General features: G+C 41.3%; 3 protein-coding genes and 1 long non-coding RNA gene across 6 annotated transcripts in view; 3 read left to right on the top strand and 1 right to left on the bottom strand.

Annotated features, from left to right (window-relative positions):
• The first annotated feature begins 3,103 nt into the window (after nucleotides 1-3,103).
• On the top strand, nucleotides 3,104-28,216 carry sypl2a (synaptophysin-like 2a). Its single transcript, XM_022206403.2, has 6 exons — nucleotides 3,104-3,279; nucleotides 3,483-3,557; nucleotides 16,395-16,516; nucleotides 18,700-18,898; nucleotides 21,227-21,400; nucleotides 26,348-28,216. The coding sequence occupies exons 1-6, from the start codon at nucleotides 3,265-3,267 to the stop codon at nucleotides 26,471-26,473; spliced, it is 711 nt and encodes a 236-aa protein (XP_022062095.1). The 5' UTR covers nucleotides 3,104-3,264; the 3' UTR covers nucleotides 26,474-28,216.
• Nucleotides 28,217-37,681: 9,465 nt separating this feature from the next.
• Nucleotides 37,682-59,664, top strand: atxn7l2a (ataxin 7-like 2a). Of its 3 annotated transcripts, XM_022206404.2 has the most exons (10): nucleotides 37,682-37,826; nucleotides 38,860-38,928; nucleotides 39,754-40,093; nucleotides 41,878-42,128; nucleotides 42,902-42,984; nucleotides 49,776-49,987; nucleotides 52,558-52,738; nucleotides 55,099-55,220; nucleotides 57,441-58,380; nucleotides 59,287-59,664. In XM_022206404.2, exons 1-10 carry the CDS (start codon nucleotides 37,697-37,699, stop codon nucleotides 59,302-59,304), a joined length of 2,346 nt encoding a protein of 781 aa, XP_022062096.2. In that variant the 5' UTR covers nucleotides 37,682-37,696; the 3' UTR covers nucleotides 59,305-59,664. The 3 variants fall into 3 exon arrangements, with proteins under 3 accessions (XP_022062096.2, XP_051803989.1, XP_022062097.2); XM_051948029.1 differs by lacking the exon at nucleotides 59,287-59,664 and having other exon boundaries at nucleotides 57,441-59,280; XM_022206405.2 differs by lacking the exons at nucleotides 37,682-37,826; nucleotides 59,287-59,664 and adding an exon at nucleotides 37,940-38,175 and having other exon boundaries at nucleotides 57,441-59,280.
• Nucleotides 59,665-59,798: 134 nt separating this feature from the next.
• LOC127533956 (uncharacterized) lies at nucleotides 59,799-62,489 on the bottom strand. The gene is made up of 2 exons (XR_007941851.1): nucleotides 62,191-62,489; nucleotides 59,799-61,137 (listed from the first exon to the last, which is right to left on the bottom strand). It is a non-coding gene; the product is annotated as an uncharacterized LOC127533956 (long non-coding RNA).
• Nucleotides 62,490-62,679: 190 nt separating this feature from the next.
• Nucleotides 62,680-63,537, top strand: part of LOC110959528 (probable transmembrane reductase CYB561D1) — a 12,321-nt gene continuing 11,463 nt past the window's right edge. Inside the window, exon 1 of the mRNA XM_051948107.1 lies at nucleotides 62,680-63,121. Coding sequence (XP_051804067.1) covers nucleotides 62,965-63,121 — 157 coding nt within the window. The 5' untranslated portion in view covers nucleotides 62,680-62,964. The remainder of the gene's footprint in view (nucleotides 63,122-63,537) is intronic.

Raw genomic sequence — 63,537 nt, 5'->3', positions numbered from 1 at the left:
AGTATCTATGTAATGTACATGAATTAATGAAAAAATCAGCCCATTCTGATAACATTCCAGTCTCAGTGTGCAGGCTGGAATCACTTTGGGAAAGTGTAGAAATGGATTTCAGAAGCTGAACTGGTCCCTTTAAGCCAGGGATAGATTCAGTAATCTATACAGCAACTCCAATTTTTTCTTTTGTTTTAGTGCAAAAAAAAATACATTCTGACAATGTTCACATTTAATCAACTATCTTTTTACAAAACACTATGAACAACCTGAAATTTATTCAGCAAAGTAAGTGAAATTTCAAAAATATTTAGCCTCAGTTTATAATTTGTGTATCACAACTTACACATCACAGTGTCTGCAAAGGTACAAAACATTTAGTTGCAGGTCTTTGGTGTTGAATAATATACTATTTTTCAACTTGTCAAGATGTAGAAATGATTTTGAATCCCCATTTATTTCCACATATGTGTAGTAATCCTGATGTAAGTGCTGGTTTCTCTCTGCGTTGTGAATTCAGCTGACACATAGATCTCGTTGGAGGTGATGTCTATTTATTCCTTTTACAGTAGATGAAAAACATGCACACACATCTGTCTTACAAACTTGGGCTCCAACAGAAATCAGACAATACACATATCAGAATCAGAGAGTGAACTTTTAAGTTTGAATTACATGACTTTAACACACACAAATCACAACTGCACAACCTGGCTTACCTCTCTTTTTGAACACATAACAAAAGGGGAGAAGTAAGACGTGAAAAACACGTTTACAGGGCGCAAAGGTTCCGCACAACCACTAGGAGGCAGACCAAACTTTGTGTAAATATAACAATACTAACCCTGTTACACTGACACAGCACACAAGTGGGAATTATTTAGGAAGAAGGTTGTGTTATCCTCCTGCCTTAAATGTAGAAAATGTATACGTGCATAACAAATGCAGAAAAGTTGTGGCAGTACATCAACAATAGGGTTCAACCAAATCAGACTCAGTCATACTGAAGCTGCTGACACATTATATTGCACAATGTTCAATGTCTTTAAATATTTTCAAAGGAAGTCTTCATTTTTACACGTAGCAAAGTCATCCAGAGGACCTGATTGGTCCCTCTGGTTGTCTGGATTTGGCCCCGGCCTTCTGTTTGAAACCCTGCTTTAAGCTATTCAAAACAAACAAACAAACAAACAAGCAAATTAAAACTATTGATGAGTAGGTAAAATAATGCAAACATCCTCTCTACCAATGGAGAGAGAGATTAAAGTACGTGTATTCAGTGGAAAAAATAACAGCAAGAATCCATTTGAGATTAGGGTCTTGTATGAATTTAGGGCTCCTGTCATTGCTTATTATGATTTAACTTAATTTGATTTAATATATTTGACAGGCTGGGGGAGATGTGCTGTTTGAATTGCAAGTGGAGATGTAATGATAAGGTATTTGCTTGTGGATTGTGTTTTTTCTTTTTACATGTTACATAACCCCTTGCTGGGGTTAGCTTATCTTTAAGCTTAATTTGAAATTCTCCTCTTAATGTGAGCTTAGATAATATATATTTGTTTTTGTTTATCATACCTTCCCCTGAGACCTGAGGACCCCCGAGGCCTAGCTGCTGTCCTGGACTGTCTCAATGACATTAACTGTTGGATGGCTGATAATTTTCTGCAGCTGAATAATTCCAAATCTGTTTAACATAGAAAACTCCCCCCTCATACAGTCTAGTCTTGGCCCACTCTCTTTAAACATAAAACCATCTGCCAGAAATTTAGGAGTCATCTTTGACTCAGGTCTCACCTTCTCCATCCACATCAATAAAACCATCCAGTCTTGTTTCTTTCACCTGCGTTCCATTTCAAAAATAAAACATATACTCTCCCCACCAGACCTCGAAAAGGTAATCCATGCCTTCATTTTCTCAAGACTGGACTATTGTAACTCTCTCCTCCCCGGTTTGAATAAAAAATCCTTTTCTCGCCTCCAGCTAGTTCAGAATGCAGCAGTCCGGCTTTTAACTGGTTTTAGCAGATGACATCACATCACTCCAGTTTTAGCCTCCCTTCACTGGCTTCCTGTCAGATTGAGAATTGATTTTAAGATTTTATTGGTAACTTTTAAAGCTCTCATGGGCCTAGCCCCCAGCTATATTTCTGAGCTTGTAATCCCATATCAGCCAGCTCGCAGCCTTAGATCCTCTGGCGAAGACCTCCTGGTCCTTCCAAGGTCGAGGCTCAAAACTAAAGGTGACAGAGCTTTCTCCATCAGAGCTCCTCGACTTTGGAACGACCTGCCAGAGGAGATAAGTGTGGAGTCTGTAGCTTCTTTTAAGTCACTTTTAAAAACTCACTTTTATAGAATTGCTTTTATGTGATGCCGTCTTTTATCGTCTTTTATCTTTTATGACTTTCTTTTATGTGAAGTTCACTTCTAGCTTTATTTAGTTTTAGTATTATATTCTGTATTATCTCCTGTTTATCTTAATTGTTGTCTCATTTTATTTTACTTTTAGCTGTCTGGTTCTTTGGTGTGATGTTGTCTCGCAAATTTTTTAATTCTCTAATTTTTTGACTTTTAGTTTTAATCCTCAATCGTATTCTTTAATTTTCAAACTGCCTAGTTCCCTTGTTTGAGTTGCGTGCTAATCTAGCAAATTGTTAATTTAATTTATTGCCATTTTTACTGTTTAATTCCACTGACTGATCTGACTTGTCTCCTATAGCTTGCTTGATGGTCTGTGTTTCATGTTTTATTTGTCAAAGCACTTTGTGAACACTGTTCTTAAGGGTGCTATATAAATAAAGTTATTATTATTATTATTATTATTATTATTATTATGTTTCCATTTGTCCATTATTGAGTTGCATATATGTATGTATGTATGTATGTATGTATATATATATATATATATATATATATATATATATATATATATATATATATATATATATATATATATATATATATATATATATATATATAAACATGTAGTTTAAATAAAAATGGTTTAAAAATAAATCCATTTTACAATCATAGGATAATTTCTCCATCAGTTGTGGGAAGATGATCACTTTTTAGAGCGTCTTTTATTTTGGTGAGCTCCACCGGATCAGCTTCCTGTCGGTGCTGCAATCTTTTCGCTCCGCCGCCTTCCACAGCCGTGGGATCATATGCTGCTGTTCGACTGCAAACGGAGTAACTTTATACCAGCTTAACAGCCAAACCGACAGCATTTGGAGTGAAATACAAACGGCCATCTTGCTTCTACACGTCCCGATGGACACTGTTCAGGTAGGTGAGTTAGCTAAACAGCGGGCTGACATGAATTAGCATTAGCATGTGGCTAACAGAGGGTTGGGCCAGTTAGCAGCAAGGTGACAAACAGGTAACGATAGTTGTTTGACTGCCGATGTGAACGGCTTTTTTTTTTAAATTTACTGTATGTTTCTGTATTCTTATTCGTCTGTGTAGACACCCTGTTTTTTTATCCTCAGAAAATGAAGACTGGATTTTCTCTAGACCTGGGACCTTTGAAAGAACCTCTTGGATTTATTCGTCTCCTAGAATGGGTAAGGGAAGTCAGAAAGTCCTCCTGATGTTTTTCAAGTTGGATACCAAACCACCAGTGATCTTCCTGTGTTTAGTCTCTGTGTATAGTTACTCAGCATTCCCCTTATTTGTTCCACGTGATGATGATATTTCCTCAGTCCGTTCCACTAACTTTCAGTACCAGACCAGGGCAAGGGTCAGTAAAGTGTTTAGGAAGGTGTCCTGGTACATATAGGGCTTAAAAGCTGTTGTACATTCTTCTTCCTACTTTTGTTCAGTTGCATCTTTGAAATCTTGCCTTTGACCTGATTCAGTTGAGCTAATTTTTACCACCTTCCTGGTTTCCTAAGTGAAATGTTAACCTAAATTACCCTGCCCCTTAGCCTTTTCCATAATAAAACCTGATTACACAAAGCAGTGGATCCAACTGGAAGCTGAGACGGCCACCAGGGAGTTCCCACTTATTCTTATTATAGTTTATAATAGTTAAGAGTTGCTTAATGCTTTCAGACAGTTATGGAGTGGCACCCAGAAGACGAGTGTTGTTGGTACAATATGGATCATTATGTCATGTGGTGAAAACTGAAGGCAGAAATGTGAGTCGGGGCTGTGTGTGGCTGTTGTCAGGAATGTCAGCTGCTGAGAATCACATATCTTGGATGTCTGTGCTGCTGCTGCTGCTCAGTAGAACGTGCTCTAAATATCACTACTGTGTAAATAAGTGCGAGTGACTAATCTGTAAGGACTGTATCTTAGAAAACAGTGAAGGAATGCCCCCCTTCTTTGTAGCTTCTGACACTCTGCTTAATGCCCAGCTGTGCTAACAACTCCTTGACAGCATGCAGTGGTGTTTGTATTTAAGGCGTGGACTTGTGGAGCAGCTACCACAGGAGGCGTTATCTGCTGCTGTTTCACTTCTAGAAGGCTGGTGAAAAGCTTTACTACCTATTCCGGGAAATCAGTCTCCCGCCTCCAACTGGTCCATATGCAGCAGCTAGACTTCTTACTGGTTTTAACAGACCATATCACATCTTCTCTTTTCAGACTTCTCTTCATTGGCTCCCTGTCCATTTTAGAATTTATTTAAAGATATTATTGATCGCTTTTAAAGTTCACCAGGTCCCCTGGCTATATTTTAGATATGTTAACCCTGTGCATCCCAACACACAGCCTTACAGTAGATCCTCGGGTGGGTCACTCCTGATTATTCCAAAGTCGAGGCTTAAATCCAGGGGTGACCGGACCTCCTCTGTCAGGAACCCTTGGCTTTGGAATGACCTGCCTGAGGAGATAAGGCTCACTGAATAAGTAGATTCTTTAAATCGCTTCTTAAAATCCATTTCTATCGACTCACCTTCAAGTAAAGTTATCTTTTATTTCCTCTTTTGTCACTCTCTGCCTTTTTATCCCTTTTTAGATTTTTCACTGTTCGTAGTTCCGGGCTGCATAGTGGCGTAGTGCTCAGTCAAACTGACTAAATAATTTCCTCATCAAAAATGTATATATATTTTTTCTAAATGTTGGTTTCTTCTTTGACAACAATTGACCATAAAATGACATGATTTTTGTATTTAAATAATAATAAATGATTTTATTTGTGGGCTGCACAGTGGCCTAGTGGTTAGCACTTTCACCTTGCAGCAGGAAGATCCCCGGTTCAAATCCCGGGGTGGGCCTGGGATCTTTCTGCAGGGTATCCGCGGGGTCTTAAAAAGTCTTAAATCCAATAATTTGAATTTAAAATGTCTAAAATTCTCCTAAAATCTTGTAAAAGGTCTTAAATACGATTTTGAAAGGTCTTAAAAATCTATTGATGTTACTTATATGTAAAACATGCATAAACTTCAGTCTCGCTTTGAAATGTTTCGATTTTTGAGGACGCTATAACGCAACTATAAACCGGAACTAAATGTAGGCTACCTGTACTGCCCGGCCACAATTTATCGAACACCACCAGCCATTGCTGTGCACGCTCAGCGGTCACGCTTCACTTCGTTACATAAACACAAGAGAAGATGCTGAAATACTCCGCTGTTTGGGAATTCTTCAGTTTAACTGAAGACAAAACGAAGGCAAAATTTGGACCCGAGACCAGACGAACGGATCCGAATATTCGGGCCGTCTCCGCCACAAGCAGCAGCCGCCGCCGCGGCCCCCCCCCCGGGCCGTCTCCGCCGTCGGACGTTATGGGACGGGACGAATATTTGGAGCCCAGAAACCACTATTCGGGCCAGCCCTAGTGGTTTCCTTAGAAGGCTCTATCCTGAACTTTGGTCTTTTTGCCAGAAACTGCTCATTTTGTCCCATGGACAGGCCACAGTGGAGAGAGGTTTTTCTGTAAACAAGGGGGGGGGGCGATACCGCGAGCAGCGGAGCTTCTACAGCTGATCACCGCTGCTTGGGACACACGTCTCAATTCTGATCACAGATGTATTAAAAATGACTGACGAGACACACATGTTTTGCACACACTGTTGCTCAGTGAAATCTGGCTGGTACAACCGTGTCTGACCAGTAGCGCAAACGCGGAAATGCCCGGCAGTAGCCGACCACGCGAGTTTCATGTTGCGGTGAGGACTGGCTTTGCTCCGTGCCAAATCAAATTTTCAAAATCATCTGGCGGGCCAGATATTATTCCTGACGGGCCAGTTTTGGCCCGCGGGCCGCCAGTTGCCAATCACTGCTTTAGAGGATCATCTGGAAGAGCTAAAAAAGAAAAGGAAAACTGTCCAAGAGGTTTCTGAAAGTCTGGCCATAAATGCAGACAGGCTTGCAGAAGAGGCAGAGGGCAAGGTGGGCACTCAGATGGCCCAGCTCATCACAAAATCAAATGTTCTGAGGAGGCGCTACAAGGAAAAATTAGCAGAGCTCAAGAATATTGTGGAAGAGATTGCAGCCAGGGGACAAGAACTCAGATAGTTCTTGTGTGCATACACAAGCACACACACAATGGCTGTTGGCTGTAGAGTTTACCAATATTTTTTGACTCTTACTTCTTAACAAATCTTGGTTCACAACAGAGATTTCTGTTTTTTTTGTTGGGTTAAGTGTTTTGTATTCGAGTGTGAAAGAGCTGTGAATAAATTCCGGTTTTCCTTCAAGTCTTTTGTACTTTTTTGCCAGTATCAATGTGAAATGGGTCTTAAATTGTATTCATTATGGTCTTAAAAAGGTCTTAAAAAGTCTTAAATTTGGCTTGTTGAAACCTGCAGAGACCCTGTTCTGCATGGAGTTTGCATGTTCTCCCTGTGCATGCGTGGGTTTTCTCCAGGTACTCCGGCTTCCTCCCACAGTCCAAAAATATGCTGAGGTTAATTGGTTACTCTAAATTGTCCGTAGGTGTGAGTGTGATTGTGTGTCTGTATATGTAGTCCTGTGACAGACTGGTGACCTGTCCAGGGTGTCCCCTGCCTTCACCTGAGTCAGCTGGGATAGACTCCAGCGACCCTAGTGAGGATAAAGCGGTGTATAGAGAATGGATGGATGGATGTAGTCCCTCTTTCTAACCTCCTGATCTTAATCTACTTCTTTTATTTTCTCTTCAGTTATTCTCTTGACCCTCTTATGTGATGTCGTCCTTTTAACCAGCTTTTAATTAGGTATCCATTCTGTACATTTTTGTCATTTTTTTATTTTCTACCTGTCAAAGCACTTTGTGAACGTTCTTCTTAAAGGTGCTATAGAAAATAAAGGTATTATTATTATTATTATTGTTATCAAGGGCATCAGTTTGTTTTTAAAAGTGGGGGGGATGGAGACCACAGCCATTGTCAGATGGAAATGCACACCCTGGGTGGCGTGCTGGGTAATCGGGAACACCGGGGATATCCCCGGTGGGCCGCTTTATTGTTGGGCCGCTCCAGTCATAAAATAATGATAATAATAATAATAATAATAATGCTTTAGATCATGGGTCTCAAACTCGTGGGCCAACTGCGGCCCGTGGGACGATATTTTGTGGCCCTCTACTTGAGATCAAAGTTTAACATTGGTGCGGCACGCCTGCTTTTCTCATATGCTTCCGTGTCATTGGTAAGACAGCACTTTGAGAAAATGTCGAAGAACGGCGGCAAAATGCCACAAGCTGGACTCGAACTCACAACCACCGCATCAAAGGCGGAGGCTCATCCTGTTGAGCTCTTGATACATGCGGGTAGAGGAGTCTGTGGACCATTATAGTACTAATTCTCCCGGGCCGAAATTTTGCCCCTGCATGCCTCTGGTCGGAGCTTCCACTTGGCACGGGCGCAAATTTAGCATCTGCGCGTTTTTTTTAACCTCACGAAAGTGTGCTGCATGTCTGTGAAACTCTCGGCCGAGTGCAGATGGTGCGTTCAGGAGCGTCGGAATTTTCTATACTACTGAAAATAACTGGGTTTACAACGGCTTACATGTGAAGAATTTGAATGTGTTGGAGACAAAATGACCCCTGACAAAAAGTGGGGGGGACACATCCCCACTGTCCCCCCCTAAACTGACGCCTATGATTATTATTATTATTCCACTTTTAAGATTATTTACTCAACAGATCTACTGGTAAAGTTGGGCGTCAAACGTTTAACTAGCAATATCAACTTTTTCGTGATCAAAAGACATTTTCAGTTATTTACAATGAATAGTATCAGTTTCTTACAACCACAAACAGACATCATGTAAACAAGAGTTTAGGCAAAATATCAAAACCAATTCTTTGAAGTCAAAACTGAATGTAAATTCTTCAAGAATAAAATGGCAATCAATCATTCCAAAGTAAAACTCATTCAGACACATGGAGTACTCTGTAGACTCGAACCTGAAAGTTGGTGAGTGGGAACCAATACGTTGTTTGTTTTTGTTTTCTCCTGTAGAAAATTTGAGGGTTTTGTTGTTGTTTTAATTTTGAGTAATAAAACAATAGAGAGATAGACGATCAATACCAAGAACATATCTAGAATTGTCCAATAAAATGTTCAGTGGATTCAGTCTGTTGGATGCAACGAAAGGGCCATCATCTATTTTCTTACGGTGCTCTCTCCCATTTTTTTTACGTGAGACATTCTGACTTCTACTGAAAGAGCACAGCCATGAGCAATAACATAAATGATGGCTCAGTTGTGTTAGATTTCCCAGTGGTGAGCTGTCACTGTGAGCTTGCACACAATACAAGATGTAATGTATTTTTCACCGGGTGTCTAGTTCTCATTAGTGACTGGATAAAGAATTGACGTGGTGTCTCGGTCTGACTCAGTAATATGTGTCTACTCAGGTCACTGACTGTTAATCATCTAAATTCATTAACTGTTAACTGATATTTAAAATGGTGTCTGCCATCTGGGAAATTTTTGATTAATATATCAAATGCAAAAATAAAAGCCCACTGACCCACTTCCAGAACAGTTTTTATTTTGATGCTGTGTTAAATTGACAAAATCTCAGGAACTATTAAAAATAAAAGCTTGAAAATTTCACAGTTATTTCTCATTGTGCTGGAATCTGCAGTACATCTTCAGTATAGAGGACCAGTACAGAAAATCATCTGATTATTGGTGAAGAAAAGTGAAGTCATCATGAAAAATCCCATCTTTGAGAACACATTAATAATAAAGATTTTACAGAAATCAGCCAGTGATATTTTCTCAGACTTTGCACAGAGACTATCATTAGTTATCAGAATTTTTCCAGAGTTTTGTGAAGCCTCAGACAATGTGAAAGACTCTGAATATGGTCAGCTTCTATTGATGGTGTCCAAGAAAAGAAACCTTTGCTTGTTCTTCGATGCAACACTAAAAGATTAAACTTTTCTAAGAAACACACAGAGGAGCCTGATGAATATTGGGGGTATTTTACATAGTCAGATGTGACCATGAAGAGCATGCTGGGCTTAAATGGAGTTCCATACATTTGAATGATTGAATGCACAACCCCACAGTGAAGCACAGAGACGGGAGTGAGATGATGTAAGGCCGCATGAGTGGAAAAGGTGTGAAAAGGGAGATGACATTTATAGATGGAATGTCTGTGGCTACTAGCTAAAGATTACTCCCGAGAGTAGAAGAATATTTCAGCAAAACAAGACAAGGTACACTGCCAAAGCACACAACAGTATCTAAAGAAGAAAAAAAAAGAAAACTGACCTGACCAAGTAATGCACCTGATTGGAACCCAATGGAATACCTTTGGGGTGTTATGAAGAGAAAGCTAGAGCAACTGAGCCCTACAGCAAAGAACCGCTCTAACAGCTGTGTGCAATGCTGATGTCTTCAATGCAATCATGAGTCTGTCGTGAAAAATAAAGGCGGACATAAGAAATAGAATGTTTTATTGTTGGTAATGAACTACGTCTTGACTTTTGTTGCATTGAGTTCCTGCTGTGGTGCCTGAATTTATAATGTAGTAAATCTAAACCGTTACTTTTCAATTTGACATAAGACCAAACACCCTACTGTTTAACACAGGCATAGCACAGTCACTGTATGCTGATACAGCTTTGAATGAAGTTACATTTAAGTGATACCTGTTTTATAGTATACAGTATAAAACTGGCCTAGCCAACTGCTCCTCAACCACACCACAGTAAACAAGACTGTTCAATGTACAGTAAAGGCACGGAGTCCGTTTTCTCAAATCAGACTAAATCAATGCATTTTCCAGTCATTTTAATCATTTGTTAACATGTATACTATACTTAACTAAGTGAATCTCCAAATAACACATCTTTGGCGTTAGCTAAAACCTCTTCAAGGGTGTCAGAGATACCTCATTTCAGGAAATCCCTCTTTCATGCCCACTTGCAGTATTTGACAGTTATCAGTACCTAGTAATGATACATACGTAGTACAGACTGCATGCATTGTAGTCTGTTCTAAAGCGTTAATTAGTTTGAATACCTATCAGTGGTAAAGCCACTCTGTAGCTTTGAAATGCCCCTCCAGAAAACGGAACGGTGACATCACAAATGCTTTGCCCGTGTTGTCCGTGTACAGTAGATCCCAGGTTTACCATAATGATATGTCAAATAAAATTCAGCTTGTTAAAATGGCAGTAGAGTTTCTACTTTGGTTTCATTCTGGTTCATTTTTCCCTCTAAATGCTAGCAATTACTGGCATCTTGTCAATGAGCAGGACTGTATGTGGAAGCATGGTTGTCAGTTTGGTGGCTTTGCCTTTTCAGGTTCAGGATCTCAGCTCCTCTCTTTCATACAAGAGGTTTAAAATGTTGCCATTTCCTATTTCTCAAGTTCAGTTGGTTTTAGTCTGCTTCAGTCTTATGGATGAAATGGACTTCTTCCAGGGTGGGCAGTCTGTTTCTTTACATAAGCTCAGAAGATGTTTAGAATTGCTATTACTGAGTGTGAGGCCAGTGTGTGTGTTGCAGCCTGTAAACATGGACATTAGCCAGAAACAGCAGTTTTTCACAGGAAGTCAGAGAGCCGGTTGTCTGGCTGAGTCTGATGGTAGGTTCTAGTCGCCATTCATCTACTCTATGTACAAATATAGGTTGTAGTAAAATGCTAAATTGCTTGAATCAGGGCCTTGTGACTTGCTGCCGTCATCTCTTATCGACCCTGCCGCTCCCTGACCAGGAGAGGTAGGGAGGAATGCGGCAGTCTGTAAGGGACTGGGTGGAACTCTGGACTCTGGACAGGGAACCTCCTCCCTGTCTGGAGGGTTTATTTGGGGTACTATCAGGTTCGCCTGGGTAGGTCAACCAGGGCTAAGATGAAATCTGAGAAATGTTGTGGAAATCCAGAGACACCTGAAAGATGAAACCCATTCTTGAAAATCCTCAGTGGGCGTGACGCTTGCTAAATACTGCACTCCTTATGTGTTTGGGTTGTGTATGCTGCTGTCTTTACGCTGTGTACAACTGGTGTTGAAAAGCATCCTGATAGTTTGGGAATGTGTCTTGGTGAATGTGGGTGTCAGTGAACAAAGGACATTATTCTTGAGAGAAAGTACGGAAGCAGGAATCACATGCCTAAATGAAAGCTTTTTGTTGGAGGAAGGATATGTATGTGTGTGTGTGTTGGGTACTGGATCAGAAAGGAGCAGCTTTTTTGTGGCTGTGTAACATTTGGTGCCTCTAAATAAATTAAAGAAATACATGGATTGCCTCAAAACAAGTAGAGGTACTTTTCCATTACTTTTGCCTCATAAAAATCTTTAAAATCAGTCAGATTTGCACCGTCACCCAGCATCTGTTTCACTAGAGGCGTACAGGTGCATACGTACGGGTTATTCCACCTTAAATCATCGGGTGCCTTCTGCTCAAACATCTCTCTATATAGATATTTAAAATGCCATCTGTGAAATTTTAACTTGATATACAGTGCCTTGTGAAAGTATTCGGCCCCCTTGAACTTTTCAACCTTTCGCCACATTTCAGGCTTCAAACATAAAGATATAAAATTCTAATTTTTTGTCAAGAATCAACAACAAGTGGGACACAATCGTGAAGTGGAATGAAATTTATTGGATATTTTAAACTTTTTTAACAAATAAAAAACTGAAAAGTGGGGCGTGCAATATTATTTGGCCCCTTTACTTTCAATGCAGCAAACTCACTCCAGAAGTTCAGTGAGGATCTCTGAATGATCCAATGTTGTCCTAAATGACTGATGATGATAAATAGAATCCACCTGTGTGTAATCAAGTCTCCGTATAAATGCACCTGCTCTGTGATAGTCTCAGGGTTCTGTTTAAAGTGCAGAGAGCATCATGAAGACCAAGGAACACACCAGGCAGGTCCGAGATACTGTTGTGGAGAAGTTTAAAGCCGGATTTGGATACAAAAAGATTTCCCAAGCTTTAAACATCTCAAGGAGCGCTGTGCAAGCAATCATATTGAAATGGAAGGAGTATCAGACCACTGCAAATCTACCAAGACCCGGCCGTCCCTCTAAACTTTCACCTGGAACAAGGAGAAGACTGATCAGAGATGCAGCCAAGAGGCCCATGATCACTCTGGATGAACTGCAGAGATCTACAGCTGAGGTGGGAGAGTCTGTCCACAGGACAACAATCAGTGGTACACTGCACAAATCTGGCCTTTATGGAAGAGTGGCAAGAAGAAAGCCATTTCTCAAAGATATCCATAAAAAGTCTCATTTGAAGTTTGCCGCAAGCCACCTGGGAGACACACCAAACATGTGGAAGAAGGTGCTCTGGTCAGATGAAACCAAAATGGAACTTTTTGGCCACAATGCAAAATGATATGTTTGGCGTAAAAGCAACAGAGCTCATCACCCTGAACACACCATCCCCACTGTCAAACATGGTGGTGGCAGCCTCATGGTTTGGGCCTGCTTTTCTTCAGCAGGGACAGGGAAGATGGTTCAAATTGATGGGAAGATGAATGGAGCCAAATACAGGAGCATTCTGGAAGAAAACCTGTTGGAGTCTGCAAAAGACCTGAGACTGGGACGGAGATTTATCTTCCAACAGGACAATGATCCAAAACATAAAGCCAAATCTACAATGGAATGGTTCACAAATAAACGTATCCAGGTGTTAGAATGGCCAAGTCAAAGTCCAGACCCGAATCCAATGGAGAATCTGTGGGCAGAGCTGAAGACTGCTGTTCACAAACGCTCTCCATCCAACCTCACTGAGCTCGAGCTGTTTTGCAAGGAAGAATGGGCAAGAATTTCAGTCTCTTGATGTGCAAAACTGATAGACATACCCCAAGCGGCTTGCAGCTGTAATTGCAGCAAAAGGTGGCGCTACAAAGTATTAATGCAAGGGGCCCGAATGACATTGCACGCCCCACTTTTCAGGTTTTTATTTGTTAAAAAAGTTTAAAATATCCAATAAATTTCGTTCCACTTCACGATTGTGTCCCACTTGTTGTTGATTCTTGACAAAAAATTGGAATTTTATATCTTTATGTTTGAAGCCTGAAATGTGGCGAAAGGTTGAAAAGTTCAAGGGGGCCGAATACTTTCACAAGGCACTATATCTACTTCTATGCTTAAATATATACTTTCTGAGATAGATTTTGAGTGGAAGAGTTTAAATTCAAGTATCTCTTCCAATAAGCAAGTGAGTTCAGTAAGTGAGATAACACTCTTTCTCCAGCCTACAAAATGGCATCCAAAAATGAAAAATATACCCATGTTAAATAAATATGTATTTTCTTAGTTATATCTGAACAGACACTTTAAAACTCCAGAAATCCATTTTACTTGGATTAGGCTGTCTAGCAGTGTTTTTGTTTGTGTGATCCAACAAAGAATTCTTTGGTTCATCTCAAATGTGTGTTCACTTGGGTGGGTTTTGGGTTATTGATTGTTTTGATCGATTGTTTTGCAGTCACTGTAGACCATATACTACATTAAACTGAGCAACATTCAATATTTACTTTAAGCAGTGCAGCGTGTTGGAAGAGCTCCCACCATAAAGCACACATTTCCCCAAAAAGTCGCGCAGAGCGTCTGAGCCTCGATAATTTCTTCTTGCTTTCCAGATATGAGTTCCATGTTTGGCGTGTCCATGATGTGTGGCAGTCTTGGCTGTATGACAGAGAGCCGCCGTATGAAATCTCACTCTGCTCTGTTCCCAGTAGTGTCTCTATTTTAGTACATAATGTCTTTCCTTTATAAATAGGATGAAAGAGCAGCAGTCAGCATCAACAGCATTGTTGGACAGATGTACTCTGTTTACTGATAAAGCTTATTAACATGTTTTTAGGGGGCAATAGAAGGAGGTGTAAGAGGTTTTTGCTGGGGATTGGCCCTATGGAATCACTATTATCTTTACAACGTGGCTGCCTAGGGTAACAGGATGGCAACAAAGAAAGTGACACAACGCACAACTGTAGAGTGATGGGCTGTAAGTGTGGGAATTAAACAATGGGTGCTACTGAAATAAATGAACAAAACATTACCAAAAGCAAACTTCAGCTACAAGTGAATATTTAACAGGTTGTAAGACAGAGATAAAAGATAACTATTACAAAGAAAACTATTTAACTGAAGTACAGGGCAGTAGCACACCTGGCTGAACTAACAATGAAAACTGAACACGCCAAAGTATTGCTCACTAACATTTAAATCCCCCCCGTGCACCAGGAGCACAAACACCAAGACACATCGATCATCAACCAGCAGCTCAGCTTCTCCTGCGAGCTGCCACAGAAAACTGAATGAGTCTTTTGAAAGTCCACCTGGCACCGTGATTGGAGGAGATGGCTTGTCCTGATCCAGCCCTTCTTCAAGATGTTAAATACCTTAATTATAGTAATTCTTCTGAGGAAGGCGAGAGTGTTCGCCGAAACTGTCAAGTAAGGTGTTTAACATCTTTCTATTCACCCAGTGTCAACAGAACAAAAGAATCAGAAACTAAAATATCAACAAGAAGACATGATGAACGTTTCTGAGCTAATAGTCAACGTAGTAGCTCATAGAGAAGTAGTCGTGAGTGGCAGTCCTAATATTGCCAGGCTGATCATCGATCCAGCCCTGTGTTTTGTATTGTGTGGATTGCTCAGTTTCAACACAGTATCCAGTGGACCTGAGGGTTTGGCTCATGCTGGACCCTGTCTGGTTCAGGTCTGAGCCCAGTCCACGTCTTATTAAAACATTTTTCAACATTTTCATTTGATCTGTTAATGCTGCAGATGTAGAGGGCTGCTGAGGCCTTGTTCAAACCTTGCTGCTGATGTCTACCTGAGCATGAAGCCGTAACGGGTGCAGCCTGGCTGTCCTTTAGCCTCGTTCAGTTTTCTGCACAGTCAGTTCGTGTTAAAGGAAATGACCTGCTCACTCTTTGCTTTCCACTCTTCCTACTGCTATCTCGTTTTCAGCATAGTCGCAGATATCAACTTGTTTTTTTTCCATGAGAGGAACAGTTTTGCAGACAGTCTTTCTCATGTGGTATGAAAATGCATTTTCTACGGAAATTGCAGAAGTTTTAAGTTCAGTGTTGTCTTATCATGACATTTTTATTATGTTATACTTGGAGCAGTTGTGACTAGCATACCTCAGACACACAGGAAACTGGAAGGTTTCTATGAGGGGGAAAAAGGTAAAAAAAAAAAGTATTTAAATTTGGAAATGTTTTAAGCATGTTTAATAGGCAAGGTACATTTATTTCTATAGCACTTTACAAATACAGGCAGTTTTTAGTACATACAGAACTCAATAACCTGAAAAACTGGTTAAAAAAAATCTGTGCTGTAAAGTGTATATTGTGTGTTTATGGTGTATTATACATCACCAAGTCCACCACTGACTCAGGAAAATATTGGATTGTTTTCAGACAAAAACGGAGCTCTAGCATACAGAGAAGTACACATTCATTACTGTTGGTTTTGATCTTTTTATGGGATAAGAGAAAAAGAAAATCACCCACCCTGTCCTCTATCAGGCTCCATAAAATTACCACTACAGTGTTAATTCTTCAGTAAAAAATGGAATCAGATGATATGATATCCATCAAACCAGATGTTGACACCACCATGGGACACTTCTTTGTTATACGTTTACTTAATCCTGTCTGAGAGCCAAGACTATCACAGCTGAAACAAATGCTTTACTTTTGAAGAGAGTAGTTTATCTTAGTATCAGGACATGACGTTTGACCACATGTGAGTTCTAAAAAGACAGTTTGTTAGGAGCTCAACTGTTTTGATTTGTCAGCTTCATGTTTTAGTGTTTGCTTTGAGCTCTTTGAAAGGGAGGGCGTTTCCTGTGGAAAAAGGATGTGACAGTTCCAGGGAACAGAGTGATAGCGGAGGGTGAAAATTAGTTCAGAAGGTGAATAAAGCATGTCACTGATGGAGAGGAATCATGGTCTCAGTTTTATATTGGATGTGGTGTAGAATTCCCCCTTTTCATGCAGTATCTTTCAAAAGTGTCTTATCTTCTTTTCCTCAATAGGTCTTCGCCATCTGTGCCTTTGCCACCACAGGAGGTTATTCTGGGACAACCCACTTCACAGTGAAATGTACAGGAGAGAAGGAGGAAACAGACGTAAAGGCGGTGTTTGGCTACCCCTTCAGGTACTGTTGAATAGCGCTTTCATACTAGTCTTTGCTCCTAAGTTCCTGTCAGTGCTGCTATTCCCACTTCAACTACCACACAAAGCCCTGTTAGATCGTTGTGGATTACTGCCATCATGTGGTCAAGAGTATGGTTGCTTTACTTGGTCGTTGATCCATCCACTTGGTCCAGTGGTACCTGCTACTTTTTTATGCTATCATTACCGGCTGACTCTTCATGTTATCGCTGTCAGAGGACTGCAGATGCATTAAATAATGATTTGGTTGCAGTTTTCAATGCAACCAGACTGAACAGGATGTGACAGACATCTGTACTGATCCACTTTGAAATAGGACTGTCCCATTAAAATCAGCATCATTATGAGGTCATTTTTCAGCTGTTAGAGCAGGGGTGTCAAACATGCGGCCCTCCAGAAGGTCCAATCTGACTGCGGGACAACTTTGGAAAGAGTAGAAATTACAGAGAAGACATTAACTCATATTGTAAATTTGTAAAACTCTAAATTTAAAATAATCCCTAGATCATGACAAGCTGTTTTGATCACAAAGTAAAATACTAGATTGCTCACTGTTCTTTTGTCAATTTGTCTCATTTTTGTAAGCTTGTTTTTGTCTGACTTTTGTTGTTTTGCTTCTTGTTTTTGTCGTTTTGTGTTTCCTTTTTGTCTTGCTTGTGTTTTTTTGTCTTACTTTTGCCATTTTGTGTTTCGCTTTATTTGTTGCTTTTTGTGTTTGGTCCGTTTTGTGGTCGCTTTCTAACTTTTTTGTCTAATTTTTCTGTCTTTTTTTTTTGTTTTCACATTGTTCATGATATTTTGTAAAAAGATAATTCCTTAAATGTGAACATTTTCAGAATGTACTTTTTTGCACTAAAACAAGGGACAAATTCAGAATTGTCATCATTTATAAGTTATTATGCTGTGATTTTAGTGGTCTGACCCACTGGACATCAAACTGGGCTGAACGTGGCCCTGAACTAAAATGAGTCTGACACCCCTGCATTAGAGCCACGATCTAACAAATGTATGTAGAACCATTTAGAACTTTTTATTATTTGCTAAGTTTTTATACCTTTGTTTAGAATGATGAATTTGGACACAGATACCATGATAACATCATCATATCACTACTATATCCTGCCAGTGAAAGTCAAAAGACACAGGTTACTCAGTGTGGCAGTAGAAGAAGTGGTGCTTGCATTAAATTTGTCAGTCATTTAACTAACCCCACCAGCATTTGGCAGGAACGAAGCAACAGGGTTGTGAGCATCAGAGAACTTTGCAGAGACAAGGATATAGAAGTAATCTGAGTGTGTGGTGTCGCTCTGTGCCCTTGTCTTTGTTCACAGCAGTTACATTTACAGTTAAGACATTTGCATTTGTTCACTAGTGGATGGCACATAGGTTATGTTTGAGTAACATGTAAAACTCAGGTGAAACAGGAATGATAGAGAAATATTGAGGATACAATACTTAAATGCCAGCAGCAAAATAAGAATGCATTTTAAAGTTCATAACATAAGACGTTCAGTGATTAGCCACAATATTAAAATCAGTGACACATATAGTTAATGACACAGATCATCTTAAACAGCGTTCTGCTGGGATGCCATGGGGCTTGCTATTCATGCAGCTGCATGCCGACTTCACCGTCCTATGGCACCTGCACTCCCAGACAGCAGAGATCTCTTACAGCTGTACAGTGCACCTTGTCACACCTCTAAAACTGCTTTAAAGCATCTCATGCATGCTACCACCAGCTGATCAGTGCAACACTGTTTGTGAAAATGTGTGCATCGTCGTACACATGTAAGAGATGAACCAAGTGGAGACCTACTGATAGATGAACACTTCATGTCACCTAACACAATTCCACATGGAACCTGCAGGAATCATTTTAATAAATGACTGGTAGTGTACATGTCACGTCCAGTTTCTGCTAAATGTCTTGATGATGAAGTTGACCTATAATCAGATCAGTTCAGGTTCGGTTTATTTTATTGTCCTCAGTATTTGTAAAACATTACACTTTTTACGTAATGACTTTAAATTCTCTCCTCTTGCATTCCTTGGATAGACGAGTAAACCAGGTGAGGACTTGTTTTCTCTCAAATCACAAGCTATAGAAACAAGAGTATCAGAGCAAATGTTGAAGGTGCGTTCTCTCCATCTCAATGACTTCAGGTTGGGAGCTCATCCGTATGACGTACCGACATGTAATGGCAGTCAAACCAATGCGACATTCCTGCAGGGCGACTTCTCCTCCTCAGCTGAGTTCTTTGTGTGCGTCGGTGTGTTTGGATTCCTTTATTGCACCGCCACACTAATCCTCTATCTGGGCTACCAGCACGTCTACCGTCAGGCCCCCCGCAGCCCCATCATAGTAAGTATAGTTCTTCAAGCAGCCGTGAGCTTCCTGCACCATTGTTTGTTCCCACTTGGGTTCCAGTAGTTCTTCCCATCTACTTTAGTGTAAAGACAGAGTAAAGGATTCCACTTTTAGAAAATACAATTTTGTACACATATTAGAGGAGTCCTTTACTATCAAAATTGTCATTTTTCAACAAGTGCTGCTCACTGACTCGTTCACATCATCCAACCCAGAGTTCTGGTCAACCCTCATTTTGTCACATGGTCTGGTCCTTTCTGTTCTCCACTTCATGAAAGCTTTATATTGTTGAATATAGGGATGTGCGTGACTAGTCGTTTAATCGTTTAACCGCCTACTCATTTATTAAATGTTTAGTATTTTACTAGTCGGTTCAATGCTGCATTAAGCATCATGCACCTTGTTCTTCGTGCCTCTGCCTCGGCTTCTTTGTAAACAAGCTGAGCAGCCAGGGAGAGAATTGCTGCTCTTCCTCCCCTCCCCTCCCACGCACACGTAGCAGGGGGTGGGGCCACACAGTTTGGGGAAGAAAGTTTGGAAAGGTAAAGTGGGAAGATGGCGACGCTCCCGTGTAAGAAAATCAGCACCATTTGGCAGTATTTTGATGCAGCAGATGACAACAAGGTCGCCTGTCGGCTGTGTAAGTAGAAACCAGTGTTGCCAACTTAGCAACTTTCTCTCTAAATCTAGCGACTTTCCAAAGCGTCCTAGCGACTTTTTTTTTTTTGTCAAAAGCGACTAGAAACAAATCTAGCGACTTTTTCTGCTGTTTTGGAGACTGACAGGAAAACTCGGATCATTCTGCAGTTACTGTCCTCAACAAGCAGCAGGTGCTGCTGTGAGCTTCTCCCCCTCTCAAAGCACAGGCTGTCAGTCCAGTAACCCTGCAGCAGTCTCAGTGTCTGATTAGAGGAGACCCACATCACTCCGTGGCCAGACGACAGGTGAATCGCGCATGCTCAAAGTCACTACAGATCCCATCCAGACTTACGGAGCGGAATATAAATGAAAATGTTTCTTCACTGTCATTATGTGGCTTTATAGACTAGTCGTTAATAAAATTTGAGACTAGTCGGTAGGGAAAATTAGTCAAAATTCCCATCCCTCGTTGAATATTATAATATTAGCTGACAGTAGATGATGATCAGTACGACTCTTGCCTTGATAAAACATTGAAACTGCATTCAGCTTTACCAGGTTTTGCTGAGGCAGAGCCTCTGTTGGATAACCAGTAATGAAGAGGACTAAGTCCATAAGAATCAGGGACAGCAGAGACAGTTTGGATGGTCGTCCCTGATGGTGTGTTGAGATGATTCTGGGGAAAAGGTAAAAAGCTTCTTCAGACTGGGAGTCATCTCATCATCCAGTATTTTAGTCTGTCCACAGGCATTCATAGTGCTTCTGTAAATGTCTTCTCCCCAACACCTTCTGGACTCATGCAGCCCCAAATCATCACACTCCCACCTCCGTGCTTCACTGTGAGGACGATGCATCCACTGTGGAAACCTCAGCCAGGTTCATGGGGTTCCAGCCCAACACAGTTGTCTTGGTCTCATTTGACAGCAATGTGATCCCAGTATTAACTAGGCTGGTTTTCTAAACAGTCTGCCAGTGATTACAGGTGTATTCACTTTTTGTTCCTTCTTTTTGGTAACTATATTTTCAATAAAGTCTTGAACTATTTGTTATTGATTGTTCATAAAAGGAAATACTGCACTTGCCAGCTTAGAAATATTGTAATTTTTTGAGAGGTGATGATATTGTAATCATTCACGTTTGCAGCTCTCATGTTTTGCAAATAACAATACAGATAAATCATTGTTTCTTTTTGCTCAAACAAGGCATAAAATACATAAAGTCCAATGTCAACAAACCATTACAGCCAACAATCTATTAATGCAGTTAGTTTGCAGAGATAATAAAACATTTCTTTGTGTGCAACACTAATAATCAATGTGTTGACAAAAAGTCATCAAGAGTGAATCTGAACAACTCCAAGAGTTCAGTATAAACAATTAACTGTACAGTGCTAGTAGTCGGTGTCACCCTAACCCTATAACCCATGGTTTATGACTGCATTCATGCATTTAGGCAGATTTGAAACCACAGCTGCATTCAAGTTGAGCAAATCGTTCTTACTGATTTAGCATGAAACAACAGAAGTTAACCCAAAGTGCTTTCCATTTGTGTCCAGCTCAACCTGTCTTGTCAGCCTGTACTTCAATGTGGAAGTATACGGAATACTGATTGATTAAGGCAATAGGGTTAGGGTTAGTAGTAATCGTGTAATATTGTCAACAAATTTCCTGTTCCTCCTGACAGGACCTTGTGGTTACTGCAGCCTTTGCCTTCCTGTGGCTTGTGTCCTCCTCAGCCTGGGGCAAAGGCCTGACTGATGTCAAATGGGCCACTGACCCCACCCACCTGGTGGAGCGATGCACTGTTACTTGCCATCCAGGAGAGTTTCCCTCCATGGGCCGCCTTAATGCCTCTGTGGTAAGTCTTGCTTAGATTTTCTATACTTTGCATGTAGCTTTGTTTAATGCAAATTAGAGCTACAGAGACACGTGTGTCGAATATTATATTTAACATATAATGTGAACTGATGTTGGTTTTCGTAGCTTTCTTGACTGTGTTGTCGTAGCAGTCAATATGGAATTTACACATAGTATCAGTGTTTCACTAATGCAACCTGATTATTTGAGCAGAATGTATAGACAACTGTTCAGCCATAAAAAACATAGCTATTGGTTCTAACTGAGAATTTATTAACCTGCAGTCTCCCTGCAGTATACCTTATATACCAATTACACTGTTATAATAGAATGTTTCTGTATTTGGTGTGCACCAGGCAGTTCCATGTAGTAAATGTTCTGCACTTAATAACACTTTTCTACCTTATTGGTACACCCACAAGCATCTGCACACCAATGGTGACATAAGTACGATGCCACTGGAGTAACTTTGGGTTCAGTGTCTTGCCCAAGGACACTTTGACCTTTGGAGGAACAGGGGGTCGAACCACCATCTTGTAATTATTGGGCAACCTGCTCTACCACCTGAGCCACAGCTGTCATCTGGTGTTCAGAATAAAAACCAGTTCCATTCATGGCGTTAGCTGTGTATGATAAGAGTTTTGATGCCATAGTATCTACTTTTATTGACAGTTGTGTAAATGTGCACTACCAGTCAAAAGGTTGGACACACCTTCTCATTCAATGATTTTAATGTATTTTATATATTTTCTATGTTGTACTGCACATTAATACAAAAAAACATCAAAACTATGAAAGAACACATATGGAATATTGTAGTAAACAAAAACGTGTAAAACAAACCAGAATGTTTTATATTTTAGACTCTTAAAGTAGCCTTCTATCACTTTGATGACTGCTTTGCACAATCTTGGCATTCTCTCAGTCAGCTTCATGAAGTAGTCTCCTGGAATTGTTTTGAATAAACAGGTGTGCCTTGTCAAGAGTCAATTTGTGGAATTACTTGCCTGAATGTGTTTGAGACCATCAGTTGTGTTGTGCAGAAGTAGGATTAGTACACAGTGGATACCCCTATTTGAATACTATTGTAGTCCATAGTATGGCAAGAATCAATCAGCTAAGCAAAGAGAAACGACAATCCATCAGTATCTTAAGAACAGAAGATCAAGAAAATTTCAAGAACTTTGAATGTATTCTCATTCAGAGTCACAAAAACATCAAATGCTACAATGAAACTGGCTCACGTGAGGACCACCCCAGGAAAGGAAGACCAAGAGTCTCCTTTGCTGCTGAGGAGAAGTTCATCCGAGTCTCCAGCCTCAGAAATGACAAGTTAACAGCAGCTCAGATTAGAGCCGAGATAAATGCCACAAAGAGTTCTAGTAGCAGACACATCTCTACATCAACTGTTTAGAGAAGACTGACTAATCAGGCCTTTATGGTCCAATAGCTGCTAAGAAACCACTACTAAGGAAAAGCAACAAGCAGAAGAGAAACACCAGGAATGGACATTAGAGAGATCAGTGGAGATCTGTGCTTTGGTCTGATGAGTCCAAATTTGAGATCTTTGGTTCCACCCGTTATGCCTTTGTGAGACCAGAGAAGGTGATGGATGGTCTCTACATGCATGGTTCCACCATGAAGCATGGAGGAGGAGGTGTGATGGTCTCTACATGCATGGTTCCACCATGAAGCATGGAGGAGGAGGTGTGATGGCCTCTGCATGCTTGGTTCCACCATGAAGCATGGAGGAGGAGGTGTGATGGTGTGGAGGTGCTTTGCAGGTGACATTGTTGGGGATTTATTCCAAACTAAAGGAACTCTGAACCAGCATGGCTACCACAGCATCCTGCAGCCACATGACATCCCATCAGGTTTGGTTTAATTCAATTCAATTCAATTTTATTTATATAGCGTCAATTACAGTCAAATTGTCTCAAGACACTTTACAGAACCTATATGCCTGACCCCCAGAGCAAGCCCAAAGGCGACAATGGCAAGGAAAACACCCTTTTAACAGAGAAAAAACCTCGAGCAGAACCCGGCTCTATATAGGGGGGACCCATCTGCCTGCTGGCCGGGCGGGTCGAGAAGGACAGAGGAGGGCAAGGGGGAGGGATGGGAGAAGAGGGAGGGGTGGGAAAGCAAGGAAAACACAACACACATTTGGATACATGTATGACAGGATATGTGACACAAAGTGTAAGCTAACATTGAAAAGTGACTCATAGTTTACTCTGATGATGTACGGCTCTGACATTAAACATACTCCATATATAGCTAGCAGTAAAATTCAAACAGTATGTAAGTTAGCATAACAAGTATAGTGAAGGCGATGCAGAGTTGACTGGTGGAAAAGGGGAGTTGGAAGCAGAGGGCTGGAGGAAGGTCAGCAGCAGCATCCCACAGTGGACATGATGGAGACTGGACCAGTTGGTGGAACATCAACCGCAGATCTGAAGCATCCAGCTCTGGGACCAGGGACACTCGGAGAAATAGCACAGGGGGAAACGGAGTGAATGTAATGCAATAACGGTATACATATTAAATGTAAAGGTAGATAGAGAAGGGCTCAGTGCATCAAGAGAAGTCCCCCAGCAGCCTAGGCCTTTAACAGCATGACTAGGGGCAGAACGAAGGGACGTCCAAGAGGGAGTCAGCTGTGCAAATGAAGACACAAGCCGAACCCCTGTGGGTCACCCAGTCAGCCCTAACTATAAGATTTGTCAAAAAGGAACGTTTAGATGGACCATCATTTATTCTCCAACAGGCCAATGACCCCAAACACACCTCCACGCTGATTAAGGACTATCTGACCAAGAAGGAGATGGTGGAGATGACCTGGGGCCTCATTTATAAAACATTGCGTAGGATCCATACTAAAAGTTTGCGAACGCCGAAAATCTGAAATGGGCGTATGCCCTTCGCCCCTGATTTATAAAACTGTGCGTAAGCACAGCTGCACGCAATTTCTTTATAAATCACACACCAGCTGGAAGATTGCTCAGGTGGATCCACCTCACATCCCGCCCAACAACACACCCACATTTTACCATGAATGGTCAATGCAAACTAACTCATGAATGTATCTATATATACATAAGCTGCTAGATCCATGACATTTTACGCAGCGCCGGCCTGCAGTGTTTTCTCTACACTGAGCATGGTTGTGGTGTGACGCATGTGGGCCTGCGTGCCTGTACAGGGCTGATTAATGGTTGGACGCTCATCCCATTCGGCCGCATATGGATAAATAAACAAAATTATTTACTTTTTTTGCCTTTTTTACTGTGATAGTTGCAGTGAAGAGTGACAGGAAATGGGGAGAAGAGTAGGGGGAGACATGCATAAAAGGGCTGCGGGTAGGAATCGAACCCGGGCCACTGCGTCGGAGACCAGCCCCTGCACATGGGTTGCCTGCTTAATCCGATGAGCTATACAGACGCCGGGTGCCCAGTAAACAAAATTATTTAATAAAGACCAGCGCACCGGCCCTTCAGTCAAACGACCGAATGAAATAACGTTCAATCCGCCCCTGTTGATATATGAACATAGTTCTGCAAATACAGTCGTAGGCCGAATGGCGCACTATATGAACATCTACAACAATGAGGGTTTATGATTATCCGGCTCTACAAGTCTAATACGTGATGACAATAAAGGTTTGAGATCAATCTGATTTCAACTCACCACTTCACCCTCCGGCACTGCCGTTCCCTCTGTCTCCAAAATGTGCTTAAGCAAGCATCAAAGGTGGCGCACCGGTGCGCACATTCTCACGCCAAGTTTGTTTTTAGAAATCACAACGTAGCGTACGCCACTTTCTACGCAAAGGTTGTGATTTACGCCACTTTCTAGCCCTGTTTTGTGCGTACGCAAGCATCAAGAATCAAAGTTGGTGCACTGGTGTGCACATTCTCACGCCAAGTTTGTTTTTATAAATCACAACCTTTGCGTAGAAAGTGGCGTACACCACTTTCTAGCCCTGTTTTGTGCGTATGCAAGCTTTATAAATGAGGCCCCTGGCCTCCACAGTCACCTGACCTAAACCCAATCCAAATGGTCTGGGATGAGATGGACCACAGAGTGAAGACAAAAGGACCAACAAGTGCTCAGCATCTCTGTAACTCCTTCAGGACTCCATTTCTGGTTCTACCTCATGAAGCTCACTGAGTGAGTACCAAGAGTGTACAAAGCTGTCAACAATCCCTTTACATGAACACCAAATACATGCTGTCATCAGAGAAAAAGGGACTACTTTGAAGAATCTAAAATCTAAAACATATCCTGGTTTGTTTAACACTTTATTTACTACATAACTCCATATGTTCATTCATAGTTTTTATGCCTTCAGTATTAATCAACAATGTAGAAAATAATTAAAATAAATAAAAATCATTGAATGAGGTGTGTCCAAACTTTTGACTGGTCGTGTAGATGAGTTAAAGTAAGTTTCTATTACAGAGCAATAATAAAGGTATGAAGTGAGTGATGTTACAATGGTGGAAAACTAATGCAAAACTGAGGGGTTAATAAGGCATACAGGGGGGCTGGGCAGTATTTATTTTACTTTTTTGTCAAATACTTGTGCATGTTGTGCTCATGCACTTTCATGCTCATGCACAAAGGGGAGCAGTGAGAAGGACGGTAAATCTGGTAGATGCTAACTATGTAAATATATTAACTGGTTAAATATCAGCAATCTCTTTCTCCAAACTTTCTTTACATGAACACCAATTACATGTCATTAACAAAAAGTGAACACTATGGCTTCATTTCCCAGACAAAGATAGAGCCTAGTTCTTTACTAAAAAGTTTTTAAACTGTAGAACTCCACTGACTTTATTCAGTTCATTTCTGGGAAACAGGCTGTATGTTCTTTATAAATACACAGTGAACTCTACTTACTGTCACATGTCTGTCTTTTTGTTTTCATTTATTCCTGCAGATATTTGGCTTTTTGAACTTGATCCTGTGGGCAGGCAACTGCTGGTTTATCTACAAGGAGACTCCTTTCCACAAGGATCCCAACCCACCGGCCTCCACGGAGGAAGGTGCTGCCCCTGGGCCCTAACCGTATCATTGAGGGTCCTCAAACATAGCCACTTACCCACAGAGAAAACCCACACAGCTTTATGCCCCACAATGGCCTCTCATGTTAACCTGCAGAAATGGAAACAAAAGGATGTCAGCTGTCATAAATATTCCCCTTAAGCATCTAACATTTGTCTTTAGCCTAACACTAGTCACTAGCTTAAGGTCATCATTGAGGGACATCTGTCACTTTATTTAATCAACTCTAAAACACTAAGTGTGAACACAAACTGAAATACTTTCACTCTATGTACAACAAGAGCTATAGGGAATGTATCCTGGGTTTAAATCTAAAATTATGGATATGTGATGTTCAGAGCAGGAGTGCACTTGCTTCCTTATTAACAAACTGTTCTCCCTTGATGTCTGCCCTTCAGGGAGCCACCTAGTGATGAACTTGTGTTGTAAGAAAACAGAATCACTGCTGGTCTCCAACCAAGGAGACTGACAAAAGATTAGGTTACATTAACTAAACATTAACATCCAGTAAAAGCAAATATTGTCATAAGGAACATCCAAAAGCAAACAAATAGGTGGGAGAAAATGTTCACACTTTTAAGTAGAGTCCTGCTCTTTTTTAACGATGGTCTAAACAAGCCATGGATGAGTCACAGCCTCTTACTATATTAAATGCTCTTTTTCCTCCTACTTATGGAAGAACTGATATCCACCAGACTCCCCATCACTGACACAGATCTGCTGACAGACACACATCACTACGTGGCCATTGCAATTTCAACACGCTTTGATTTTGTTATTGCAAAAAGATGACACAATATAAAAGAAAAATCACACTGCTGCACTTCTCTGCACTTAAGATGGCCAAGCAGTCTATTACTATGAATGTGTGGTTTTGACAGAGGCCTCAGGTTGTAAATGCTTCAGTCTGTGTCTAGAACAGGGCAGCCTCTTTATAGATTTACTCCAGTCGCTGTTTTACATGAACAAACAGGTGAGGGGACTGATATCAGGCCAAACTATTTAGTTATTGCTTTAATAATACTCAGTAACACTAAGATTCATCTTTATGGGAACTACTTTTTGCAAAAGGTGCCTTACAGTGACATTATTTATACACACTTCACATGTATTTTTTTTCATGAATTGGTCCGTTTCATATTTTATCACTAAATGTGGGTTTCTGTTGATCCCAGTGGAAAGGTTTCAGTGTGCAGCTTCTCTCTTTTTGCAGCAAAAAATACCTGTTCAGTTGATTGTAATGCTGAGTGGCTTTAGCTTTAGACTTAATGATGTTTTGATAAATTGTTCCAAGTAACAGAAGAGACGAAGTGTACCCTCCAGACTGATTACTGCTCTACATGTACAGTGAGTGCCGTGCATTAATTGTTTATACTGAACTCTTGCAGTTGTTCAGATTCACTCTTGATGACTTTTTGTCAACACATTGATTATTAGTGTTGCACACAAAGGAATTGTTTATTATCGCTGCAAACTAACTGCATTAATAGATTGTTGGCCACTGCCTCTGTAGGGAATATATGAGGGTCTGTTTGAGTCATTAGTAATATATTTTGAGCACACACATTGAAATTAGACATAAATTCAGTGTGGTCAGTTTTAAAAGATAAATCTTGGAGTACATTGGTATGTAGAATGTTTCTGTAATGGTTTGTTGACATTGGACTTTATGTATTTTATGCCTTGTTTGAGCAAAAAGAAACAGTGATTTATCTGTATTATTTGTAAAACATGAGAGCTGCAACTGCTGGTGTCTGTGTCCTTTCTTAATTATTACAGAATTACTTTAGGACTGAGTATCTCTGTAGCTGTAGCTCCCGACTAAAGAAGCTGGTGTGTAAACCCTACATATCCTACGCAAACAGTGTACAGGAGCAGAGAGTACACCTTTGTGCAAAATCTCTTGAATGTCAAATGATGACAATGAAACTTGTGATCATTTACACTAAATTGAGTACAGCTTTGATTTCTAATCAACCTAGTTATAAAAACATGTTAACAAAGCTGTGTCTGTATGTCTGCATCTTGACTTCACATGGACAAGAATAACAAAGGAATTGACAGAAAAAAAGATTGTAGTACTTCACAAAGATTTGGACAAGTAATTTAAGAAAGAGTCATAGTATTACTAATCAGAGCCAAACAGCTATGATGCTGCAGATGGTGTGCTACTTTCACAGTTACCTCTGAAAAATTAATGGTCAAGTGCTGAAGACTTTGGAAAGGTAAGTTTCTGTGACGGCTCAGACGGTATGAAGGTAATTTCAAAATCTAACCGTCTATGGACAGCAACAAGGAAAGAGAAAACATTGCTCTGTCCATAGCAACTTGCAAACTGCAAGATTTAATATTTATGAAAACCAGCCTAGTTAATACTGGGATCACATTGCTGTCAAATGAGACCAAGACAACTGTGTTGGGCTGGAACCCCATGAACCTGGCTGAGGTTTCCACAGTGGATGCATCGTCCTCACAGTGAAGCACGGAGGTGGGAGTGTGATGATTTGGGGCTGCATGAGTCCAGAAGGTGTTGGGGAGAAGACATTTACAGAAGCACTATGAATGCCTGTGGACAGACTAAAATACTGGATGATGAGATGACTCCCAGTCTGAAGAAGCTTTTTACCTTTTCCCCAGAATCATCTCAACACGCCATCAGGGACGACCATCCAAACTGTCTCTGCTGTCCCTGATTCTTATGGACTTAGTCCTCTTCATTACTGGTTATCCAACAGAGGCTCTGCCTCAGCAAAACCTGGTAAAGCTGAACGCAGCTTCAATGTTTTTTCAAGGCAAGAGTCGTACTGATCATCATCTACTGTCAGCTAATATTATAATATTCAACAATATAAAGCTTTCATGAAGTGGAGAACAGAAAGGACCAGACCATGTGACAAAATGAGGGTTGACCAGAACTCTGGGTTGGATGATGTGAACGAGTCAGTGAGCAGCACTTGTTGAAAAATGACAATTTTGATAGTAAAGGACTCCTCTAATATGTGTACAAAATTGTATTTTCTAAAAGTGGAATCCTTTACTCTGTCTTTACACTAAAGTAGATGGGAAGAACTACTGGAACCCAAGTGGGAACAAACAATGGTGCAGGAAGCTCACGGCTGCTTGAAGAACTATACTTACTATGATGGGGCCGCGGGGGGCCTGACGGTAGACGTGCTGGTAGCCCAGATAGTGTGGCGGTGCAATAAAGGAATCCAAACACACCGACACACACAAAGAGGAGAGAATTTAAAGTCATTACGTAAAAAGTGTAATGTTTTACAAATACTGAGGACAATAAGATAAACCGAACCTGAACTGATCTGATTATAGGTCAACTTCATCATCAAGACATTTAGCAGAAACTGGACGTGACATGTACACTACCAGTCATTTATTAAAATGATTCCTGCAGGTTCCATGTGGAATTGTGTTAGGTGACATGAAGTGTTCATCTATCAGTAGGTCTCCACTTGGTTCATCTCTTACATGTGTACGACGATGCACACATTTTCACAAACAGTGTTGCACTGATCAGCTGGTGGTAGCATGCATGAGATGCTTTAAAAACCTTCTAAAAACAGCAGCTTGCTTAGTAAATATGAATAGTGGCTCCAGTCAAACGGCAGTAGACATGTTATATGCGGTAAATGTCAAGAAAAAACATAATGCTACTTGACAGCTGTACGTTGATCATCCGCATTGTTAGAACCACCTCTCTAACCCTGTACAGGACCACTTGTGCCACTAAAGCAGCTCTGATTCATCAAGGCCTTGGACTGACTGACTTGTGTTGTTGTATTTCCCTCCTCTGTGCACAGCTCACTGTTGACCCTGTACTGGAGGACAGAGTGTTGTGTCTGGTAAAAGTATTATTTGAAATGCTTTGACTGCTGTTCAACCCTCATTAGTACACGTGGTAAAACCTGTTAATCTGTGCACTAGCTGGACCTCAGTAGTATTTCACCTGTTTGACATTTCTGCACCTGTCCATGTCCTCTCAGTATATATTTTCCTAAAACATGTGTTGTCTGTAGATACAAATGTGAAAGAAACGATGAAACTTGGGTGACTTATGTTTTTATTCAAGAGAAAATGAAATGAGAGTAATGCAACATTTTCTCTATTTTCATACTTTTGCGATTTTTGGTGCAGGAAATGGAATTAACATGTCGCATTAAATCTCTGGTGGTACAAAATAAGGAGACATTAATCGTTCATCGTAGAATAGCGTGGTCCTTTTGATTAAAATTGTCCTCTTTCCCACTGGTGTCCAAACGGACCCCGTGATAGTAGAATGACCTTTATGGGGGAAATATGGGTCCAACGGAAAACACATTAATCATCAGTTCACAAAACAATGTCAAATTTAAAAAACACACAATGTTTGACCTCAATGTATGTGACACTTTAATTCCTCTGCACAATTCTATGCATTCATCGCACACAACACTGTGAGTGGAATGGTCCTTGCAGACATTATTGGCACACATGGTGCAGGTTTGCTGATCTTTCGGTCAGAGGTAGCATCACTGTTTAAGAGCTGGTGCTTTCTCAGCTGCATGCTGGTGAATGTTGAGCTGAATCATCCATATCTGATTTGGGATCAGACTCGTGGTCTTCAGTTTCTGAAGCTTCATCGGGTCTAGCCATATAGTCATCATCATCTTCAACATGGAAGGTTCAGAATCTGATGGTTCGGAGTCACTTTCTACCATCAGACGAAGGGCCTGGGCTGCAGTGTATCTTTCCTGTCTTGCCATAGTTCAGACGATTACTGTTCATGATTACTGATGTGTATTGCTTACAATATTAGTCTCAGAACTCCTGAATTGAAATGAAACACAATGCAACTGAAGCAGTAATCACAAGAGCAACATAACACAAACATACATAAATAAAAGATACACAGTCCAGCTGGGGTCTGCACAGTGGTTGGTGGTTAGCACTGTCGCCTTGCAGCTAGAAGATCCCTGCTTCGTGTCCCGGCTTTCCTGGGATCTTCCTGCATGGAGTTTCCATGTTCTCCCTGTGTATGAGTGGCTTTTTTCCAGGTTCTTCAGCTTCCTCCCACAGTCCAAAAATATACTGAGGTTATTTGATTATGCTAAACTGCCCGTCGGTGTGAATGTGAGTGTGATTGTCTCTGTGATAGACTGTTACCTGTCCAGGTGTCTCCTGCCTTCACCCTCAGTCAGCTGAGATAGACTCCACCCCCCACGACCCTGATGAGGATTACGCAGTGTGTAGAAAATGGATGGATAGACAGTCCGGCTTTGGTCTCCACAGACCCCGAATAATTTTTTACATATATACACCATAAACCTGGTTGGAATCAAATAAGCTTTGGTGTATGTGGTGGCAACTAGGTGGGAAACAACTACACTAAAGGGACTGAAAATATCCAACTTGCAAACAAAAAAATATGACAAGTTATATACCGCTGGGGTCTACATCGACCTTTCATCTCTCCATAGGAGGGAGATTTTTCACTACCACAGAATTGCTTTTAGTAAAGATATGACAAATTATGAAAACAGTCATCTGACTCTTACTGTGTAAGGTTTCAGATGTTGGGAACCTCACAAACCGGATGGAAATGCCAAGTGGTGTTGAGGTATGGAGTGTGATGGTAAAAGAGCCACAGCAGACCAGAGTTCTTTTTCTTCAGAGCTCTAAATATTTTTGTTTTTTTAATTAATCCTATCAAAACTTACAATAAAAGATCGTGAAGAGGCAACAAACAATACATGGAAAACATGTGGCAGCATTCCTTTCAGCAGAGCACACGCTTGACCCCTCTTCTCTACACACACTCACACCTGCCACCTAATCATTCTAGACCACACCATTCCCACTATCTCCTCACACCAAACCCATCTCCCCCACCAGATTTACCTGGCTAATACACTCAATAAGACTACACACAACATGCACAGAACTATACAGGAAAATGAAATCAATAATAAACCAAAGAATTAACTAAACAAAAATCTAAACAAAATCAAACACTAACATCATTTCTAGATCTTGACCAACTGAAAAATACTGTGTTGTTCAGTTCCAGATGAACAACATAGTATGTGACTAAACGTTTTGTGTCTTTGTGGACACTGTGATGTGTAAGTTGTGAAACACAAATGATAAACTGAGGCTTAATATTGTTGAAATTTCATTTATAAATTTCAGGTTGTTCATAATGTTTTGTAAAAAGATAGCTCATTAAATGTAAACATTGTCATAATGCACTTTTTTGTACTAAAACAAAGGAGAAATTTTGGTTATTTATGGGTTATTATGTTATAATTTTACTGGTCTGGTTTACTGGAGATCAAATTGGGCAGAATGTGGCCCCTGAATTAGAATGAGTTTGAAACCCTTGCTCTACTGTACTGTAAGTATAAATTAGTTCTTACTTCATCAGGTGTTCTCTCTTCACACCACCTACTTTGAACTGCCATTGCATGTCAGAAGAAAATCTTTTCCTTTAACTTCATCTCATTTGTTCTGCAGTTTTAGCAACTGGTTACTAAAAAAATAAGGCAGAAATGTATGCTTTGTCATTTGGCAATATTTATAAATTTATTAAGGAACATACTCAGCTCATTCATTCATTTCTAAACATATATACAGGATATTTGAAATGTTAGGGTTCATTTTCAAGGGTCAGTATTTGGTTTCTGCTTAAATCGATCAATTATTTGGATGAGCCAGAATCAGATGTGTCTCACCAAATGTCATGGCTGTGGCAGTTTCTGGAGATGCTGACCCCATAAAACGCTTCCCAAACAAGGCTTTGGGATGAATTACAAAAATTCTCAGAATTCAGCCGAAACATATTAAAGAGCTTAATTTTAGGTCTAAAATGACAAATAGGTAAACTCTGAACAAAATCAGGGATGGTGCAGCAACATATTTTCCAAACTCTGCTTTGACGGACTGGCCTCAAAAGTCTGAAGGACAACTTGATGAGAGAAGACCAGCAGTCTGTCCTAGAGGCTCACCACATTCACCCGTTCTGAACCCCCAAAACATTTATGAGGAACATGAAGACTGAGCCAGTCAAACACTCCTGATATTACCAGAAGCTCTTTGTCACATCATGCTGGAACAACATGATTATTATCAGTCTATGCGGCTCCTGTGCTGCTGTTTGAATATTTTATATCGTCAGGTGTAATTCAGTATTCTCTGATTTGTATTCCAAACTGTTATATTTTCAGTATTGTAAAGCATTTCTGTGACATTTCTTTCAGACTGATGCACACAAACAATCCTCTGCTGGATTTGATGTAAACATGATTCATGGCATGAGAGTAGTTGTATCATGTCTCTACTGAACTGCATCTGTGTTTCAGCATGGCTCTATTCAGCTGTGTGAGGCTTAACCACTTAGAGGGATTAAGAAAGGGGAAGGTGTGGTCACGTGTGTGGGCCTGTGAATTTTGATCTCTGCCTGGAAAAGGCTTTTCTCTGTGCTTCAGTCTCCCAGTGATCAAACTTCGGAACGCTGGCTGAACCAGGAATGGGCAGTAAGAAAGAATGAAAGTTATTCAGGACCTAAATGGTTTAGTCATCTTACAGCACTTGAAAGTATGGACCTAACACCTTCAGCGCCACCCTACTGAGCACCAACAGTGCTAAGCCCTCTCCTGTTCACACTGCTGGCATATGACAGCACTGATCATCCAGTTACATGATGTTTGCACTTAATACACTCCCTAAAAGTGGATCAAAATCTCAAAAACACAAATGAGAGAAAAATATTATCTTTAACTTTTTGCTTACAAAAAGATCCAATATTATAAATCTGGCAGTGGTAAAAGAATGTGAACCTTTGTTTACAGTATCTGGTGTGACTCATACAGAACTGCAGCTAAACATTTACATGAACCTTTGAGCACATCAGCCCATTCCTCCATACAACACAGCGACTTAACTCTAGGATGTTGGTGGGTTTTTTCTCAGGAATTACTCGCTTCAGGTTCTTCTACAACATTTCTACTGGAAATAGACCAGTAATTTGATGTGGACATTCCAAAACATCCATTTTTCCCACCATTAAATACCATCCTTTGGCAGAACGACCTGTGTGCTGAGGGTCACTGTTGCTGCATGACCCACATTCTTCTGCCATTTCATTTACAGACAGCTGTTCCAACACTTTCTTTATGAATTTGCTGGTGTCATTTTGAATATATTAGTCCATCGATGACATCATGCTGCTCAGGTCCAGATGCAGCAAAAACAGGTCCTAACCGTGATCCTACCCTCACTGTGTGTTACAGATCTGAGAAGGTTTTATGCTTCAACACTAGAGATGTGACGTTCATGAACGAGTCAGTCGTCTGAACAGCTCTTTTAAGTGAACGATGAGAACTGGTTTACAAGTCGTTTGTATGTGCAAATTGCCCACACTTTCTCCACGTCACCTGTGTACTCAATGAGTCTGAGCTGTCCACGCTGCCTTTACGTAAACGTCTAATGACATCTCCAAGTCTGAGTTGTCCACAGCAGCTCCATTCACGTGAATACAGCTCTACATGCAACTAACTTAGAGGAGGAGTGTGAGCCCCGCCCGAGTCCAGCTGACTGGAGACTGGAGAGGAGCCACGTTTACTGCTTTATCAGGGAGGAGGAGACATTAGAGACGGAAAAAAAACAAAACACAAAATAAGCCAGAGTCAAAGGAAACATAGCAGCATTTGGATGCACTTTTATGGAGAAGACATGCAAGGCAGAGCACAATGTACTACATCTATCAGAAAAATATCTCTTTGAAGTTTGGGTCAACAAACAACTACACCACCATTTATCATAGATATAAATAAACAAGAACAAAAACAATGTAACCACACTAGAAAGTTTTAACATTACAGAAAAAAATATAAAAAATAATAAATAAGAATTAAATGTATGTAAAAAATGTAAATAAAGCTCAGTAGAGTATATATTGGTTGGATGTGTGAGTTTGAATCATTCTGATCCATGTCGTATCTTATAACTGCTACCAGAGATTGTTTTCTTGATAAAAACCAGTTATCCTTGGTTGACTTTTAAAAAATAAATGAACATAACAGCGAGCCAGTCTTTGACAGGAACGGTTCCTTCAAAGAGCCAAAAACCCCTCTCTATTCAATAGACTGTTTCCCTTTCTCTAAATTTAACAAACCAAAAAGTATGATTTTGGTCTTAACCATTAACAAAACATTTACTAAAAGTCTTCTGGTTTCTCTTCATGATCTTAAGCAAACTACAGCTGAACAGCAGGGTTCTTTTTGGAGAGCCCTGTCAGCCCTGCCTTGCACACAGCTGTTGTTCAGTGTTCTCCTGATGCTGGATTGTGAACATTAGCCAGTGTTAGAGAGCTCTTTAGTTGCTTGAAGTTACCCAGCATGCCATTGTAACTTTGCAAACTATTACATGCCTTTTTCTTTGCTCTTTGTTGCACTGTGGTGTATGAGGAACACCATTTTCACCCCCCACTAATCCATCTTCCTGGAAGTAATAATAAAAAGCTGAACTTAATTTTTTTTGAAGTTAGACTAATAGCCAGGGCTTCAGGAGGAAGCAGCTATGCTTATACTGTACAATTTGTGTTTGTTAATGTTGGAAGGCACAAGGAATGTATACTCACATATATGTAATCTTTCCTTCAGCCCTTTTACATGTTGAGACACACCTCTGTTGGAGACTCAGCATTAATTACAAAGGTTGCATTGCCAACAAGGAATGAGCAAAAACAACTTCCCAGCTTGTCCTCTCTTTACAGATGACCACATTAATGTTCATCTGACTACTTTTATTTCCATAATTAACAGAACAAGTATGCAAAAAAAGCAAGTACACCACTGTGCAATATGATGTTAATGTAAAATGATTTTAAATTGAAAAGAAAGGGGCAGTGTCATGGACAAACCCTGTTCTGGACAACCAAATATATCAACCAAAATTAAAGAATTGGTCATGGCTAAAATTCATGCCAGCCCCAAAAATCACTTCCCGAATCCTAACCCTACTAACCCTAACCATAACCCTATCTTTCCTTCGCATCCACTGAGAAGTACAAGCTCAACTCTTTCTTCTTTTGATGGAGCCATATTTAATCTGTGAAGACAAAAGATACAGTTAATGAGATTTCCCATGGGGCTGCACAGCGGCTTGGTGGTTAGCACTTTTGCCTTGCAGCAAGAAGATCCCCGTTTCGTGTCCCGACCTTCCCAGGATCTTTCTGCATGGAGCTTGCATGTTCTCGCTGTGCATGCTTGGGTCTTCTCTGGACTAGTTTATGTTAGGTAAAAATTGAGGCTCTACAGTAGAAAATCAATGCAACAAAAGTCAGTACATATTTGACTACTGAGATTTAGATGTTTTTTTTTAATACTTCTGATGTCCACTTTTATTTTTATGGCAGACTCAATTCTCTCAGCATATAAGATAGTGGTGTTGCACAAATGTCTGGAAAGATGCTCTGCCACTGACAACACACACACACACACGCTTGGAATTCCTCAATAGAGTTTTAATCTAAGACCAAAAAAAAAAACCCTAACTGACACTCTGTAATCTCCTGGTTGATTTCAGTGTCTCTGGTTATATCAAGCAGGTCACAGCATCTAGATGATGGAGTGCACAGAACTAATGGGAACATAAATGTGCACAGCACCAGAAACTTGTATTACTGTATTTTCTGTGAGGGATGGCAAGCTCTGCTAACTGAGATGGACCCTGGTCTTATTTTTGCCTGAGTTTCTGTCTATATTTTACTTCTGTTTTTCGTTGTAGATGGTTCATCTGTTTCATTGTGTTTTGATTTCTTTATCCAATGTGCAGTTCTTAGAATAATCTGATTTTAAATCTTATACACACATGAACTGGTCTTAACTCGTTGGCTATGAATTGGTGTATTTTTTTCATTTCTACACATATTTGTGTACAAAAAAGGTTATTTTTTGCTGCTCATGTAGTAGTGCGTGTGTTTGTTCTTTATTCATAACAACAAACGACAAATGAAATCAGCTTGTATGAATTCCTATTACTTTAAATCTTTGTATTTTAAGAATCAGAAGTGAACTTGTGACTGTTGTAAAGTGTTCATAAAAGATAGAACTGACAGTCTGTGGTCCAGTCCCTGCCTCTCTGTGTGGGTGTCTCCAGAGCGCGCACGCAGGAAGTTCCTATCCTGTCGAGAACGCGAGGTATGACGTAAGTTGCTTGCCGCGCAGTGATGATGGCGGTGCGTGAACGCGCAGTAAAAGTAATGGCTGCTCTGGATCGGCGGGTGCCTAGCCTCGATGATTTCGTGGGTCAAAGCTGGACTGCCTGGGCCGACTGGGCCGGCGTGACAGCGGCGGATGGTAAGGAAGCACCTTGACGCAAACACTGGCAGCTACGAAGTCATTTAACCAAAGATCCGGGGTTTATTTTCGTGGAAACGGAGGACAGAGCTAACCATGTTACCCAAACAAAGACCCTGCCGGGTCCTAGCGCTGGGTGGGTAACATGTTGCTCTCTTCCAGGTCCCACTGCATACGCTGTCTTCAAGAAAAAATGAATGATAGTCGCAAGGCGTAACCATTGTAAGTTGTGTTTCACCGCTGAGGCCGTGAAGCGGGCTGCCAGCGCTTAAGCGATGCGTATCATTTTAGTGAAAGCAGCCGGGCAGCGGTGGCATCAGAGCGGAAGGAGGCTAGTGTGGATGGCTGGGTAAGCAACTTCTTACCGTGGAAAGCTAGGCTAGCAAGCAAAGCAGGCAGGCAAACTAGCCGTGGACGACGAGGCGGTTAGCGTTAGCATGCTAATGTAAGCAGCAGCCGGAGGACTGAGAGTAGACACCGGTGACGGAGGAGGAGTCTGATGCTGTTGCCACCATGTAAATGCTGGCCCAGCCTTTGATATGAGCAGACGTTACTCTGTGTTCTTTTCGCTTCATCTTGAATTTCCCACTTGATCGTTAGTGTCGCCGCCTCCGTTTTACTGACGATAGGATTTCAGCATTCGACAGGAATCCCAAAATGTGTGACTTGTGCCCAAAAAGTGCTATTGCCCTTCCCTGCTCCAAGTATGCTCGTTCACTCATTGTCTGGCATCCCTCCAGGTGCTCCTCTGCCCATAACTATCAAATAAAGTCCTCCTCAACCACACAATGCTCTTAGCAGTTGTTGGCAAACTAAAGATGACCAGAAAAAAATAAGCAGCAGCCGTGCGTTGAGAAGCAGTTGGCCTGCAAACCAGTCCTTTATATAATACAGCTTCAGGGCCTGTTAGTATACAGAATGTGTGAAGAGAAGTTGTTGTTTGTGTTGCTGATGAACCTGGTGTAAAACATGTAGAAAACATCAGACCTCCCAAGGGTTTTCTTGAACACGTATGTAATCTGTAATGTTTCAGGGCCTGATCTGGATGACTGCAGCAAGAATGGCAAAAAGGCTGCAGAGGCCATGTCCCTCAGTAAAGAGGGTAAGTCTGCACACCAACATCTACCAGACCTGGTCAAGACTGTTGTTGTTCTGGATGTCTGAAAACAAAAAAGAGTGACTGATAATCATACACTCTTTGTGTGTTCTTGTGTTGCTGTACATGTGCACTGACCTGTAAAGTCTTCATAATTTGTACTACAGCTTTTCATTAGGCTCCTGCTTTGACCAGAGGCAGTAATTAAACAAAGCCCCTGGTTTGCAGAGACCTGGACGAGTATTAATGCAGGATAGTATTGTGCTTAGGCACCTTCTGGCACCTCGCCTGACTGTCTGCAGCCGCAGCTGTCCAACAGACGCTGCCCGTGTGTGTTTTCATGTGTGTGTGTGTGTGTCAGAGTATGACATGAAAACTCACAAAGAGCACCTCAGTAGGATGTGTGTGGATGGAAGTGTGTTCATCTTCTCACAGTCTGTCTTTCTGCATCTGCTTCACAACTGAAAAAGAAGGCAGAGCAGAGGTCCACACATTCTCACACAAGTTTTCTGTTCTTTCTTCTTGTTCTCATTTAGTCGACATCTACTGAAGGATTACAAATTGGTACTTTGTAGCATTATTAATCATCTATCACAGACTGACCCACACATATACATTTGTCAGATTCTTGAATATTGGGTCACTGTTAGTTCCTAAATGGTATTTAGCTGTATTTTTAATTTTTATCAGAACTGTGAAAGTTTAGTGCCTCATTTTAAGTAAGAAGATCAACCCTGGTCCCTCAAAGTCACATTGCTATGTTTTCTCTTTACAGCATTATAATTTGTCTGTTTTATCTCTTATCACTGCCCACCTCCACTCTCCTTTCAGACATGTCCATCTTTGGCCTCTACCCGGGCCATGATGACTTCTACCTGGTGGTGTGCAGCCATTGTGGCCAGGTTGTGAAACCACAGGCATTTGAAAAGCACTGCGAGCGGAGACATGGTCCTCTGGCCAAGCTGTACGCCCGGCTGCGCTCCCCCACCCCTGCACCTCAGCCCCAGCAGAGAGCGCATCACGGCCACTCTCCTTCTCACGGGACCAACACTGCCTCCGCTTCTTCGTGGGAGGGTCGAGGCCAGGGCGTCGGGCAGCTGCGGGCAGCCCCATCCTCACCTTCCACTCCTCCTCAGTTCAGACACTCCAAGAACTCCAAGGATGGAGTACGGTAAGAACAGAGAAAGTTCAGACCAGAGACCAGAGATCATGGAATGAAATGTCACATAGGGATGGGTACTGAGCCGCAGTATGAACGAGCTTCTAAATACCACAGGGTCGATTATGTCTATAATACATTTTCACTTTACAAATTCAAATGAGATCCTGTAGCTCTGACAGACACCATGTTCGAGATGTAGCAGCTCTCTGTCACTCCCCTGCAGCACAGTGCCTCACACACAGGTGACAAACGTTCAAAAGTATGATCACACTTCACTACAGTTGATGCAGAACACGCTCTTTGCCACATATATAACAAATCATTTGCATGGAAGAGCAAAAACATGCACATCTGTCTAAACATTCAGTAAAAATTCATCAGATACAGATAGAGAAATGTTCAGTTTGACTGCTTAGCTCGTAGTTCCTCCCTCAGTAAGCAGGTTGTTATGTTTGCTGGCAGCCCCTTCACACAGGTAACTGAACTATACAAACATAGGCAGTGATTAAAAGTCAGCGTAGTCCAGCTGTTTGCTTAACTGTGGCTGTATTCTGAAATTCTGTGTGAATTTCAGAGCTTCATCTGAACTGTAGCTCAGAATTTCAGTTCCACCTTCAGCATAGAACAGCAGGATTTAGGGATTTGACAGACAAACTCTGCCTCGCTTTATTTTCAGTTTCTCTAAATGAATGTTGGTGTTAGTGGCAGAAAAATAACTTCAGATATATTAGTCACTAAAACTATTATCACACAGTAAAAGTACTGTCAAACAAAAAACAAAGTGTAATTTTTCTGTTCAAAGTGAAAGTGGTTTTATCAACGCACATTTACCTGATATCTGTTCAAGGTGGAGATTTAAAGTCTAATATAATGTTGGACAGTCGAATGAAACACACTGCAGAATATTTTATTTTGTGAGTAAAACCTTTCCACAGTGCTCTGATTATTCCCATCAACACAGCATTAGTGGGTTAAAGGGTTAATTTGTCTACAGTATATATGAGAAAATAAAGCACTCTGAATTCTGTTTTTAGTTTATTTTTTCCACTTAAGAACAAACAAACAAAAACAAATGGAAAAAGTACATTTAAGAGTACCATTAAAGTAAATTACCAGACTGATAGAATTAGTGCAGTTAATGTCTTTCAATACCCAACCATGATGTTAAAAATAAGGGTGTGAGTGTAGCTGAATTAAAGTCATTCTTGTTCAGGTTTTGGGGAATGTACTTTTGACTTTACCATGAGTTAGATGGCATCAATGATGCCACTCTTATGCCTAATATGGATAGCTTAGCATAAAGATTGGAAAGTGACTAGCTTTCCACTGTTCAGTAGCAACAAAGTCCCACTACAGCACCTCTGAAACTCACTGAGGTTGAACATTTGATCTCTCATAGGTCAATTTTTTTTCAAAATATTAAGTGTATACAATGACAGTTGCTCCTCAGTCATTTGAGAAGACAGATATGCAGCGGCCATGAAAACGTCTTACTTTGCTAATTTTGTACTCTGGTTTACAAAACTCTTGGCAAGTTAAGGACCGTGTCATCGTATGCGTTTTCTTTTTAAATTCTTAGAGTGTTAGTGTTTTTATCCAGCAGAACCATTTGGATGGAAATTTTAGAACTTGTCAATTCAGCTTGTAATTACTGGATGGCAATGCAAGGAGAGGTTTTTACTGCTGGTATTAATATTTAAACGTTTATTTAATGCAGCAGTTGTTCTATTTTTTAGTTTGTACCATATCCCACCAAGTTAACTTCATGCTGGTCCTTCGTCTCCGTCACCCAGACATTCCCCGCTAGAGAAGTCCTCCCACAGCAGCCATACAGAGTCATCAGTATTCAAACAGCCGCCGCCTCTGGAGCCTCCCATGAGCTCTCCACCTCCTTCACTCAGAGACCCTCCCTGGCCTCATGGAGGCACTCCGCCTGGTCGGCCTTCACCCAGTGACAGACACCCGACACAGAGGAAGGACTCCTCGCAGCCCTCTGCGGTGGCAGGTCACCGGATCCCCCGGCCCTACAACAAAGTGGCCTCCAGTGAGTACAAACAGCAGCATTTGGGTAGGTAGTGTGGTAGCCAGTTCTACAGGTCATGTTTATCTGAAAAACACTCACAGTCTTGTTTATCATACATAAAGTTTTTAAGAGAAAGTAGTAAAATGATCTAATGTCATAAGATTATAGAATTACATGTGCAGCAGTTCACAGCTTGAACAGAGACAGTGCTTCACCTTCAGGGAAAACTCATTGGTAGCTCAGGCTCAGTGTCCTCTCAGGACCTACACAGGATGCATTTATGCACAGTAGCTGTGTAGTCACATGTTTTAGCGGTACATGCAGCCCAGTAAACAATAAATGTGCATAAAAACAAAGAAAGGAACTTCAGTCTTGTTAGACGTTAAGTGGTCACCAAGAAAGCAAAAGTGAAACGGAGTCTGTTCGGAAGCCGGTGTAAATTTGCTGTTAATTAACCGTTTGATGCGCAGAATGGATCAGAAAATACCCATTTTCCATTGGATTTGGGTCACTTTTCACCCCTTTTGTGCATCAAAGGGTTAAAATAGAAGCCTTTCTGTTCTATTAGACATGAGTAGTGGATTACTGAAAAGTGTGACTGAAACTGCCTGTCAAGTGATCAAAAACACAGACGGCCAGCTTGAAAATTGGCAATTGTAAATTACTTATGTTTTGTAGAAGGTAGGTATTTGGTGATGATATTGACACAGTGTGTGGATTCAGAGATACTGACATGTTTTAAGCTGTTCATTGACTGTGGTAGTGTCACTGAGATGGTCTCTATTTGTCCTCAGAGAGGGAGTGTGACTTGGACAAACACTGCGGCGTTCTCGACCCCGACAGGAAGAAAGTCTGCACTCGCCTTTTGACATGCAATGTAAGACACACACACACACACACACACACACACACACACACACACACACACACACACACACACACACACACACACACACACACACACACACACACACACAGACTAATGCTTTGCTATTTTGCCTCAGATTGTGACGCTTTTTTCTAGTTCTGTTTTTTTTTCTGTGTATTTTAGTAGTAGGTTGAGAGACCTAATTTCCCCCTTTCACTTTCGATCCAATTAAAACACACCAGAGCAGCAAAGTTGGCTGTGAGTTTGTGGTCTCTTCTTGGCTGAGACAACAGCCAACAGATTAGATATTTTTGGTGCCGAAGCATTGTCAGACAGTTGACAGAAAAAGCTCTTTGTAAAAAATGTTGAATGTACACTCTTCATTGCTATCTACTGATGTGTGTCGGTCCCACAATTTAAAGAACAAATCTGGATGATGCCTTCGGTTGCAGTTTTACTTAAGGTAGTTCCATTTGGAGTGGACTGTGAAGACTAAGAGCAGTGACAGTACTGATCGGTTGGTAAGTTAATCAGGTGAAAAAATGCCATTTTGAGGTAAAGTGCAATTTTTGATGAGGCAGTTGGATGAAAGACTGTCAGCAGACACAGCTTCAGACCTGAAATGGCATGTTCAGTAAATGTTAGTTCTAATAATAAATGGTAGTTCAAAATTAGAAGCTGTACAGAGATATATCCTGTTAATACATATATAAAATATGTCTGTAAACAGCAACACATGTGGCTTTGTTACAGAAATAATCATGCATTTTGGTTCTTTGGCAGATTTACTGTACTGGTGCAAAGCTATGTTAGTCAGGTTTTTTTTTAGAGGTATGGCATCTCAACTTCTTGTGAGGGATTAGGATTGACTACAGCTGGTGACTCCTCTGAGCCAGTTTAAATAGGGCCCATTTTATAAACTTCTTATCCTTAAACACTACCATTGGAAAGTCTGAGGAATTCTGCAAAGATCCGAAAATGCAAATTGTTGATTTGAACAAGTAGTAAAGTCCGTTTGAGCCATAAATACCTACATATCCCATAATAATCTATGCAAACATTTGTTTGTAAGTACACAGTGTGTGGTACAGTTACAGTGCCTTGTGAAAGTATTCAGCCCCTTGAACTTTTCAACCTTTCGCCACATTTCAGGCTTCAAACATAAAGATATAAAATTTTAATTTTTTGTCAAGAATCAACAACAAGTGGGACACAATCGTGAAGTGGAATGAAATTTATTGGATATTTTATGCTTTTTTTAACAAATAAAAACCTGAAAAGTGGGGTGTGTAATATTATTCGGCCCCTTTACTTTCAGTGCAGCAAACTCACTCCAGAAGTTCAGTGAGGATCTCTGAATTATCCAATGTTGTCCTAAATGACTGATGATGATAAATAGAATCCACCTGTGTGTAATCAAGTCTCCGTATAAATGCACCTGCTCTGTGATAGTCTCAGGGTTCTGTTTAAAGTGCAGAGAGCATCATGAAGACCAAGGAACACACCAGGCAGGTCCCAGATACTGTTGTGGAGAAGTTTAAAGCCGGATTTGGATACAAAAAGATTTCCCAAGCTTTAAACATCTCAAGGAGCACTGTGCAAGCAATCATATTGAAATGGAAGGAGTATCAGACCACTGCAAATCTACCAAGACCCGGCCATCCCTCTAAACTTTCACCTGGAACAAGGAGAAGACTGATCAGAGATGCAGCCAAGAGGCCCATGATCACTCTGGATGAACTGCAGAGATCTACAGCTGAGGTGGGAGAGTCTGTCCATAGGACAACAATCAGTCGTACACTGCACAAATCTGGCCTTTATGGAAGAGTGGCAAGAAGAAAGTCATTTCTCAAAGATATCCATAAAAAGTCTGGTTTGAAGTTTGCCACAAGTCACCTGGGAGACACACCAAACATGTGGAAGAAGGTGCTCTGGTCAGATGAAACCAAAATCCAACTTTTTGGCCACAATGCAAAACGATATGTTTGGCATAAAAGCAACACAGCTCATCACCCTGAACACACCATCCCCACTGTCAAACATGGTGGTGGCAGCCTCATGGTTTGGGCCTGCTTTTCTTCAGCAGGGACAGGGAAGATGGTTCAAATTGATGGGAAGATGAATGGAGCCAAATACAGGAGCATTCTGGAAGAAAACCTGTTGGAGTCTGCAAAAGACCTGAGACTGGGACGGAGATTTATCTTCCAACAGGACAATGATCCAAAACATAAAGCCAAATCTACAATGGAATGGTTGACAAATAAACGTATCCAGGTGTTAGAATGGCCAAGTCAAAGTCCAGACCTGAATCCAACGGAGAATCTGTGGGCAGAGCTGAAGACTGCTGTTCACAAACGCTCTCCATCCAACCTCACTGAGCTCGAGCTGTTTTGCAAGGAAGAATGGGCAAGAATTTCAGTCTCTCGATGTGCAAAACTGATAGAGACATACCCCAAGCGACTTGCAGCTGTAATTGCAGCAAAAGGTGGCGCTACAACGTATTAATGCAAGGGGGCCGAATAATATTGCATGCCCCACTTTTCAGGTTTTTATTTGTTAAAAAGTTTAAAATATCCAATAAATTTCGTTCCACTACAGGATTGTGTCCCACTTGTTGTTGATTCTTGACAAAAAATTAAAATTTTATATCTTTATGTTTGAAGCCTAAAATGTGGCGAAAGGTTGAAAAGTTCGAGGCCGAATACTTTCACAAGGCACTGTATGTCTCTGCCACAATCAGGAAGAAAATACAAGCTCTCACCTGCTGCTTTTAGACAGTTGGCTAGCTCAACCAAGATTCACCAAAAAGCAGATCGACAAAAGAATTAGAAGCTGCTGAAACACTGGTGTCAGTGTCTATAGTCAAGCGTGTTTACATCACTGTGGACTGACAGGCTGCTGTGCCAGAAGAAAGCTTTTCCTGTAGAAGCAACATCTTAAAGCTCGACTGAAGTTTGCTTCTGAATGTATGAACAAAGAAAAGGCCTTCTGATGCAGAGCTCTATAGTCGTAAAAAACATAAATTGAGCTATTTCACCACAGTGACCAGCGATATGAGGAGAGAAGGTGAGGCCTTTAACCCCAAGAACATGAAACCTTCCGTAAAGCATGGTGGTGGCAGTATTATGCTCTGGGGTTGTTTTGCTGCCAGTGGAATTGGAGCTTTACATAAAGCAAATGAAATAAAGAAGGATTACCTCCATGTTCTCTGGAAAACCTAAAATCATTAGCCAGAATGCTACGGCTTGGACACAGTTGGGTGTTTCAACAAGACACTGACCACAGACGCACATCAGAGTGATAAAGAAATGACAAAATCAGGTTAGAATGCAGATTTTAAAAGTCCTGACTGAAACCCCATCAGGAACCTGTGGACTGTGCTGAAGAAATGATTTTATGTCAGAAGGCCAACAGATTTAACAGTGTACCAAATCGTGGACACCTACCAAAAGTGCTTCATAGAAGTGAAAATGGCCGTCCACACAAATACTAGCATTGCTGTACATATATTTTTGGCAATTTTTTTGGCTATTTCTAGAAGACCTAAAGTAAATTTGTGATAAAACTACAATGCATGATTACTTTTTGTGACAAGGACGCATGTGTCTGCATCACAGAAAATTAAGATTGAGAGGAGTCACTGAAAATTCAAGACTGCCATGATATACAGGGTCTGTACAAGTGTATGCAGACCTTAGTTTTATGTTTTGAACAAGTACACTGCAGACAGACTGTGGTCTACTTAAGAATACAGACAAACCACACAAGAGCCTGGAGCCTATCCCAGCCGACTGAGGGTGAAGGCAGAGAACGCCCTGGGCAGGTTGCCGGTCCATCACAGAGATGCTCACCATCCTTCAAAAGATTTCGTGATGTTGTTTTTTGATGATGGTGATGGAGGGTGGTGTGACGTGACACTTCAAACTCTCCTGTAGGTGCATGCAGCGTCATTTCACATCTTTTTCATGCTCCTTAACTCATTCAGTGAGCCCTCAGATTCTGTTGGGAAAACGCCCATCTATCCGTCATCTATACACCGCTGAGTCCTTCTTAGGGTCATGGGGGGGCTGTCGTCTATCCCTCTGACTGAGGGTGAAGGCAGGGGACACCTGGACGGGTAACAGTTTATCACAGGGATACACATAGAGGCAAACAAGCACACTCACATTCACACCTGCAGACAATTTAGAATCACCAGTTAACCTCAGCATGTTTCTAGACTGTGGGAGGAAGCTGGAGAACCTGGAGAAAAGCCATGCATGAATAGGCAGAACATGCAAACTCCATACAAAGATCCCGGAAAGGCTGGGATGCAAACTGGGGATCTTCTATCTGTAAAACAGTTTCGAACCTGGTGTTTACAGCTAGCATTTATTTGTGTGATCCTGTTGTTAGAATGCCTTTAAAATCTTGCCTCTTACTGAAATGTGTCGAGTCACAAGATGAGGTCTGCTGTCCTAACTGAAGGAAAAAAAGCGAGAGCAAAATAGATTTAAAGCTGCAAGCAGCGCTGAATGAGTCCTCACACACCCACGCATATCGAGGTGTCGTGTACGTCGGGGTGTGACACAAAAGTGAAGGTGTCAAGACGTAACCGACCAATTCCAAGGATTATATCACAAAGTTTGTAGAAATAGTATGTCTGCACATAAATAGTTTTCAGAGTTACAGTGTGCTTTATCAAGAGGCAAAATGACACCGACTATGCATGAGCAGCTGCTTAGTATTGGTCTGTGCTGATCAGACCAATACTAAGCGGTGAAAATGGTTCCCAGCACAGGAAGGATCCTTATATGGTGGTTGGTGTATGTGAAGGAGGAAGTGAGTGTGAGGCCACATCCAGCCGGGCAGAGACAGGATGACCTGATTAAGAGGAAATAACATGAGTGACAGGAAAACACCCTACATCCTAGGTGTACAGACTCTCATTAGGTGGCTGTATTTCCTCTCCTACCTGCAATGGATGAAATGTGTCAGTTGAACTATCAATTTAGCATTCATGTTTGAAGTTGGAAATGTGTTGTTTAAACAACCGTGATGCACAAATACAGTGACACAGCAGGAGTGCAAGTTTAAAATCCTTTCAGTCATTTACTATCAAACAGTAGCTGAGTTCAACTTCTATGGTGTGAGAAATGTGAGATGTCATATTTTTTGTCATTTAACATGTCAGCAACAAAGTATTTAATTATTTAAAAAACTGCTTGGTTAGTTACTTAGAGATTTTTGTGGGGCAGATCAGATTTAGCTCTTTTTGATGACACATGATCAACTGTTTCTGTTTCTCTCTGCTGTGTTCAAACAGTGGGACATCCAACACAGACGTGTGACCTGCCAGTGAACATGATTTGTTTTTGAGCCATAGCTGAAATCTTAAATAGAAACTGGACACCGTATGAAAATCTACAAATCATTTTCCCTTCTTTGCAAAGAACCTTGGTCAAATTTGGGAGATTGTTGGTATGCTCAAAAGCTGGAATTTCTTTTGTTTTTCTAACTTCTAAAAAAATGTAGTGAACCCAGTTTTAAAGTTTGATGGCAGCAGACAGAAAACGAGAAAAGCACTCAGAGAGCGCAGCCCTCCAAGGCTGTCCATTCCCCTGTATGACATTGTCAGAAGTGCAGCATTTATTTATTAGTTAATGATGATCAGAAATCACCGCAACATAGAATGTGTCCATTTAATATAGAAGTACCCACAAACAAAATGACCCTGCACTGAGCACAGGCATGTGCTGTACATGTGTACGTTATGTACGGATACTGGATCACGTGACCTAAATTATGTAGTGGGTGGCGGGAATTGATGGGAGTCAGAAACATCCCCACAATTTAATCAGTTGTTCCTTGTATCATTTCTGATGGATAAGTCCTCAGTGGTGGATTTGTAGTAGGATCACAATCATGTGATCATCAGCAGGCAGCTGATGTAGTTTTCACTGGTTGTCATGGTTACAGTGACTCCATACCGCCATCTGGCAATGATACAGAAATGTTTAACAAATCTCCACATTTGTCCAGGATTTTTAGAAATTGTCCAGAACTTGCTCAGAAAATCCTCCTTTCCTTTTCACAATCTGTCCAAAATGAGTTAAACATTTAGGATGGCTTAGAGGACTCAAATTTGACCTGTGTGTTCTCTAAATGTTGTCAGAAATTACCCAAAATCTGTACAAAATGACTAGAAATTACTCAAATGTGTCAAAATCTTGCTCAAAAAAAGTCCTCTTTAATTGTTCAAAACCTGTCCAGCAAGAGTTACTTGTCTAGGATGGCTGAAAAGGGTTAAAAAATACTAAAAACATGTCCAAAATTACCTTAAAATGTCTTCAAACTATTGAAATTTTCTTTAGAAAGTAGGAATTATTCATGGTTACAGTTTTATAAACTTTCGTGGTCCTCAGCGGTGGATTTGTAGTAGGATCACAATCAGCTGATGTAGTGTTTACTTGTTGTCATGGTTACAGTGACGCCGTGCTGCTATCTGGTAATGATACAGAAATCTTTAACAAATTCGTGAATCCAGACTATAAGCCACATCACTGCCAAAATCTAATCACTTGGTCCTTGTCACATTTCTAACCTTCCCTTTATCCAAATCCGTTGGTCCATTTTCGAGTAATGTGACAGACAGACAGACCCTACCCAGGGCTGTCTAATTCCAACGTAAAGCAGTGGAATCTTGTGACCAAAGCCACCTTCTGGCATGGCAGACCATTCACCTCCACCTGTTGAAACGAACAGAAAAACTCGTCCAGTCAAAATGAAACGGTGACTTATTTCTGTATGCTCCTCTGCAGATTCACTCCATCCACCAGCGGAGGAAGGTGGTGGGCCGCAGCAAGAACTTTGACCAGCTAGTGGCGGAACTCAAGACCAAGGTTCGGGAGAAAGGGGCCCAAGCCCTGGATGGAGGTTCTTCCACTGGACGGTCCCCCAGCCCTGAGCCCCCCAGAGAGCAGGCCGGCGCTCCACACTGCAGGAGACTTCTGGCCAGCCTCCCCGCTTTCAGGTTGGAAACCACACTGGAGCTAATGATGCATACACGAGTGTAGCCGCTACAGGATTTCTAGACATTATAAGACTTCACCTTAGCATGAATTAAGTCAAATTTTTAACATCATAGCAGTGATGTGGGGTAAACTCCTGAGAAGTAGGCAGGAAGGCAGCATTAACCACGGTAACAGTACATATGTAAGTGTGTATGTACACCTACTGAACAAGTGTTCCACCTACAGCTGACTGATCTCGTCTGAGCTGTATGTGACAACTTCTACAGACACCGTTCCAAGCTCTTCACCTCGAAATTTTAAAGAACAGCAGAATGTAATCACAAAGTATAACTGCTTTCACTTTCAATTCTGAGTCTTACACACTCGCTCATATTGTCCTGCACTGCTTTTCTCTTATTTGTCTTCTTTGTCTCTGCCTAGTACTGTGGAGTTTCTCAATTTTCACTGTCAATGAATGAATAACTTGTCTGCACTTGCCTCTTTGAAAATGCTCAGTTCTAGTAGAAAGGACTGTTCTTGACAGCCCAGGTTGATGGTGGTAGACTTAGACTGGCTGCAAACATGTCAGCCTGTTCAGGCTGTCCACCAAAGTATGTTTAAGCTTTAGTGTTTGTCTTTGAACTGGGTTTACCATGACTTGATTGGGGATGTAGGATTCCATTACTGTCCATGATCTGGTTGCTGCAAAATGCTGCTTCTAAAACCCTGCATAAGAAAGTAACAAGTTGCCCTCATGTTTTGTCTGACTTCAAAATTGAAAACAAGAAGAACAAAGTTATGAGACTAACCCACAATCAGTTCTGAGTATACTAGTGCCTCAGAAAATGAGATTATCATGAAAAGCTCATTTTTTTTCTGTCAGTTTTGTTGAGTGTGTTATTCATTGCATGTAAAGTGACTTATTTCAAGCCTTTTTTTGTTTTTATTGTGATGATGATTGCTTATAGCTACTGAAAATCAAATATCCAGTCAAAACTTTAGAATATTTGCTTTGGAGTATAAGGAAAACTGGGCTGCACAGTGGTTCAGTGGTTAGAATGCACTGTTTGCACCGTCGCCTTGCAGCTAGAAGATCCCTGGTTCACGTCCTGGTTTGGGATCTTTCTTTCCTCCCTGTGCATGTGTGGGTTTTCTCCAGATATTCCGGCTTGATAATGGATGGATTGTGTAAGGAAAATGACTATTCGAGCAGTATAAATACACTGTCTGTTGATTTAGTTCAGTGCACACAACCACACTCATGGAGGAGGCCGCTGACCTGAAAGTTGTCCAGAAGATGATCAGTGACACCCTGAACCAGGAGACCCAGAAGGTCCTGGCTGAGAAGGCAGCTGTTAGCAGAGTGTTGTATCAGAGCATAGTAATGGAAAGTTGACTGGATGGAGAAGTGTGGTAGAAAAAGGTGCACAAGCAACAGGGATAGGGCGCCCCGGTAGCTCAACAGGTTGAGTGGGTGACCCATTAACGGGCTGTAGTACCTGACCCAGTGGCCGGCCGTGGGTTTGAATCCAGCCCATGACTCTTTGCTGCAGATCCCTCCTCCACTTTCTGTCAATAAAAGCTGAAAAAAAACATTCCAGCTGTTGTCAAGAGCTGCCAAACACAGAAGTCTTCAGGAAAGGAGCTGCAACTGTTGCATTCCTAATATCAGTCCTGAACCAGAGACAACTTCAGCAGCATCTTATCTAATGAGGAAAAGAACTGGACTGTTGTTCAGTGGTCCAAAGTTCAGATGAGAGTAAACAGCAATCAAGGTCCTGGAGTCTAGATGACGAGTGGAGAGGCTCAGGATCCAAAGTGTTTGAAGTGCAGTGATATGTTTCTGCAGTCTGTGAAGCTTTTTGGTGTCATCTGCTGGTGTTGGCCCACTGTGTTTCATCAAGTCCAAAGTCAACGCAGCATCTCAGGACATTTTAGAGCGCTTCATGCTTCCATCAGTTTCATAAAGATAGTGATTTTCTTTTCCAGCAGGATGTAGCACCTGCCCACAGTGCCAAAACTATTAGCGAATGGTTTGCTCACCATGATGTTACTGTGCTTGATTGGCCAGCCAGCTCACCTGACCTGAACCATAGAACTGAATATGGGATATTATAGAGGAAGATATGAAACACCCAACCTAAAATGCAGACGAGCTGAAGGCTGCTGTCAAATAAGACCTCAGTCCTGCCACAGGCTGATCTACTCCATGCAGTAATTTGTGGCAAAGGAGCCTGTAAATGGACCTGTATTGTAAATCCTTAAAAAAAACAAAAAAAAAACAATTAATCTTAGTACTTATTCAAGTAATTTAAGATTCTGGGTTTCTGATTTCCATGAACTATACACCATAATTATAAAAATTAGAACACATGAAGGGGTTGACATGTTTTACTTTTACATGTGAAAGTTGATGTTCTTTTTATTTTATTACAGAAAAACTCTTTCACAGTCAGTTTTTTGGGTGCACTACTAATCCAGCTAGGGTACTGGATGTGTGCTGATGTAAGGTTCCATACTGTAGATGGTAGACCTGTTCATACTCCTGGATGTTATTGTATTATTGATGCTAACTGACTTTGCTTTCCAGCCGGTCTACAGCTGGGTCAGAAAGCACCACAGAGGAGGAGAAGCAGCGGCAGGATGAGGCTGGTCTTCGAGCCCCCTCACCTCTCGTCCATGGCCGAATATCCAGCGATGAAAGCGAGGCAGAATCACCCGAGGAGCCGCCTCAGTTCCCGTCTTCAGCTGCACATCCCAGACCGTTAGCGGTGGGTAGTTCTTACAGCGGTTTAGGGAATTCCTGCCAAAGGGATTTCTTATTTTGCTTGAACAGATGCCAGCCATGGAAGAATTTAAGATTTAGGTGTGATGGTTTTAAATGCTGCTACAACATCCCGATTGTTTTGTGTAGTTTGAAAAGGGAAGCACAACGAGGAACAAAACCCGTGTTTCACACAGGAATCTGTATCGGTTTACTATAAATGTGATATTTAAGCATTATTTTAGACCTGTTTTAGGGGATAATCAAAGTTTTACATTTTCATATTCTAAAATGTGTTGTAGTAGTTTTTAAGTTATCCTAAAGCAGCAATGTTTTAGCTTTTAGGGCAAGTTATTTGAAAATTTGAGCATGTTTATGAGAAATAAAGGAAAAGAACCCCCCAAAAGGTGAGACGTACCACACAAAGATACACATGTCTCTATAAAAGCCTGATTTTTAGATGAGTCAGAAAGATGTCTTATTTTTATACATTCTTTACATGACAGATGTCAGAACACAGACACTATTATATTTTATTCACTACAGAGACATCAATTTAAATCCTGAACAGACGAGATGATAATTTCTCTCTGTGAACCACAGCAATAACAAACCATCAGATGCTGAAATCATACCAGAGAAATGATAAGTTCTGTTTGAAGAAAACACTTTGGACTGAGACATGTAGGTTTTTTAAAAAACTGACTTTTCAAATTGAGACAGATCATTGAGCATTTTCTTGGAAGATCAAATCATATAAATAAGACTAGAAATGAACAATGATCTTTGTCAGATTCTGGTTTACACGTTGGATGACGGTTGTCGTCTTCAAGTAGGCAAAGATGCCTGAAAAAGCAACCCTCTTTCCTGTCTGAACACTGAGCTGCAGGAGGAATATGCTATCATTGCCTAGTTCCAAAAATATAGATTTTTTTTCAAGTGAGAACATCCATCACAGTGTGACTTCAAAATCTTCTAGATCCAGCTGTATTCTTTTTAATTAAATGCTCGAAGATTGTTTTTCTGCAAACCACACATTTTTTATATTTGGGTCCTTAGATTGCATCGCCTTTGTCTGAAAAGTCCCAAAGCCCTGCCTGTTGTCTGAGTGTTAAAGGTAGCGTTTCCTTGTGAGGGCTGACCATTAAGCAGCTCCGCTCAGTGGAGCCTTCCATACCTGACTGCTACTGACAGTTTCATCAGATTTATCTTGGCCTTCCAGAGGTTGTCTGACTTTCAGGGTCTTCTGTTTTCTCCCGTATGATGGTGAAGGTGTGCACAGTGGAGCCTTAAACTGGCATCATATTGATCTGATCACAGCAGTCAGGTGCTCAGTATCCTAACTGTAGCAGGCTTAGTGAGAGGACACTAGTGTCACAACTGGGATTGTGTTTTATGTAGAACTTTACAGACGAAGTGCATATTCATGTCAGGACGTAGAAAGCAGGTGTCACAGCTTGCTTTTTCTTCATTTTTATGTTGTCTCCTACAGTTTGTAAAGGTTTTCACTCAAAATGACCACATTAATGCAGATTAATCCATCATTATGATTAATCTGATTAAAACTTTTAACGTAATTAACCCGTGTGTAGTGCAGAATGACTCCAAATCCCTGAAACGTCTGGTCTGGATTGTCCTGCAGAGAATTAAGATTCTTCAAAGCACAGTTTCTAATTTGTGATTTTAAAAATGTGACCTGTAAAAACAAAAGATAAAGGAAGATTGCAGTGCTCCCCCCCCCCCCATATCAGACTGAACATGTTAGAGCTGGATACTAAATGCTCTACTTATTTGGCATTTTCACAAATAGAATAAAGATTTGGAAAATTTGAAGGTTGATTTCAGGCTTTATTCAGGGTTTATCTAAAGTGTTTAACAGTTTAAATTTTCCTTCACTTTTCCCTTAACTACTGAATCAGTCTGGTTTGGTACAACATGTTCTTTGTGTTGAAATGTAACATGTCAGCATAAGACAAAAAAAAACACAGATGGGATAAAAGAAAAACTCAACTTGACAAATTTCAAATTTTACCAAATAGAAATATTTTTGTTAATTTTACAGCAGGTGATGTGAGGAGACACTTATTTAATACCATTATCTTCTGATGTCACCTGATTGTAACAAAAGTGAATTTATCAATGGGAAATGTGAATGCCATATATATGTGTGTGTATGTATTAAAAATTAATTACATTTCATTGTGATTAATCAAAATGAATCCACAGCAACCCTATGATTAATCTGATTAAAGGGTGTAATCGTTTGACGGAACTAGTTTTCACCAAAATGCAGAAACCAGTCCAATGGGGTTTTATTGCAACACAAAGTGAAGCATAATGTCTGATGCGCTGTGTGTTTTTCTGTAGGTGTGTTCATTTGGCAGCCATGCGCTGGGTCATGGCATCTACACGTTTGACCGGAGGCTTCACCACCTGAGGTCGGCTCTGGGCAGCATGCTGGAGCAGCACATCAGCGCTCATCTTTGGAAGTAAGAACCCTACGCCCTCATTCCTGCCTGGCTTTTCTCACTTTTCTGTGGTGGTAATTGTGAAGGAAATACACGATTCCCTTTTTGTAAATGCTTTCCATTATTTCATCTTTCATTGTGGGCGACTGAAAATATGTTTGCAAGTTTTCACATGGTTTTAATGGGACAAATGTAATCGTTTAAAGGCCAGAACGAGGCATTTTTCTAACCTTTCCTTAGCATTAATCTGTAAAAAAGCAAAGTAATGCCTCAGAGTTACTGAGGGACACAATTATCTCTGCCTTCTTTCTGGAGTATTAAGAGTTCTAATCTCTGATTATGTAAAATGAGATTTCAGCGCCAGATGGGTGACATGCCTACACTACAAATGTTCAGCCTACAAATGCAAATTGGCTCTTACTTTAAATGGCATACGCTTACACACACACAGTTGAAATTTCTCAGTCACCAGTGGCATATTTAAATGGTCCAGTGGTGAGTGATCACTGCTGGATCTTGCTAGATGAAGTGCACCGTTCTGTTTGCACATCTATCCAGTTCAGTTTTAGTGTTTTGTTCTGCAGACTCTGATGTCTCGTTACATCAGAGGCTGTGAATTGGTAACACCAGTAGAACTTGTGTAACCCACTGCTTAGTCAGTACTAGATGAGGCAGATGGTGTTCTCTGCTGCCCAGAATAGGTGCAGTGAAGTCTGTGAAGTTGGCAGTAAGACAGAGACAGATTTCTCTTGATTGTGTTCTGGTCTTGACTGCCTTCACATACATAGAAAAGGCTCATTAAAGAAAAACAGGTTCTGCCACTTCAGAGCCGTGCAGGTCCTCGGTTACCGGTATGTATGTACTTTGGTACAGCTGCTTTAAGATCATATTTTAGTCCTGTATCTGAATTATAGTGAGATGATCACTTAGATTTAGTGAAAAGTGTTGGACCTGCAGCTCATCTTTGAAGCTTAAATTAATATAGTTTTTATTAATAATATGTGCAAAGAGCCTGCTGCTTTCACACAGCCACAGTAGTGTTTAGTACTTAGTTCTTTTTAGTGGTTTATTGGTGCGTTCTAAACCTATTGCCTTGTCTTTGTTCATGCTGATTTTTAGTTGCTCATCAATCTTCCTGTGTTCTTAGCCGTCTTTGTAAAGTTTTACTATCCAGATTCTTAAATTCTTCTGGCAGTTCTTTTCCACGTGGATCCATGTCACAGAAGAGCACAGCTCGTTTTCTGTGTCTATGCAGACTGCCTCATTGGATGACTTTCTGACTTTATCCATCATTAATCCCAGGTGTATTCACCTTTTTGCTTCTTCAGAAAAACATATAGTAAATTGAGGTCCCAAAGTGTTTGTTTTTGATTGTTCATGTGAGGAAACACTCGTTTAAATTATAGTGAGGTGATACAATCTTGAATTATTTGATACTGAAGTGATATTGCACAGGCATGTACTCACTTCTGTGTTGGACTTTATATCATTTTATTTATGACTTTCAGATAAAAAAATCCAAAGTCATGGTAACAGCATAATTCCAACATGTTACAAGATAAACAAAACATAAACGTACTGCAATCCAACATTGCAACACAGATTAAAGGAGAAGACATGCACAGCAAAACATGGAAGTACAAAGACAATCAGATGTCTTATCGTTATGCCAGGTAGCTGCCATTATTTTGTGGGAACAGAGTACTGAGGAGCAGACGTGTTAATGTTTCCACATGGTGCAGCTTCTCCTCCTCTAACCTGAGCTGTACCTGAATGTGTCGCTGCTAACATGATTAAGGAGACGCAGTAATAAATGAACCGGGAGTGATGTGTCTCATCCAGAATATAAGACACAAGTCTGAGATCCAGTTTTGTAAAATTCCAAAATACTTTCAGCCTTGACATCTTGGACATCATTAATGTCAACACGCAGCAAGAGCTTCTATTTCACTGCAGCTCACACCTCATCATGTATAAAAGAGTTGTGAGGTGCAAAAGTCCTGTGCCACTCCAAATGTAATATCTCAGGACTCATTCCTAATATTCCAAATGTTGAATTTTGTTATAAGATGCTTAAAAAATTAATGATTGAAGATAAGATTTAAAAAATGTTGCTTTAAAACAAGACTAGTCTGTAAGTAAAGGGTAACAGCCATTCAGGACAGATAGTTGACTGTTTTTTTTTCTTCTTCTAACTGATACAGTGATTATTGGATTTATTTATTTTTTTTCTCCATCCAGGAAAATACCTCAAGCCACAGACCTTCAATCCTCACCTCCCACAGCAAAGGCCATCGCATGCTCGTCTCCCTCCTCTGCGTCGTCGTCCTCCTCCTCGCTCCATTGTAAGGTCCGCACAGGAAGTCACATCAGCTCCTCCCTCAAAACAGCATCTTCCTCGTCCTCTTCCAGTCGTGGGCCAGGAAGACCCCCAACAGCCATACCATCAGAGAACACTGGGGGCAGCGTCGGCAGCGTCGTGGGCGGTCATCTGACGTCTCCGGGAAAACTGGCAGCGGTGCGTCAGGGAAGTCCTGGGCGACTGAAGAATCCAGTAGGGCGTCCCAGCAAACAGATGCTGAAGCTGCGAGAGGAGGCTGCTGCAGCTGCTGCCCTCCGTAAGCGCAAAGCCCCGTTCCAGGAAGGAGAGCACTCAGGCCCCGATAGGAACTGCATCGTCCTTCAGGACAGGGGCCGCCCACCCCCCACTGTTTCCTCTTCCAAAGCCCCCATTTCCTCACCCCTCCCACACGGACAAACCAACGGCACGCTCTCCCCCAGCAGCAAACCCCGTCCCCAGCCTTCCCCCTCAGAGTCCCACTCGCCAGCCGCCAAAGCAGTCTGGATGTGCAGACGAACACACGCCCCTCTGGGCCACTCCTCTCCCCCAGACCCTTCCTCCACCACCAATTCCCACAGCCGGCCTGGCGTGGGGGACTCAGGATTGCACGGGCAGGGCAGCGGACGGGGCTTTGAGCACCAGGGACTGGTGAAAAAACGCAAGGGGGGTGGCATGGAGGACTACTCCCCCTCCTCCAAACCCTCAGTGCACCGCCTGCCCTCCTCCTCCTCCTCTAGCTCTGCCACCTCCTCCTCTCCACGCTCCAACTTCTACACCTGGAAGGACAGTAAAGGTGGGGGGCTGGCTGGGGGTGTGGAGAAGAAACTGGGCACACAGAAGGTAGGTTTGGAGGAGGGAAAATTAGGGTAGTGAAAAGGATAGACAGGACAGTTAACATTACAATGCACAAATTTCTCCTCTCCGTTTAGACGCTTATTATACACTTCCATTTCTGCTCTCTGAAACATCCTCTAAAAGTGAAATTCAGGCAAAACAAAGATCAAGATCTGAACTATCATTTTGAAAGAAAATGCAACAGAAGAGTAATGTTTTTGAGTATTAGCACACTTATGGTGTTAGCAGTTTTTGCTGACTTTTTGAAACTTAATTTATCGTGTTACTGGGACGCTGATCTTAGCTGACTGCAGCTGCTTTCCTCTGTAAAGGAACTTCAGTTTGAGGGACTCACACTTAAATGAACGAAGATGCTTTAGATGAAATGCAACAAGGTTGTTCTCATCTTGTAAGCAGTCAGTGCTCAGACATGTGGTCTGTGGTGCCTGTAGTCACGTTTTAGTTTGGCTCCTAGACAAACATTCTAAATGGATTATCTTTAAAAAGTTTCCCAGCTTACCATCTGTCCTTTGGTTAAGAGCTGTTTCCATGGCAACAGTCAGTGACACCTAGTAGCCATGATGGACAGCTGCAAGCCTGTCTTGGGATGTGCATCTTATGATTTAACGAGCAGTTAGAAACAGTTCCTCTGTGGGATTTAAGTGAGCTTAGTGAAAGCTACCATCAGCTCAAATTTGAAAAAATTGAGTTGAAAAATCAGCCAAATGTAAAGATTTATACATTTGGTTGGTCTTTGATGGTCTTAGCCAGCCATCCCATTTTCTGATTCTAACTTTTTCGGCACCAGTTTGTTTGTTTTTTCTGTGCTATGCTGTACAATTCTAAAGTGGATATACAAATCAGCTGTAAACCTGAAAGTAATATTTTACAACATTTTCTTTTTTCCCACAGCCAAAACTGCACCATTAAGTGTGCCTGCCTTACAAGCCACTATGAGGAGCCAGCTCTGCTCAGTCCAGGACTGAGCCAACAGGACTCACATGTGTCTGTGTGTGCATGTATGCATCTGTCTGCCTTTTGTCCGTTGGGCATCCGCTCGTGTATGACTGTGTCAGGTTGTGTTTGTATGTGCAGACCTAGTGCAGTATGGACTTCTGGTGTGAATCACAGCTGGGTGTGTGGGTCTGGATGAATGTCTGAGGGACAACTGGAAGTGGGAGGGTGGGATGAAATTCAGAGTATGGATTTAGAAATACCTCAAGACCATCCGGTTATGCTGCTAAATTAAATATGTTGGTTTATAAAAGTGGATTAAAAATGTCCTTTTCACTTGGTTTCTGTGACTTCTTCTTTAATACCATGTGTGTGATATTGAAAGGAGTTTGTGTTCTGTAGCAGTGTGACGGAGCAGATAACTGATTATTGATGGCTAAAAGGTGTCTGTTCATTTATTCAGAACAAAGCAGGTTCATTATGTCGTATTTATTACAGAAATAATTAATTATGACTGATCAGGATCCAATGACTGCATTACAATGTGTCAAATAAAATACCAACAGTTTAGATCTACCATGTTAAAAATGTAGGCTCCACAGCAGGAACTCCGTGTAACAAATACCAGGGTTGCACTACTGTCTGGGATTCGTGAGTTTAGTTCTGTGTTCCAGTGAAGTGACTCGGCCAGGCCATAGTTTTCATTTTTATTAAGGCGTTGGATCCTTTACATCATGGAATATTCCTCCTCTGCGGTTTTGGAGTGATCTTGGCAGTATTTGAATGCATCCTGGGGCATTTATTCATGCCATTTCCCTGACACTTTCTTCACTCATGCAATCTGACATCATCACACTTCTTCACTCTCAGATCTATGTATTCACTGTGGTAGTCTTGTTCACACTGAACATGCTGAACAACGTGCTCCCAGTATCCATCAGGGTTCTTTTATTGTCCTATAGCTGAAGTAATTTCATCATGTAAGTTTGTGTTGAAGAGAGCTTTTTTTTTCTTTTCCTCTGTCCATAGCAGCTGATTTGATGCACTGTCCTTCAAAACGTCTGAGCTGTCACAGAACGTCAGATTTTCATCATGAACCCCTGTCTGAAGCCCTGGTCCGTCTGTTTTTCATCTGTGGTTCTGATTGGTGGGGACATGGCTCATACTCTACCTTGTGCTTACAGCTGCAGCTATATTTCCACCAGTTCTTAGTTGCTCCCTGATATTCCTGTATCCTTTTCCATCTTTACGATGATTCATCTGGCGATTCTTTTCAGTGTGGAGCCACGATGCGGACGTGCAGCTGGCCTGAGAAAGTTCTGCTGTTCACAAGTTATTTTACAACCATGTTCATGAAATGAGGCTGATTGGAAGTCACAGGTGCTCTCAATGCGTGTTTCAGTGATCACAGGTTTTCTAACTTCTTTGAGACTTGCATTTCCAATACACTTTTTTTCTGAAATATTTGTTTTTGACACTTAGAAATAAAGCAGTTATTTAGAGGTGATTAAATTTTACATTACTTGATGTTTCGGACTGTTACCTGTCCAGGTGTCTCCTGTCTTCACCCTCAGTCAGCTGGGATAGACTCCAGCCCTCCATGACCCTAATTAAGAGGTGTATAGATGATGGATGGATAGATGGACTATTCAAGCAGTATAAATACACTGTGTCTCTTGATTTAATTCATTACATGGAACTACAGTCATAGTGGAGGCGGCTGACCTGAAAGTTGTCCAGAAGATGATCAGTGATGCCCTCAGTAAGGAGACCCAGAAGGTCATGGCTGAGAAGGCAGCTGTTAGAGTGCTGTATCAGAGCATATTAATGTTTATTATTTGATATTTAACTGATATTGCACAGAGGTGTGATACCTTCTGCTGTATACTTTAAAACCAGGGATGTCAAACTCATTCTAGTTCAGGGGCCACATTCAGCCAAATTTGATCTGAAGTGGGCCGGTCCAGAAAAATCATAACATAACAACCAATAAATAACTAAAACTCCAACTTTTCCCCTTTGTTTTAGTGCAAAAAAGTACATACTGACAATGTTCATATTTAGTGAACTATCTTTTCACAAAACAATCTGAAATTTCTTCAGCAAAATGAGTAAAATTTCAACAATATTAAGCCTCAGTTTATCATTTGTGTTTCACAACTTACTGATCAGAGTGTCTACAAAGACACAAACATTCAGTCGGGAACTGAACAATTTATATTTTATAACTTGTCAAGATCTAGACATTATTTTAAATTCCCATTTATTTCCACATCTGTGTAGTAATCCTGACACACCACACAAACCACAGTGGGAACGATTAAGGAAAAGGTTAAGTTATCCCCCTGCCTTGTAAATGTGCAAATACAAAAATGTATAAAAGTTGTGGCAGTGCATCAACAATAGGGTTCAACCAGACCAGAATCAGCCATACTGAAGCTGCTCACTGACATCATATACTGCTCAATACTACAGGGAGTCTTCATGATCACCTCTGTAATTTTCACATTTTGAGGGCTGGATGGGACCCTCTGGCGGCCTGGTTTTGGCCCACGGGCCTTATGTTTGACACCTCTGCTTTAAAAGGCCTGTGGCAGAGACTATATTGTATAAAGGTTCGAGTTCCATGATTAATAAAATGTCAAAGGGCATTACATCACTTTGAACTAATGACAGCTGAATAAACAGTCCCGGTCATAATGATGATTTTATGAGTTATATTCACTTTAAAATGTGCTGAGTTACTGCAGCCACATAAGGTCTGAAACAGAAGGCCTTTCATAATCTGTTTCTAACTGTATTAATAATATTATTCACACATAGACTGTAGACTATAGAGGGTTAGGTCTTTATTCTACCTACGGTCTATAGTTTCAGCATTCCAGCTGTGGTGCTCAGAGAGGACGACACTGAAGAGCAGGAACTACAGGTCAGGTGAGGCTCCACTCCCAGCCCGCCAATGGGCTCCGACCAGGAAGAGGAGCCAGAACCAGGTCCACCATCAAAGACGGAGCCGGGAGCTCCTGGATCTATCGGCCGGTGGGACAGCATCAACCGGGCTGCTGGTGTGTTTCACAGCCCCGTCTGTAAATCCGAGGTCGGCAGCTTTCGTTGCGGAAGATTACAACGTCAGTCTGGTTTGTCAATCAACTAGCAGGAAGCTAAACAAGAGGACGACCGGAAGTTATTGGATTTTTCAAAACAACTTCAAACGGATAGTCAGCAGATTAGACAAGGACGACATAGAAGATACAGTGAAATGACTGGGTGAATCCACCGAGAAGGAAAGAGCAAAGGTTCTCCAAGCAAAGCTGAAGAACCACCACAAGTGTTAGAGTGTGTTAGTGAGTCCAGCTTGACTCCTGCTTGCTCAGCTCTTCCTGCTTCCTCACATCATGGAGCTCAGGCGGCTGCAGCGCTTGTCACGAGCCGGAGCTGTCGGCAGGTAGCCGGGCAAGGAGCCGCACAGAGAGCCGAGAGCCGGGCAACGAGCCGGGCAGGGAGCAGGGAGCAGGGAGCCGGGTGGGACAACGAGCCGGGCAACGAGCCGGGCAAGGGGCAAGGAGCCGGGCAGGGCGCAGGGCGCAGGGAGCCGGGCAACGAGCTGGGCAGGGAGCCAGGCAGGTAGCAGGTAGCATGCGGTCCGACGTAGAGTACAGCCCGGTCGGAGAGGGGCTGGGGATGCGGGACTTCTGGTTGTACGTGTGGCTGCGGAGAGCGGCAGTGATAGCGGCTCATGTCACCGGACTGGGACTGACCCTGGTCATCTCCCTGCTGTCCAGACCCGGAACCAGTGAGTGGATACAGGCGTGTTAACACAGAACCAGCCAGAACACAACTATTATTATTCATTTATTACATATTTATCATTATTATCAAGTGATTGAACACAGCCTGGTGTCCAATCATCTGGTTTTATTATTAAATGTATTTTGCTTATAAATGGGTCTGCTCACATTAGTTGGTGAATACACCATTTAATTGCAATACATTTATATTTGTTTGCAAAACAGGCTCTAAACGCAGTTCTAATGGCCTTTAAAAACTTATTTAGTGGTATTTGATGAGTTCCTTGGGATGCCATCCACAGCAATCATTTGTTGTCCTAAAACACAGTTTTTCTGTTTTCAGACTTTATTTGTTTTCTAATGACACAAAGTGAAACAAACAGAAACGTGTCGTTTTTTGTCCCTTAAACGGTGCAGAAAA

Source organism: Acanthochromis polyacanthus, chromosome 5, assembly GCF_021347895.1.
Source record: "Acanthochromis polyacanthus isolate Apoly-LR-REF ecotype Palm Island chromosome 5, KAUST_Apoly_ChrSc, whole genome shotgun sequence".
Taxonomy (NCBI): domain Eukaryota; kingdom Metazoa; phylum Chordata; class Actinopteri; family Pomacentridae; genus Acanthochromis; species Acanthochromis polyacanthus.
The sequence above is the reverse complement of the archived record's forward strand: the minus strand, read 5'-3'. Positions and strand labels throughout refer to the sequence as shown.

What these genes read in the sequence shown, in the direction of transcription:
- atxn7l2a (XM_051948029.1), top strand. Translation starts at nt 37,697, where the DNA reads ATGATGGCGGTGCGTGAACGCGCAGTAAAAGTAATGGCTGCTCTGGAT. An exon ending in CGGCGTGACAGCGGCGGATG is followed by an intron (nt 37,827 to 38,859) that starts GTAAGGAAGCAC and finishes GTAATGTTTCAG; the next exon opens with GGCCTGATCTGGATGACTGC. An exon ending in ATCAGCGCTCATCTTTGGAA is followed by an intron (nt 55,221 to 57,440) that starts GTAAGAACCCTA and finishes TTCTCCATCCAG; the next exon opens with GAAAATACCTCAAGCCACAG.
- sypl2a (XM_022206403.2), top strand. An exon ending in TTATTCGTCTCCTAGAATGG is followed by an intron (nt 3,558 to 16,394) that starts GTAAGGGAAGTC and finishes TTTCCTCAATAG; the next exon opens with GTCTTCGCCATCTGTGCCTT. An exon ending in CCCCCCGCAGCCCCATCATA is followed by an intron (nt 18,899 to 21,226) that starts GTAAGTATAGTT and finishes TCCTCCTGACAG; the next exon opens with GACCTTGTGGTTACTGCAGC.